Source organism: Micromys minutus (genome assembly GCF_963924665.1).
Source record: "Micromys minutus genome assembly, chromosome: X".
NCBI lineage: Eukaryota > Metazoa > Chordata > Mammalia > Rodentia > Muridae > Micromys > Micromys minutus.
Genome location: NC_137970.1, coordinates 24,632,573 through 24,704,661, shown reverse-complemented (window position 1 = coordinate 24,704,661; position 72,089 = coordinate 24,632,573). Strand labels below are relative to the sequence as shown.

Here is a 72,089-nt window from a genome sequence, read left to right as displayed (position 1 = left end):
AAAAATGGACAGATCATGGTAGCAGAAACTGAACAGAGACACAGCAAAACTAGCAGAGGTTATGATCCAATTGGAATTAATAGACATCTACAGAATATTTCATCTTAAAAAAAGGGATATAAATTCTTCTCAGCACCTCACAGCACCTTTTCCAAAATTGACCATATAGTTGGTTACAAAACTAGCCTCAACAGATACAAGTAGATTAAGCTACTCCCATGCATCCTATCTGATCACCATGGACTAAGGCTGGTCTTTACTAACAATGAACACAACAAGAGCTCACATACACATGGAAGCTGAACAATGTGCTACTCAATGACAACATAGTAAAGAAAGAAATAAAGAAAAAAATTAAGGACTTTTTAGAGTTTAATGAAAATGAATGCACAACATATCCAAACTATGGGATGCAATGAAAGCAGTACTAAGATTAAAACTCATAGCTCTGAGTGCCTCCAGAAAGAAACTGGAGAGAGAATACACTAGAGCTTGACAGCACAGCTGAAAGTTCTAGAATGAAAAGAAGCAGATTCACCCAAGAGGAGTAGACAGCAGGAAATAATCAAACTCAGAACAGAAATCAACCAAGGAGAAACAAAGAGAAATATTCAAATAATCAACAAAACCAGGAGCTGGTTATTTTAGAAAATCAACAAGATCGATAAACCCTTAGCCAGACTAACTAGAGGGCAAAGAGAGAGTATCCAAATTAACAAAATCAGAAATGAAAGGGGAGAAATAACAACAGAAACTGAAGAAATTCAAAAAAATCATCAGATCCTACTACAAAAGCCTATACTCAACAAAACTGGAAAATCTGGAGGAAATGGACAAATTTCTAGACAGTTATCAGATACCAAAGTTAAATCAGGATCAGATAAACCTTCTAAATGGTCCCATAACACCTGGAGAAACATAAGCAGTCATCAAAAACCTCCCAAGCAGAAAAAGGCCAGGACCAGATGGACCAATACTCTCCAAACTACTCCACAAAACAGAAACAGAAGGAACACTAACCAACTCATTCTTCAAATCTACAATTACTCTCATTCCTAAACCACACAATGACCCAACAAGGAAAGAGAACTTTAGACCAATCTCCCTTATGAACATTGATGCAAAAATATTCAATAAAATTCTTGTAAACCGAATCCAAAAACACATCAAAACAATCATTCACCATGATCAAGTAGGCTACATTTCTGGGATGCAGGGATGGCTCAATATACAGACATCCATCATATAAACAAACTTTTAAAAACACATGATCATCTCACTAGATGCTGAGAAAGTATTTGACAAAATTCAACACCCCTTTGTGTTAAAAGTCTTTGAAAGAGCAGGAATACAAGGCCCATACCTAAACATAATAAAAGCAATGTACAGCAAACCAGTAGACAACAGGAAACTAAACAGTGAAAAACTTGAGGCAATTCCACTAAAATCAGTGACTAGACAAGGCTGCAGAATCTCCCCCTACCTATTAAATACAGTACTGGAAGACCTGGCCAGAGCAATTAGAACAAAATGAAGTCAAAGGAATACAAATCAGAAAGGAAAAAGTCAAAATATCACTATTTGTTGATGACAAGATAGTATACTTAAGTGACCTCAAAAATTCCACCAGAGAACTTTTACAGCTGATAAACAACTTCAGCAAAGTGGCTGGATATAAAATTAACTCAAAGAAATCAGTAGTCATCCTATACTCAAAGGATATACATTCAGAGAAAGAAATTAGGGGAAAAGATACCCTTCACAATAGTCAAAAACAATATAAAATCCCTTGATGTTGCCCTAACTAAGCAAGTGAAAGATTTATATGACAAGAACTTCAGATCTCTAAAGAAGGAAATTGAAGGAGATCTCAGAAGATGGAATGATCTCCCATGCACAAGGATTGAAAGAATCAACATTGTAAAAATGGCCATCTTACCAAAAGTAATCTACAGATTCAATGCAATCCTCATCAAAATTCTAACTCAATTATTCATAGAGTTGAAAAGAGCAATTGCAAATTCATCTACAATAACAAATAACCTAGAATAGCAAAATCTATGTTCAACAACAAGAAAATGTCTGCAGGAATCACCATCCCTGTCCTCAAGCAATGTTACAAAGAAATTGTTTTAAAAACTGCATGGTATTGGTACAGATATTAGGCAGGTAGATCAATGAAACAGAATAGAAAATCCAGAAATGAACCCTCCCATATAGGGTCACTTGATCTTTGACAAAAGAGCTAAAAACATTCAATTAAAAAAGGGCAGCCTCTTCAACAAATGGTGTTGGCTCAACTGGCACTCAGCATGCAGAAGAATGAAAATAGATCCTTTTTTATATCCTTGTACAAAGCTCAAGTGCAAGTGGAACAAATATCTCCATATAAAACCAGATACACTAAAAGAATTTGAAAAGAAAGTAGGGAAAAGCTTAGAACACATAGGCACAGGAGAAATTTTCCTGAACAGAACACCAATGACTTATGCTCTAAGATCAAGAATGAATAAATAACACATCATGAGATTGCAAATCTGTGAGGCTAAAAACACTGTCTATAAGATAAAATGGCAGCCAACAGATTGGGAAAGGATCGTTACCAATCCAAAGTCTGATAGAGGCCTAATATCCAAAATATACAACGAACTCAAGAAGTTAGACCCCAGACAATCAAACTATTAAAAATGTGGTACAAAGCTAAGCAAAGAATTCTCAACTGAGGAAGATAGAAGCTGAGAAGCTTCTAATGAAATGCTCAACATCCCTAGTTATCAGGGAAATGCAAATCAAATCAACCCTGAGATTCTACCTCACACCAGTCAGAATGACTAAGATGAAAAACTCAGACCACAGTAGATGCTGGTGAGCATGCAGAGAAAGAGGAACTCTCCTCCACTGTTGGTGGGGTTGTAAGCTGATACAACCACTCTAGAAATTACTTTCGCGGTTCTTCAGAAAATTGAACATAGTAAGTACTACCTAAAGACCCAGCTATACCTCTCCTGGGCATATACCCCAAAGATGCTCCAACATATAACAAGGGCACATGTTTCACCATGTTTATAGCAACCTTATTTATAATAGCTGGAAAGAACCAAGATGTCATTCAACAGAGAAATGGATACAGAAATTGTGGTACAGTTAAACAATGGAGTACTACTCAACTATTAGAAACAATGACTTCATGAAATTCATAGGCAAATGGCTGGAACTAGAGACTACCATCCTGAGTGATGTAACCAAGTCACAAAAGAACACACACACGGTATGCACTTACCGATAAGAGAATACTAGACCCAGAAAGGTCTGAATACCCAAGAAATAATTCACAGACCTTATGAAGCTTAAAAAGAAAAAAGGCCCAAATGGGGATGCCTCAGTCCTTCCTAGAAGGGAGAACAAAACATTCACGGGAGGAAATACAAGGACAAATAGAGGAACAGGGATTGAATAAAAGAACTACAGAGACTGCCTCACCCCCGTATCTATCCCATATGCAGTCACCAAACCCAAACATCATTGCTGATACCAAGAGTATTTACTGGCAGAAACCTCAGGAGCTCTGCGAGAGTCATACAGATACAGCTGAGCATGTTTGCAGCTAACCATGAGACTGAACACAGGGACCACAATGAAGGTGCTAAACAAAAGACTGAAGGAGCTGGAAGGGGTTGCAACCTCATGGAAAGAACAACACTATCAACCAACCAAACCTCTCATGTACTAAAACAGCAACCACTGAGCAGACATTGAGAGACATATGGCTTTAGGTGCATATGTAGCTGAAGATAGCAGTGGCTTGTATCAATGTGAGAAGAAGCTTTTGGTCCCGGGAGGGCATGTTTTCCCAGTGTAAGGGAAGTCAAGACAATGGGGTGGAGAGGGTGATTAGGAGCAAGTGCACCTTTGTGAAGACAAATGGAGGGGGGATGGGAGCAGGGTAGGGGAAGGGGATAACATTTCAAATGTAAATACAGACAGTATCTAATAAAAAATGGGAAAAAAAAAAGAGGCAGGCTTCCTAGTTGTATATTTCATATGGTTCATCACAAAACTGAAATGCCTTATGGGCTCGTTGAGGGCCATCTATGTGCCTAGCAATTTCTTTCTTTCTTTCTTTCTTTCTTTCTTTCTTTCTTTCTTTCTTTCTTTCTTTCTTTTCACCCCAATGGAAAAGCAAGAGGTTTATTAGTCCAGTCTGGACTGGCTTACTTGCAGAGGAGAGGCAACCCTGAAAGTCTATTACAAACAGTTTTTATACTTTTTAGGGGTATAGGTTATTAAAGCAAGGTTATAATTTAAATTCACTGGCTAAGCATATTGGCCTTTGAATCTACTGACTAGCAAGCATGAGGCCTTGACTACCTCCATCAGGCCCAACTCTGTTATAATCCCAGACCATCTGGCCACTATGCCCAAGGTGGTGACTCTGGTTACTGTGGTAACCAGATAATAAATATTCGAGAATCTGTTCTCTAATCAGGATCCGCAAGGCGATGAGCACCTGCTTCTAAACCTTATAGAAAAGGTCTTTTCTTGTTCTAAACTCAACCAAGCCTTCCATTACCACCTCTTGTTAGCTCTGCTATGATAGATACAGTTCCCTCATATTATGGGAGAATAGTTGCTTCAGGCCCCATAAGACAGAACAACACAAATGAGGGTTGCTGGTGGAGGTCCCTATTATCTCTCCCCTTGCAGCAAGTGTTGGGGTAAGGACAATGCATAGGCACCATCCTCCCAGAAAGAAAGTTTCTTTGTAACCCTACTCATGACTATGGCAGACTGGATGGGCATCTGATCCTCCCTGAGGATATCTGGTGGGCTTGCTCTTCAGGATTGACCCCTTGTGACCCTTCAGATCCTGAATCAGACCAAGGGGTTTTGTGTCTTAGCTCAGTTGATGTCTCTGCTAGACCTATTGTTTTTACAGGAAGGGGGCTCACTTCATTTTCAACTCTGATAGGACCTTGGTTCATTCTTTGTTTGCTCCTAAAATTTGGTCCTTGCATTTTGAATCACTTAGTTGCATTCATCAAGGAGCCTTAACACTGCAAATAATGGTGCTCAAATGACAATATGAGGCTGTGGAACAAGATGACCTTTGATTTCAAGATTGAAATAGTAACCTAGAGAAAGGGAGGAAATGAAGGACCCTAGGGGCTTTCCCCAGCCTTATTTATACCTATCGCCTCAGGTCAAGGCTATGCCAAGTTCCATTCTCCACCCAAAGTTCTTGAAAGGAGCAGGAACATTCTTGTAAAACCACAGAATGCACTGACTGATAGTCACCTGACCCTCTGATCCCATGGCCTGCCTGACAATTTCTACTACATTTCTAGTGGTTGGAGTAAGAAATGTTCCCCCATGGGCTGATGTATATCGACCGTAGGTGATAATGCTGTTTGGGAAAGGTATGAAATCTTTGGGGGGGGGGCAGATTTGCTAGAGGAAGTTTGTGTCACTGTGTAGCCTCATTTCACTCTTTGCTACCTCTCACTGCTTCCAGTGTGTGGATGAAAATATGATCAGGCAGGCATTCTGCTCCATCCTCCATTTTTCCCGTTACCATGCCTTCAGTGGTATGATTCTAGACTCTTTCCCTCCAGAAGCATAAGCCAGCATAATTCCTGTATTTCTTATATTGGGTTGTATTAGGGTATGTTATCACAGCAACAAAAAAGTAACTAATACAATATTAATGTAAACAAAAAAGTCCTTCTTTCACCTTCGGTGGTGGACATTGTGTCCTGTTCCAGTAATGCTTTTGTGTCCATTCACTTGGACAGTGGAGTTTATGCATGCTGGAGTCTGGTTCAAGTTGACTGAAATTTTATGAAAGACTTCTACAGAATGTGTGTACATTGGCAGTTCTTGACCACTACTGGAGTGAATTTTTCAATTAAAACCAATCTGGAGATTGTCATTAAGCTCTAGTTGTTCAAGGTGAAAACAAATTAGAAACTAAAAATATGTCATCCAATAAAGAAAAACGGTGAAAAAAAGTTATACCACTGTTAATGGAAAGCTGATTAACATTGGGACTGTTACAATGTACCCTCCATTAAATCAGTTTTTAATCCAATAATATTTACTCTATGGTCAGTAAGTGCCGTGTAGAATAACATGCTAGATAATGAAAACATTCAAATGTTTATGAACTGGACACAGGGTACATACAACCTGGATAAATGTCCTCGTTCACTATCAAAAGAATTCCTAAATTCTCCAGCTCATTGTCCCTGAGCCATAAGTACCAATTGTCCGATATGAATGTCCCATCTGCCTCCCCTTCTTTGTCAATAAAAATTGAACGTCCCTTTTGGATGAGAAATCTTTAGTATTCCTATCAAAGACACAACTTAAAGGGGGGTCTGGGTGGTTGGGAATGTAGCTAATGCAGAAATAACTATCAGAGATTTAACAAAAAGAGGTCTGATTTGTATTAGAAGTATTCTGAGACCATTAATCCGAAAGTTTCTCTGATATGAAGATATTTAATATAAATTTATAAGGATACACTTATCCCATGTAATAATTTTTAACAGAAATTTGAATTCTACACTAAATGATTCTTGTTAAATAACTTACATTCTGCTGCGGAACTAAAAACAATAACTTCTAAATTATCTGATATCTATGAGTCAAATAAGTTATTAGAAAATACAATAGTTACTTCAGCCCAGCCATTAGAAGCAACATAATTAGACCCTGTTTCTTCAAGAAAAAAAAAAGAAAAGAAAAGAAATCCAAGGTAGATTCTTTCTACAAAGAGTTATAACATTGCATAATTTTTTTTTACCTTTTTAAGACTTTATATCTCTGTATTTGTTCTCTGCTGTGATCTAGTTACTAGAAAGTAATTTAAAGAACTAGACATAAATGGTTAAACAGGTCTGTAATAAGGGAGGGAAAACATATGGATGATTTCTAAGGATCACTTAAAAAAAAAAAAAGCACATGGCAGTGTCCCAAGAAATTAAGGCTTCTTCTTATCGGATCACCTAATGTCCAACCACATGCAGTAATTGTATTCTAATGTCATTGTTCCCTTAAGTCAATGGTTCTCAACCTTTCTAATAGTGCAACCCTTTAACCCTGCCCCAACCACCAGTGCTGGGATCTCAGATACAGACCATTATTGCTGGCTTTTATGTGGGTGATGGTAGTCCAAATTCAGGTCCATATGCTTGGGTGACATGCACTTTACCCACTGAGTCATATCCCCAGCCCAACACTGTTTCTATAGTATCATGTAAGGATTTTTGTTGTCATTTTTAATAATCACATCCATGAGTGAAATTGGAAATGCTTAAACAGACTTTAATGGTTACTCTTACCTGTTAACTATGCTTAATTTAAAACCATCATGGGAGCACACCTCATGATATGTCAATGGAATTTCTAGAAATGGTTAACAGAGCATGGATGTCCCGCCCTGGATATGAGCATCTCTATCCTATGGGATGAGATCTAGGACAAAATAAAAAGAATGTGATCTGAGCACCACCACCACCCATCTCTCTTCCTCCTCTTTCCCTCTTTTCATCCTTCCATCCTTCACTCTTGTCCCTCCTTTCTGACTGGAGACAATATGAATAGCTGCCTCATATTCCAGCCGCTATGCTTTTCCTGCCATGATGGACTATATACCCTAAAACAGTGACTGAAAATAAACTCCTCCATCCTTAAGTTGAATAGGACAGGTATCCTGTCAATGAAAAGGGTGACCAATACATACACAGAAACTAAAAATTTATGATATAAGTATTCTAGTGAATAAGTCAGTGGAGATTATATATTTCTCATTGAAGATAAGAGTTAACCAAAGCCAAGATTACTTTATAGTCATTGCCTATTGTCTTCCTAAAGTATAGTAAACAACTGCTCAGACTTGAAAATATGGCATAGCCCTCATTCTAAGCATGTGCCATTCATCAAATGATATGTATTTAAGTAAAATAACATTAATAGATGTTCTCTTATATTGATTTTGGGATAAAGAGGTCATATTTTATATCATCTGTAGAATTAAGTGGACTGGCCTTTTTTCAGCTGCCTAGGAAACTAATCAATCTCAGTATGCTATATGTAAAGTTAATGCAATACTATTTCTTGATAAAAATAAAGAAATAAAATTAACATTTCTGGATTTTATATCTGTTTGTTATTTACAGGTGTGTTCCGGTGCCTTTTATTTTATTCATCTCACTGTACAATCATATACTTAATGATTTACTTTAGACTCTGGGGACATGGGCAAGTGCTGGGTTTCTCTAGTCCAACATCTTCAGAACTCTCTGGGCACAGATTCTTGATCTCTTATAAGAGGGACATATATGACTTCCAACACAAGTTCTCTGACCATAACCAATCAGATAATCGAGCCTAATTTCAAGGGAGTATGGGAACGATAGAATTCTTCATGACCATTTAGAAAATATTAGTCTCTTTCATAATCACAAAATAAAGCCATGGGGACAAGGATAGGACTGGCATTCACTCAAGGAGATAAGTGCTACATTCTCAATATTCATTCCCACCCCTTGACCCAGATCCCTAAGCCTAAGGCTAAACTGAAATGGCTGCTGAAATTATAAGTATGTCAGAACACTGTTGTTTTTACAATACTCTATGGATAGAATCATGGATTTCTTAGCAAAACAGGATATCTCTTCAATAGTAGTGGCTTTGAGATGAAAGATATCACATGGCAGAAGTCATGGGAAGAGAAACAGGTCCAATTCCTGCAGAAACACTTGCATTCAAGCTTACATTTTCAATAAAGACTCAGGACTTTAGTTTTCGACAATAAAGTGCAATGATATTCTTTGAATACAGAAAATACCTGTAAAAACTATACTTAGACACAGAAAGGGAGACATTAAAGAAGACTCTAAAATATGGACAGACCTTTCCTGCTCATAGATCGACAGATTGACAGATTAATATTGTGGAAAATACTGAATTAAAGGAGACCTACATTTTAATGCAGTCTCCATCAAAGTCTGTGGCATTTTTTCACAAAATTCTAAAAATACAATGGTAAAAATTGCACAAAACACCCAAAACAGACAAAGTAATCCTCAGAGGAAATAGTGAAGCTGAAGAAATGACAAAAACCTGACTGTAAATTGTGTTACAGTGCCATAGTAATGGAATTGGTATAGTACCTGTGCAGACACCTAGACGGTAGAATAGAGAAACCAGAGACAAACTGACATAGTTACAACAGCCTACTTTTTGGCAAAGCTATAAAAATCATAAACTGGAAAAAGAGCAGCATCTTCAGCAAATGCAGAGATGGATACCCACATGTAGAAGAATGAAAATTAAAAAAAAAATGAAAATATCACCCTGCACAAAACAAAACAATTCAAAATAATTCAAAAACCTTAATGCATGACCCAAAACTTCAAAGATGCTAGAGTGAAAATATTTCAAAATGAAGGCATAGGCAATGGTTTTCTGAAAAGTACTCTACAGGAAATACTCCTGAGAATTGATAAATAGGATTACAGAAAAGTAAAAACCTTTACACGGCAAAGGAAGCAATCTCCAGAATAAAGAGAGCCTATAAAAAAATGAAGGAAATATTCAGCTACTACACATCAGACAGAGGATTCACTTTTAGAATATATAAAGACCTGTACAAATTAAACAGCAAGAATATATTATATAGTCAGTAAATGTACTAATGAATTGAATAGACACTCCTCAAAAGAAGAAATTTAAGCAACCAATAAGTACATCAAAAAGTGCTCAACATCCTTCATCATCAGGGAAATGGAAATTACAGCTACTGTAGATACCTCTTACCCCAACCACATTGTCTGTCAACTAGAAATCAAATGGCAATAGATGCTGTCAAGGATGTGAAGGGAGGAACCCTTATTCAATGCTAGTGTGAGGGTAATCTAGTGCAGTCAATCTGAAGTCACTGTGGGGATTCTTTCAAGAATTAAAACCAGAGCTAAAGTCTGACTCTTTGGCTTAGACCAAAGAGACACCAAGTCAACACACCACAGAGACATTTTCACAGCCCTGTTCATTTCTGAATCATTTACAATAACCAGGAAATGTAACTAGTCTAGATATCCATCAACAGATAACTAATAAATACAGTACATATTATTTTCCAACTGTTTCCTAAAAGTTGAAATACTCTCATAGAAAAAAAGAGAGAATCATGAAACTGAGGAGGTAAACACAACATAGGAGGTCCAGGAAGTAAATAAAACTTACAAGACTCAAGAAACTGCAGGAAAAATGAGTCTGATAAGCTGAGCTCCCTGTGAATTGTCCGGGTAACTCATGAATGCAGCTTTTGGGAGTTGTCACCTATGTCATGATGAACTGTTCAAGGACACATCTTTGAATTACCTAAGCTACTGGAAGTAACCTATCATCTATTCTCCTGTATGTCTCTTCAATGAGCTCACTGTCTCATTAAGCTGCACATGGGTGGAATTGTTTCTTTGGTGTTTCATCAATGCCTTATGCTTATACACTTATCAGACCTTTCCAGGAAAGGTCACACAACATCCACATACAATAGAATTTTGTGCACCTATATAGAAAAATAAAATCATGATGTTTGCAGAAAATCAAATAGAACTGGCAGTTATGGCTAAGCAAAGTAAGCCAGACTCAGACAGACAAATACTTTGTGTTTTCTCTCATATGTTGTGATAATTAAGCTTGATTGTCAACTTGATAGAATTTAGAATGAATACAGAAATACATTTTTGGGCATGTCTGAGAGGAGTTCTCTAGATTAAGTTAATAGTAATGGTTGCATGCCATATAATTTTGATTGTTGGCAATTAGGGAGCAGGAGATACTGTTGCCTACTCATTACAAAGAAGGCAAAAATATCACACAAAAACTACCCAAGACATGCAATGGTAGCTGTGTACAGTTTTCTGAGTTGCAAGCTTTATGTTCTGGTCCAGTTGCTAAACAAACTCCCAGAATATTTGCTTGCATTGCTAACCAAGACACACAAAGAAAAGTCATTCAGTGATTTCTGTGATCTCTGGCAGGTATCAGATGTGATTGTCCCTGAACTGTTTCAATATGCACTGGGATTTGCCAAGGGGGAGATGCAATCTGCAAAGCTAGAAACCATCCAAACCATCTCATTTTTCCAAGAGAAAGTGAACTAGAAGAATAATGCATTTACCTTTAGAGACAGAAAATAGTTTAATAGCATAACGCTCCCAAATAGTTGTAAATATCAAGTGGGAACTCTTCACTGACTTAGAGATAGAATGATCTGTTGCTTATAGCAATGTGTCTTTATCTGTTCCCATTCCAACCCATTCTTCCTAAAATAAAATAGTTCCCCTCTGCTTAAATAGCTCTGTAATCCACACACATACAGAATAACGATTTCAGCAGAAACCACATGAGTTTCTTTGTAATTCTAGTCCCAAGCTCCTTCATTTTACCTCTTTATGTTTCTATATACACAACAAACATTTTTTAAAATGATGTCTGCATTTTAATTAAATTATTTCATGACTAGTAAGAACCTTATAATAGTGAGCTTTTTATATCTTGAAATCCTAAAATGGATGGAGCTGGAATTAAAAAGAAAAACTCTAAACACAGCTTAGTCCAGGAGCTAAGGAGGGCAGGCAGTTAGCTTAAGGCAACTCAATACCCTCAATTTATCTCTTCTTTGTTGTATAATGGAATAAGTGATAAATGATATGGTCATCTAAAGGTCTTAGGAAGAGTCAGCTTCTTAAAGATGATAAATCATGAGATGAGGATGGCTCTGTTTGAACCCTTGCTTTGGGGTCAATGAGAAAATCTTAGCCTCTGTGAAGACTCCATTGATAGACTTTTATAAAAATAAATAGCTGAAATCAGGATATTGCTTACATTCCCAATTCCTTCTGCCTTATTGGAAAATAGAGTCTAGCACTTCTCTCAAATGGTATGGGAAATACATGGAACAAGTGTTGACTTTTGTGAAACAAGAACTTTCTGGGCAATGGGGTAGAGAGGGTGATTAGGAAGGAGTGCACCTTTGTGAAGGCAAATGAAGGGGGAGGGGGTAAGGGAGTGGGGCAGGGTAAAGGGATAACATCTTAAATATAAATTCAGAGTACCTAATTTTTTTTTTAAAAAAGAACTTTCTGAATAGCTTGTTCTTTTTTTCTTTTTTATTTTATTTATTTATTTCAGATACATTTTTAAGGATGTAATTAAGTATTTGTGGGTACATATACATACATACATACATATATATATATATATATATATATATATATATATATATATGTATGTATGTATGTAACAATAATATAGGAAAAGAGGCTATTAATTTGAGGGGATAGGAGAGAGACTAGGAAGGGCTGTAGGGAGGAAAGGGGGATGTGATACAATTCTATTTTAATTGAAATATATTCTTTTTTGTTGTTGTTGAGCTTCACACAGTCTGTGAGTTGTTTCTGGGGTGTTGAGAGCTTTCTGGGGTTAGTATCCCAGCTTGTTCTATGTCACTGCGACCACACCCAATTTCAAGACCGCAATACTTTTTTAGACTTTGTCTCCATTCCAAGTAAGAATGTTTGGGTTGAAAACATGACTTCGCAAAATGTAACTGAAGCTACCTTCTAGTTTTCAAAGAGGCAGATGGGTGTCTTTACCCATGTGTCTAAACCCCCTTTGCAACCCCACAGTCTTATTAGCTTTGGGCTAATTCTAAGGTCTTTTGAAGGGTCCCAATTTTCTCCAAGTGACGTGCTGATGTTGGATTACACCATGTCACACTTGAATGTTGTTAAACAGCGTAATCTGCATTGTAATTAACTTCAGCCATTCTCATGACTTTTTATGTCATACTGAGTGTAATTAAATATACTATTAATTCATAATCCATAAAAGCAGAGAGTTGCAATTGTAAACTTATTAATTAGGCTGAAAGGATAGCTATATAGTTAAGAACACTTACTGCTCTCATAAAGGATATGGGTTCAGTTCCTAAAATACACATGATGGAACCCAATTATCTAAAACTCCAGTTCTAGGGTATCTACAACACTTTTCTGGCCTCCTTGGGCAAGGGCATACATGTGGCACACACATATAAGTCTGGCAAGCACTCAAACACATAAAATAAAATAAAATAAAATAAAATAAAATAAAATAAAATAAATATTTTAACTACACTGAGAGTTAGTAAGAGAGCTCAGCCAGTAAAGGTGTTTGCCACATAAACCTGAGACCTGAGTTTGAACCTCAAAACTCACATAAATGGTAAAGAGAATACCAACTTCTTAAAATAATCCACTAAACCCCCAAATAAGCACCATGACTCAACACAGCACTGCTTACAGAAAGACATTATGGGGGAAAACACACTAATATTTTTAATACTAATATTAGCTACTTGAGAATGGGAGATATGTTTTGTTATCTTGAGAAAGAATACTACTACTTAGTCCTAGATGGACTAGACCCACCTGACTCTGCCTCCAAAGTAAGTACGGGAATTAAAGGCTTGTACCAACACATCACATCCAAGAGAGGGTGGAATACATCAGGACCATTTGAAGGAGTAAAATCTCCTTGTTAATGTGCATCCAGGAACTGGAGTTGGGAACTGCCATGTAGGCACTGAGAATCAAACCCAGGTCTTCTGCAAAATCAAGAAGTTCTCTTAACCTCTGCACCATCACTCCAGCCCCAGCAAATCCTTCTGAATCAAAGCTTTTAATCCTTTACCACTAATGTCTAAGAGGTGTATAACTTAAGATGTTTTGATAGGTGTTCCTTTTTTTTTTAATAGCATCTCAATGGGGAAATGTAGAAACTGAAAAGATAAAATGATGCAAATGATATATAGAACTCCAGAAAATCCTGCATACTGAGTTTATTAAGTCATTACATTTGTACCTAAGATAACCAGCTCATAAAAATTGATTTTTATGAGAGTCATGGGCTGCCTAACTACTGCAGTTACATTTGATTTCATGACCGGATTAATAATGAATGATGTTTATGGCTTGAGAAAAATTATAAATACTGAATGTGATTTTTTTCAAGAAGTTGCTACATTTTAATTGCTATGTGTAATTATTCTCATTTTCACAGATGAATCATAGGGCCCACAAAATGGTAGGGACGAATTGAGAGTAATGTGCATAGAAAAAAATTTCGTTGAAAATGTGACCACCAGTGTAATATATTCACAAGATGACATTAAATGGACCATAACCTCCACTCAAAGGCATTTCTTTCCTCATTGACATTAAAACATGATTTTGTAAAAAAAAAAAAAAAAAATGTTTCAGAGTTGGGCCCACATCTTAGTAGTAAAGCACATGCTAAGTGAGGAGTCATGACCCAAAGTTTGGGAGCTGCTAAGCTAAAGGAACCTCTTATGTGTCAGGCCTTATCTGTTACTGTGTCATAAACCTTTGCCTTGCAAACTATCTTCATCTTCTGCCCATTCGCTATATTTATATGATAATTAAATCTCTTTGCCTTTAACTATCATTCCCCAATTTTGTTGATTTATACACATATACCTTCTCCCCCAGTCTCCTTCATAAAGTTACCTCTAAGACTCGAACATAAAGTTCAGAAATTAGCTTCCAAAAAGCTTTATGCCCTAACCCCACTTAGTGAAATCACCCTCCTACTTTAAGAACTCTTAAGTACTCACCACCTCCTTCCTTTGGTTTGCAAAGTTGGGTTTGCAGTGGGTAAAATTATCTCCTTTTTGTGCCCAGCTGAGGTGAGCTATCCAGACATGGTAGGCTGTAACCTTAATAGCAGTATCTTCCAACAGTTTTCTTATCAGTAGGCTAGGGGTGACAATATCTGACTGGTCTAGATGACATACTATGCAACAGCATACAATCTTTCTCAAACATAAGTGATTGCTTAAAGACTAAAAGCAATTTTATTTTGGTATATATATATATATATATGTTTGTGTGTGTGTGTGTGTGTGTGTGTGTGTGTGTATACATGTGTGTGTATACATATGTGTGTGATGTGTGTGTGTACATATGTATGTGTGGTTTGGGTGTGTGTGTGATATCACAGTTAAAAATATAAAAGAAAATATGATGAAAATAATGATTCCTATCCATTCTAATTCTTATTCACTATAAGTTCTCTGTCCTAGATTCAATCATCCCACTGTTTTTTGAGATATATGTGAAACTATTTTACCTACTGAAAATATGTACTTTACCTACAAATAACTTTTTTAAGTACACTGTATCTGTAGCAAGAAATGATAAGACAATACTGAGAAATAAATGCATTGTTACACTCAGTGATTGAAAACCTTAACACTACGCTATCAGTGCTCCCAGAACATATCTAAAAATTCAAGGAGATCACTATTCAAATCTAAGCAGTCTTATTTTAGAAACTGAAAGCTAAGTCTACAATTTATTTTACAATGTGAGGAGTCAAACTTCTGGAAAAAAAAGAAAAACAAAGCTTGAAAATTTACATCCCATCTGTAAGATATACTATAAAATTATGGCAATAAACACAGTGGAAAATTGACAAATAATTTATAAATATGTATCAATGAATTAGCATAGAGCAAAAAAAGTTTCAAGAGACAACAGTAAATTGATTGAGAAGGGTAACAATTTGAGACAGAGCCCTACAATTTAACTTTTGCTGTCCTGAAATTCTCTATGCAAACAAGACCGGCCTTAAATTTATAATCTTCTTGTCTCGACCCCCTGAGTACTGAGAATATAGGCATAAAATCACTCAGGCCTAGCTCTTGTTAGATGATTTTTGATAAACTTTCATTTGTTGGATGGAAAAAGAAATGTGTTTTCATCAAATGATACTTGAACAAATGGATCTCTGGACATGGTCTCAATGTTTGTCTTCCCTCTATCTGAAATCCCAGCCCTCAACATAAAGTGTAGGCAGAAGACTGTGGTATTGGATTCAGTAATAAGGGTACCACAATGTCTCATAAATTAATTCCCTTATAAAAAAGATCTTATAAAGATCCTTTGCTGCCTTATGATGGTATAGTGAGATGCACTAATTTTCAGCAATAGATTCTTGACAGACACAGAATCTACTGGCATTTTAACTTTAGACCACTGAACTTCCTTGGCTGAGATGCCTATTTGTCGGTTACAAATGACTCAGGTTATGCATTAAGAAAATTTTTATGCCAGGCAGTGGTGGTACACATCTTTAATCCCAGCACTCAGAAAACAAAAGCAGGCAGATCTCTTGTGATTTCAAAGCCAGCCTAGCTTAAAGAAAGAGTTCCAGGACACCCAGGGCCACACAGAGAAACCTGTCTCAAAAAGATTTAAATGAACAAAAGAAAAGGAAAAGAAGGAAAGAGAAAGATAGAGACAGACAGACAGAGCAAAAGAGACAGAGACAGACAGACAAACATAGAGAGAGATTTTATAACAGGGAAAAGGAGTAGGGAGTTTCAAGATGGCTCAACTGATAAAGGCACTTGTTAACTAGCCTATGACTTGAGTTCAAACTCCAAATGAAGTATGAAGAGGCAAAATTCTTAAAAAAAAAAAATGAAAACCGAGATTGGACACTGACAACCTGTCTATAAAGATTACTATAAAGTTATAGCAATCAGCATGATATAATGAACAAAGAAACTTCCATAACTTACCTTCTGAACTCTACATGAATATTTTGGTGTGTGTGTGTGTGTGTGTGTGTGTGTGTGTGTGTGTACACGCACATACTTGGTCATTCTAAGACTCCAGTATCTCAGAGGCAGCTTGACTCTCAGGATCTCTGACACACTCAGGATCCCAGCATCACAGGATCCCAGAATCACAGAATCACAGAGGCACCTGTACTCTGAGGAGTTTTGATACAATCAGGATTTCAATAAGGACACAATCCAGCCAGAGACATCTAGGGCAGGAATCACTAGAGACAACCAGATGGCAAGAGGCAATCACAAGAACACAAGCAACAGAAACCAAGTTCACTTGACATCATCAGAACCCAGTTTTCCCACTACAGGGAGTCATGGATATCCCATCACACTTGAAAAGCAAGATTCATATTTGAAAACATATCTCATGATAAGAGTACTTGAGTAAGAACATGTATAACTTCTTTAAAGAAGTACAAGAGAACACTACCAAGCAGGAGAAAGAATTGATCTAAACCATCCAGGATCTAAAAATGAAAATAGAAACAATTTTTTAAAAAATCACAAAGTGAGAGAAGCCTAGAGATAGAAAACCTAGAAAAGAGATCAGGAATCATAGATGCAAGCTTCACCAACAAATACAAGAGATAGGATAGAGAATCTTGGGGAAAGAAGATACCATAGAAAACATTGACACAACAGTCAAAGAAAATTCAAAAATAAAAAGTGTCTAACACAAAACATCTAGGAAATTCAGGACACAATGAGAAGACTAAACCTAAAAATAATAGGCATAGAAGAGAGCGAAGATGCCCAACTTACAGGCCCACTAAATATCTTCAATAAAAGTATAGAGGGAAAACTTCCCTAACCTAAAGAAAAAGATTACCATGAAAGTACAAGAAGCCTACAGAACTCCAAATAGGTTGAACCAGGAAAGAAACTCTTGTCACATAATAGTCAAAACACCAAATGCACAAAACAAAGAAAGAATATTAAAAGCAGTAAAAGAAAAAGGTCAAGTAACATATAAAGGTATACCTATTAGAATTACACCAAACTTTTCAACAAAGACCATAAAAACTATAAGGTCCTAGAAAAATGTCATTAAGACCCTAAGAGAAAACAAATGCCAGCCCACGCTACTATACCCAGCAAAACTCTCAATTACTATAAATGGATAAACCAAGATATTGCATGACAAAAATAAATTCACACAGTATAATTCCACAAATGTATCCCTGCGAAGGATAACAGATGAAAATCTCCAACACAAGGAGAGAAACTACACCCTAGGAAAAGCAAAAAAGTAATCTTCATGCAACAAACCCAAAAGAACATATCCACACAAACATAATTGCACATCTAACAACAACAAAAAAACAGGGAACAAAAATCCCTATTTGTTAATATATTTTAACATGAATGGACTCAATTCCCCCCAATAAACAGACATAGACTATCATATCAGACTGAATACATAAACAGGAACCAGCTTTTTGCTGCATACAGGAAATGTACCTCAGTGAAAAAGACAGACACTATCTCAGAGTAAGAGGCTAGAAAACAATTTTTAAGCAATTGGCTCAAGAGACAAGCTGGAGTAGCCATTCTAATATCAAATAAAATTGACTTTCAACCAAAAGTTATCAAAAAAGACAAGGAAGGAGATTTCATATTCATCAAAAGAAAAATTTACCAAGATGACCTCTCAATCTTGAACATAGATGTTCCAAATGCAAGGGCACCTACTTTCTTTTTTTTAAGTCAAGAACTTATTTTATTTATTTTAAAATAAACATGGAAGCTTCCCCATTATCCACCACCCTACAAAACTTTTGAATGTGGAATGTTCAACATCCTAAGAAGTTTTAGTAGGCAAAACTCCAGTTGTCTAATGACGAATATCTGAAAATAATTGTTTTTAGTAGCTGATTACCGGCTTGGAAAAAAAAGTTTGCAAAAGGCTAAAAGTAAAATTTAATTTCTGTGTATCTGGTTTAATGTGGAGATCTTTGATCCACTTACACTTGAGCTTTGTACAAGGAGATAAGAAAGGGTCTATTTTCATTCTTTTGCATGTTGAGTGCCAGTTGGACCAGCACCATTTGTTGAATAGGCTGTCCTTTTTCCATTGAATGTTTACTGCTCCTTTGTCAAAAAACAGGTGACCATATACATGAGGGCTCATTTCTGGATCTTCTATTCCATTGATCCACATGCCTATTTCTGTACCAGTACCATGCAGTTTTCAGCACAATTGCCTTGTAATGTAGCTTGAGGTCAGGGATAGTGATTCCCGCAGATGTTGTTTTGTTGTTGAAGATGGATTTCGCTATTCTAGGTCTTTTGTCATTCCATATGAAATTGCACATTGATCTTTCCAATTCCATGAAGAACTGGGTTGGAATTTTGATGGGCATTGCATTGAATCTGTAGATTGCTTTTGGTAGGATGGCCATTTTTTAAGATGTTGATTTTTCCAATCCATGAGCATGGGAGATCTTTCCATTTTCTGAGATCCTCCTCAATTTCTTTCTTTAGAGGTTTGAAGTTCTTGTCATACAGGTCCTTCACTTGCTTAGTTAGAGTCACACCAAGATATTTCATAGTTTTTGTGACGATTGTGAAGGGTACCTTTTCCCTAATTTCTTTCTCCACATGTTTGTCCTTTGAGTATAGGAAGGCTACTGATTTGTTTGAGTTAATTTTGTATCCAGCCACTTTGCTGAACTTGTTTATCAGCTGTAGGAGTTTTCTGGTGGAATTTTTGGGGTCACTCAAGTATACTATCATGTCATCGGCAAAGAGTGATGTTTTTATCTCTTCCTTTCCGATTTGTATCCCCTTGATCTCCTTTTGCTGTCTAATTGCTCCAGCCAGGACTTCCAGTACTATGTTGAATAGGTAGGGGAAGAGTGGGCAGCCTTGTCGAGTCCCTGATTTTAGTGGGATTGCTTCAAGTTTCTCGCCATTAAGTTTGATGTTGGCTGTTGGTTTGCTGTATATTGCTTTTATTATGTTTAAGTATGGACCTTGGATTCCTGTTCTTTCCAGGACTTTCTTAACATGAAGGGCTGTTGGATTTTCTCAAATGCTTTCTCAGCATCTAGTGAGATGACCATGTGATTTTGATCTTTGAGTTTGTTTATATGGTGGATTACGTTGATGGATTTCCTTATGTTAAACCATCCCTGCATCCCAGGGATGAAGCCTACTTGGTCATGATGAATGATCGTTTTGATGTGTTCTTGGATTCAGTTTGCAAGGATTTTGTTGAGTATTTTTGAGTTAAATTAGACAAAAGATAAATGAAAATACTTCAGAAATAGCTACTAGACATAACCGCAAAAGTCTGTAACACCTCACTTTAGCTGCTAGCTGTTGAACACCAGTGTTTCAAGATACAGCGTTTAGAAACATGTTTTGTTTTGCTTATACCATCAGAACTGAAACTTCTGTCTGTCAATGACTCTAAAACACATACTGGTCCTTTTCAAAAGATAGCAATTTAAAAGGGTTGTAGCAGCAGGCATTTGATATCTTTTTTCTCTGAAAACGTTCAGGCTGCAGGAGAAAAACATGTGACAAATGTGTTATGATTATCCATCAACTAGAGATTTTCATCAGCACCTATTACCAATTTGAATAACAATACAGCAAGACTCAAGGGTTAGTGATGACAGTGAACGTTATGAGGAGGAATGACAGGCAGGACCAGTCCTAGCGTAAGTCATTGTTTCAAAGACTGTTAAGTGTTCAAAAGGTATCTAAATAATTCACATTGAGCACAGAAGCAGCCCTTCCAGATTATACCCCATTTTGATGCATATTTTCCAGAAGAACCAATTAAAGCCTGATTTGCATTTTGGCTTTGTCTAACACACTACCCACTACTAAAGAGCAATTTACATGTGTTTTTAATCACAGTCGTTTGACCAGAAGACTAGTGAATTCTATGTCAAGGCTGGTAAACCAGCCTCACTTGTGTGATTAAGGACCCATGCATGATTTGGTATGCTTCTAATCTGTCGGTGCTCCAATTTAATGGGAAAAGCTATGAAATGCAGTTGTTTTGCTAAACCACACCCCACTGCTTCCAGTTTCCTTTCGAGAAAAATGCTTTACCTTTGTCAATTACCATAGAATAATTCTAGGGATGATTGTAAACTTTATTCAATATCAAAAAGTCAATCTTGCATTTTTTTCCAAGCCACTTCAACTAACTATGAAGATATTATCACCCCATGAGTATATAATGTTTTACTCCTAAGCAAGGGTGAGGAATCTGAGCATCGTGTACAAGGCTCAAGATGATGCTTAGGACACACAGAATAAGAACAGTTTCCTTCCATATCCAGGTAATATAAAGCTGACAATTGTAGTCCTGTCTTTATGGGATGAAAACAGTCCCTTTACAGTAAGTTTCCTGAAAGGAAGAACAAATAAATAATACCTCTTTTGGTAACATATTATGGTACACTGGCCAGTGTGTTTTTGGCGATTAAACATAATCCTGTGTATCACATTAATTCACTTGTTGAGTGTTCATTTGCGGCATCCCTCTGTTGGTTCTTGGGGGCCCACCACGACCTTTTGGGGCTCACCGTGGTCCACTCTGCCCAGAGCCTTGCTTGAAATTCTGCTGATATCCATCCCGCTAGTAGCCAGAATAGTCCCGGGGAGCACTGAACTGAGACTGTGTATAACCACTGTTTGGAGTGTTCGAGAATGAAGAGCGGTAACCATCATATCCTCCTCTAAACCCATTGTCAAGGCCCTTGTATCCATTCATCAAGCCTCTGGCACCAGGAGACCCTAGTTGTAGTAGGGCTGACTGCTACGTGGAAAGCCAGTGCTCTGCTGGGGTGGCTGCTGATGGTTACCAGGCACTTGGTGTTAAGTGCCAACCACCGTTTGCAGCTGGTCTTGTTGAAGCTCTGTTTGCTCCACTTGGTGAGGCTGACTGGAAAAACTGGTTATAAGTGGCCTGGTACTGACTCTGTTGTTTTAGTTTCTGATTCATTAACAGAAGGAACTGGGGAATTCATATTGAATACCGTTTGCATGGATCAGAATGGAGCTGCATTTACATTGATTCCATTGCTATGCAAAGGTTTACTTGTCCCAGCCTGGAACACTTGGAGCCAAGAAGCAGCAGGAAGGGATGATGATGCTGTAGTCTGTTCTGTATTTAAAGATATTGTTGCCTGAATTTGATCAATTGGCTCCTTTTGTGGCCGCTGCGCTGTAGCGTAAATCGGCTGGTACAAGGGTTGAGATGCTGTATACCCCTCACTTGTGGAGGAAACCAAAGGAACCTGTGTGGTTTCTGGTTGTACAGGAACTTGATTAGATTGGGCAAGTCTAGATTCAGAATGAACTTGAGGGAAAGCCAGCTGAGGCACATCCATGTTTTGGGTAGGGTTCATAGGTTGTGCTGATACAATGGCAGGATCAAGGGTCTGATTTTCAAAATCCAACATTGAATCCTGTATGAAATTATAGGACCCTTGCACTTGCGCCATCAGATCCTGTACACGCTGTTTTCTCACAAGTGGATCTGACTGAGCCACTGGAGTCAATGAGTGGGGCTCTGGTACTGAAGGAGTTGCAGTCTGAGGTTGCTGCTGGAGTGAGTTTACCACCTCAACTGTTTCAACTGCCCACTCATCCACTTGCCCCTTCTCACCGCTGCTGAACTGTGTTTCTGCCATGAACTGCCTATCGACATACTCTGTTGATTCAACCTCACTTTGCTCTGTGTATTCTTCCATTGGTTCAGGTTCGGCTTCAGCTACCTGGTCTTCCACTGTAGGTGCTGAAGCTGCCTCTTCCTCCTCACACAACCCATTTTGATGATTGTGAATGCTGTCAAAGTAGTCCGACTGAAAAACACGCTCAACAATTTCCTTTAGAGCTTTATAGGTTGTTCCATATACAGGCTTTTCTTTCCCTTCCAGCAAATCCCACAAGTGAATGGAGGCGTGTTCATACTGCTCATTTAACCTTAAACTCATGTCACGCTCAGGGTCTACTAGCTTGTAGAATTCATCCAACAATGACAGCTCCTCTTCAGACAATATTGGCACTGCACTCGGACCTTGTTTCAGGTCAGTTCTCACATCATCATCCCCCAGCTTATCCAATACGTACTGAAGCTCAAGGACAGTTTTTAAGCGCTTCTGTTCTGCTTCTCTCGTAAGCTGCTTCTGACGTGCTGTCTTCTTTATTTTTTTCTGAATATCTTGACTTAATGCCATGAAACTCCTCTGTAATTCCTTTGCAAACTCCAAATTATTTGTGACTTCCTGGTACTTAGATATGGCATCCAGCTGGTCTTGATTGAGCCTTTCCCCTTTATTCATTCATTCCTGGTAATCATCAAGTTTACCCTTTTTCTTCTCAAGGTTCTGAAGTTTCTTGTCAATTGTGCTGAGAAATCTGCTTCATGGCCTTGGTCTGGACCACACCGGTGCCAGAAGCCGCCGCCTCACTCCCGGAGGAACCGGATGGCGGCGGTGGTCGGGACCACTTGCTGCCGCTTCCGCTGTGGCTGCTAGCTGAGGGCATTTTTAAACCGAGAAAAGAGGAGAAAAAAAGCGGAAGGGAAGGACAAGAGCAGCAAGTCAGGAGACAGACAGGGAGAGACCCACCCACTTTCATAATAGAAACTTTACTAAAGTTCAAAGTATGCATTGCACCACATACATAAATATTGGAAGACTTAAACATAACACTCTCATCAATGGAAACATCATAGAAACCGAACCTGAACAGAGACAGAGTGAAACTAACAGAATTTATGAACCAAATGTCTTTGACATATATCTATAGGACATTATATTCTAAAACAAAAGAATATACCTTCTTCTGAGCACCTCACAGTTCCTACTCCAAAATTGACCATTTAATCAGTCACAAAACAAATCTCTACAAATACAAGAAAAATGAAATATTCCCATGCATCCTATCAGATCACAGCAAACTGGTAGCCAAAATCAAACTAAATAGAGAGAAAATTGAAGCAAACCCACTAAAATCCGGAACTATACAAGGCTAGGCACGCTCTTCCTACCTATTCAATATAGTAGTCAAAGTCCTAGCCACAGCAATTAGACAATAAAAAGAGGCCAAAGGAATAGAAGTTAGAAAGAAATAAATAAAAATATCACTATTTGGGAATGATATGATAATATATTGATGTGACCCCAAAAAATCCATCAGGGAACTCCTAAACTTGATAAATAAATTCAGCAAAGTGGCTGGATATAAAATTAACTCAAACCAATTAATAGCCTTTCTCTACTCAAAGAATAAAGAGGCTGAGAAAGAAATTAGGGAAATGACACCCTTCACAGTAGTCACAAATAATATAAAATCCCTTGGTGTGACTTTAACCAAGGAAGTGAAAGATCTGTATGACAAGAACTTCAAGTCTCTAAAGAAGGAAATTGAAGAAGCTCTCAGAAGATGGAAAGATCTCCCATGGTCATGGATTGGGGGAATCAACATTGTAAAAACGGCAATCTTGCCAAAAGCAATATACAGTATCAATGCAGTCCTCATTAAAATTACAACTGAATTCTTCATAGAGTTGGGAAGAGCAATTTGAAAATTCACTTGGAATTACAAAAAAAAAAAAAAAAAAAAAAAAAAAAAAAAAAAAAAAAAAATTCCAGGAGAATCACCATCCCAGATCAAGCTGTACAACGGATCAATTGTAATGAAAAACAGCATGGTATTGGTACAGAGACAGGCAGGTAGGTCAATAGAATAGAAGTAAAGAGCCAGAAATGAACCCAGACATTTATGGTCACTTGATCTTTGACAAAGAAGCAAAAACCAGCCAGTGGAAAAAAGATAGCATTTTCATCAAATGGTGCTGGTCTATCTGGCAGTCAGCATGTAAAAGAATGAAAATCAATTCATTCTTAGCACCTTGTACAAAGCTCAAGTCCAAGTAGATCAAGGACCGCCACATAGAACCTGATACACTAAAACTAATAGAAGAAAAAGTGGGGAAGAGCCTAGAACACATCAGCACAGTGGGAAATTTCCTGAACAAAACACTAATGGCTTATGCTGTAAGATCAAGGATTGACAAATGATACCTCATAAAATGGCAACGCTTCTGTAAGGCAAAGGACATTGTCAATAAGACAAAATGGCAACCAACAGATTGAAAAAAGACTTTTAACAATCCTACAACCGACAGAGGACTAATATCGAATATATACAAAGAACTCAAGAAGTTAGACTCCAGAGAATCAAATGACCCTATTAAAAATGGGGGACAGAGCTAAACAAAAAATTCTCAGCTGAGGAATAATGACTGGCTGAGAAGCACCTAAAGAAATGCTCAACATGTTTAGTCATCAGGGAAATTAAAATCAAAACAACCCTGAGATTCCACCTCACACCAGTCAAAATGGCTAATATGCTGGCAATTATGTGGATAAAGAGGAACATTCCTTCATTTTTGGTGGGACTGAAGGCTGGTACAATCACTCTGGAATTCAGTCTGGATGTTCCTCAGAAGATTGGACATAGTACTACCTGAGGATCCAGCTATACCACTTCTGGGCATATACCCAAAAAAAATGGTCCAACATATAACAAGGACACATGCTCCACCATGTTCTTAGCAGCCTTATTTATAATAGCCAGGAGCTGGAAAGGACTCAGATGCTCTTCAACAGAGAGGAATGAATGCAGAAAAATGTGATACATTTACTCAATGGAGTACTATTCAGCTATTAAAACAATGACTTTATGAAATTTTTAGGCAAATAGATGATACTAGAAAATATCATCCTGAGTGAAGTAACCCAATCACAAAAAAACACACATGATATGTACTCACTGATAAGTGGATATTACTCCAAAATCCAAGAGTACCCAAGATACAAGTCACAGACCACATAAAGCTCAAGAAGGAAGACCAAAGCATGGATGCTTCAGTTCTTCTTAAAAGTGAGAACAAAATACTTAAGGAAGAATACATAGAAACAAAGTATGAAACATAGACTGGAGGAAAGGCGATCCAGAGACTGCCCTACCTGGGGATCCATCCCATATACAGACACTAAACCCAGACACTATTGTAGATGCCAAGAAGTACTTGCTGACAGGAGTTTTACATAGCTGTCTCCTGAGAGACTCTGCCAGAATCTGACACATACTGAGGCAGATGCTCACATTCAACCATTGGACTGAGCATGGTGTTCCCCAGTGGAGGACTTAAAGGAAGGTCTGAAGAGGCTGAAGGGGTTTGTAATCCTATAGGAAGAACAAAAATATCAATCAAACAAACCCCCCCAGAGCTCCCAGGAATGGAACCAAACTACCAACCAAAGAGTACACATGGAGGAACCCATGGCTCTACTGCATATGTGGCAGAGTATGGCCTTGTCAGACATTAATGGGAGGAAAGGCTCTTGGTCCTGAGAAGGCTCAATATCCCAGTGTATTGAAATGCCTGAATTCTAAGTGTGTAGGTAGGTGAGGGGGCACCTTTATAGAAGCTGTGAAAAGGAGGATGAGATAGGTAATTTCCTGAGGGGAAACTGGGAAAGCGGAAAATACTTGAAGTGTAAATAAATAAAATATCCAATAAAAAGGGATAAAAAGAAAACCAAATATTCACACTCAGACTTGGAAGGAAAAAGGAAATAGATAAATAAGTTATATCCACAGTGTGTAAATAGCTCCTACAAGTAAAATATTTAAAGACAACCCCCAAAATAAGTAGAACCTTTAAACAAAACTAACAAATAAAATGTTATTAAAGAATCAATAAATGTGTTAAAGATATTCACACAGTACATAAACACAATCACTAAAATTGTTGTTTTTTAACTTAAATGAAAATTCTAAATTTGAATATAAATTTACATTTTAAATGTAACTAACTATACCTTAATGCTAAGTACTCAGAACAATTTTGATGAGAATCTAACATTGATAGTCCATATGGACATTTTCTAATGAAGTTGAACATAAACTATATCATGACCCATTTATTTCCTCACTTGGAACTAAAAAGTTAAAACATGTTCTCAAAATGTTTCAAGTAGAGAATGTTGGTTGCAGTGTTATTCAAAGTAGATAAAAAGGACAAATATACTGGGAGTCTATCAATAAAAGAATGGAAAATAAATTGTGGTATGTTTACATAGTGATTTCCTACCCAGCAATTAACAGGAATGAATTAGGAATGCGTAAGCTAACATAGGAAGGTCATCATTTACACTTAGGGAAAACTCACAAGGTTCTGTGTATAGAAAGTGTTAGAACAGACATGACTCATCTATGGTAGTGAAAATTAGGACTGTGAGGGAGTGGTGAAGAGAACTGACTTTATAAATGTAAACAAAAAAAAATTCTTAAGTAGCAGAAAATCTTATACATTGGAGTACCAGCTACAAGGATATAAATATTGTGAAAACTCATTGAATTGTACACATAAGGTTGGAGAATTTCAAAGTATATAATTATATTTCACCAAAAAGTTTAAAAGAAAAACAGAAAGTGGAACAGGAGGGCGAACTGGTACAACATGTTTATGACATTGTTCCATGTGCTGTTATTTTCTTTCAACTGAGGTTAGCACTGTGGAGTGCTATTTTTATAATGTAAGTCATAGAGGTAGAAGATACATCTGCTGAACTTGCTTCCTACAATCCCAATCCCAGTACCAATTATTAGAGAGGTTCGAAGAGGAAGATGATTGCTGATGGTTAAAGAACAAAAACTTACATTTTCAATAAATTTTCTATACATTTCTAGTGTAGTGAAAAATAACAGTAGCTAGGATAGTATTGTATATCTTAGAGCATTTCAATTTCATGTGTATCATTTGTAAAGCAATTTGTACCACTGGAGTATGCAGAACATCAGAGAAGCAATCAGTAACCCTTTGAGTAAGTTTGGGTTCCAGTTTTTCTCTGCTGTGGAGTTCAAATTGTGCCATCTGTTGTATGCCTTTAAAACAGATGCTTCCCCACTTCTGGTGTTTTATGTTGTCTGTCAAAGCAATGGCGGGTAGGGCAATAGGTGATATATAGATGATATTTCAGTGTTGTCAGAGAAGTAATACAACATGAAGACCTATGACCCTTCTCATCTTTAAAAAAAAACTGGAGTAATTAAATGAAAGCAATCATCTAGAACTCCCATTTCATGACCAACAAACCCTAAAAATAGAAAAGAGCTCAACTGGGTCAGTCAAGATTGATTAGAAAAAGAGGGAAACAGTTCTGCAGTGATGTCATATGACATCCATGAGAGGAATTGTATCTTAAGAGAACAGAGTCAAAACTTATTCAGTAAGCTCAGAAAGGTGACAAAAAAGAACAAACCAATGCAGATCTGGAACGCATAGATCTAGTCAAGTGTTTATAACAGATAAAGATGTCTTTGAGTCAACAAGATGACTCAGCAAGTAAAGGTGCTTGCCTGTAAATCTAATGACCTTAATCCCCCAGTTCCACATGGTGGAATGAGAGCACAGAGTACAACACATGTGCACACACACACACACGTGCACACATATACACATAAATAAATGCAACTGATAAAAAAGATTACATTAAAAAGTCTACATTCCAAAGAAATCAGTAGAGAAAAATTAAAAATCTTGCTTGTGTACAGAAATTTTACCTCTATATATCAATGGAAATCTTCCTTGGAGAGATATATTAGAAACACGAAATAGATGGTTTATAAGAACATCAATGGCCAGGGTCTCAGATGATTTGTTTTTTCTCAGAATTTCATTATCTGGACATGTATGAAGAAGTCCTGAAGTGATCTTCTCAGAGATGCTAGAGAAATACAGTAATATATTACCCATTAGTCCATTAGACCAAAAAAGACTGTGGAGTTATTCTGCAGAGTACCAGATGAACAGAAATTACTGTTATTATTTTCAGTAATGCTGTCAAACTCATCTTAAAAGATCTTTTCAGCTATTACAGGCATTCTGGTACATTTACATTTTCAAGTTGTGATAAATAAATGATAAGATGTGTCTTATGTGATACCCTATCATAAGGTATGTCAGTAAAATGTGGGGGGGAAAAACAGCACTTTGCAAATTGTGTTAGACCTCCTTTTGCAAGGTTTTCCCACAGATAGAATTACAGTATATCTGAATTCAGTTATCTCCTGTAAAATTTTATATCTAAAGCTGTGTGCATCAAGATAAACAGATAATCCTGTATGTTTTACTAATAATCATATGTTAAAGAGTATATTTTAAATTAATCAGCATAATCATAATGGTAACCACAAGAGTGTCTATACAACAATAAAAGATAGAAAGTAAAAGTAATATATGTATGCCTAATATTTGATTATCAAATAGAGTCATTATACTTCAATTTGAGTACTAGTCAGCCTGATAAAAAACATTTTTCACCTACATTTGTATTTGGCCAATAACGTTCATTTAGTAGTGCCTTCCCAAACTATGAAAGATATAGTTATATATTTATACAAGTATAGCTTCATACCTTTCAATAAAATGTTGTCTCTCACCCTTGCATCTAAATGTAGCCCTAGCTATTTTATACCATTAAATACTGTAAACTTACAAGTTACAAATTGGGCTTTATACTTACCTTGTACCCTGCTTCCATTTTCTCTTCCTCCATGTATAGACATGATAATTTTAGCAGAAGGGACAATGTAGACATGTGCCAGGAAGTGCCTCATCTCTGGAGGATTCTCTCATCTATCTTGGAGTCCTATCATTTCCAGTTTCTTTACCAGGCCAAAAAAAAAAAAAAAAGTACAGAACTTTTAGCCATGAACGTAAATCCCATTCCTCATGGCCAAGGTTCTCATACTGACAGATCAACCTGCTTTAAGTATTGACCTGCACAGAGTTGTGTACAACTGTGGTATGTAACTTTTCCCAGAGTTCCGGGATGGCTTACTAACAACTCTTAAATTAGTTGTGCCACTTTTTCAAACTGCCATTTATTGAAGTGTTTTCTGTTAGTCTGAGAGGGGTGATATTACTTCTAGTTTCAAGCCACTTTGTGGAATTTAATATAAGAAGAACAAATCAGGATCCTGATTGAAACTTGATTATTGAGGCAGGGCGGGAGAGAGGAGAGCTCAGTGATTAAGAGCATGCACTGCTCTTCCAGAGGACTGACATTTAATTCAAAGCATGCACATGGTGACTTATATCTAGCTGTAGCTACAGGTCCAGGGGATCTGATGCCCACTTCTGGCCCCTTCGAGCCCTGCACACATGTGTTGCACAGACATACATACATTCAGCAAAGCACACAGACATATATTAAGATTAATAAAATTAAATTTAAAACAATAATAAAGACTTTTCAAAGGAAAGACTAAATCTATTGAACTTAAATGTCTAACATCATGGAAGTAGTCAAATTATGAAATATCTACCCAAACAGATTGACAACATTAAATACAAATGACAAATTCAGTATATATAAAAGATGTGTCAAAGAATATTTCAGTATATTAAAAATACCTGTTAGCATTCTGTCTAAGCTCTACCCTAGTTACCTGGAAACAGCCAGGTATGGTTGACACTTAAAGGGGCTGCTTGCCCCCTCCTCACTCTCTTGTTCTCTCTTTCTTTTTTGCTCTCTTGCTCTTGTTCTTGACTTTCCCCCCCCCCATTCCCTTCCACCCTCTCTCCATGTGCTCATGGCCACCCTCTACTTCTCATCTCGTCTCATCACGTCTCTTCTCTTTCTTCTCTTCTCTCCTCCTCTCCTCTTCTTCGTCCTTCTTTTTCTTCTCTCCCTTCCTCCCTTCTCCCTCCCTGCCTCTGTCGCTTTCTCTGTCTCTGTCTCTACTAACTACCCTCTTGACTCCCCTCCCATGCCATGAATAAACTCTCTTCTATACTATACCATCCTGCAGCTGGTCCCTCGGGGAAAAGAGATGCCTCAACATGAGCTCACAGAGGCATCCCTTTCCCCCCACACTTCACCACACCTCCACAGAACATATCCCTACTCTCTTTATCTTTTTATAAACACATCAATTCCCTTGGCAGGGATAGTCCTGGTCTGGGCAGCTGCCAAGAACTATATGGATACCCAGGGCTGTTCAAAACTGGCCGTGGCCCTCACTGGAAGTGGTACTCTGGAGAGCTGGCCCCACCTCTCACTAGCAAGTGATGAGGAGAGTAGGCCCTAAGCCTTGCACAGGCAACACAGAGGAGCCAGCCCTCCCTGGTGGCAGAATCAAGGATGGACTGGCCCCAAGGGCCTGAATTGGAGAGGGCTGATCCTGCCTCATCTGGTGTGGGGTAGCATGGCTGCAGATATGACACACTTCTTCTCCCTGGCCCCTTATCACCTCCAGCAACCAAGAAAATTAGCCTTTGACTCATGAGATGGAGAGTTGGCCCTGTCTCTTGCCAGCTACATTCTAAAACTCACGTGGGCGTCAGAATAGAACTCACCCTACTGGGCACGGGAGAGCTGGCCTTGCCACTTGTCTTCTGTGAGGTGGAGAGGTTATGTAGGAGTGATGTCCTCTTTCACCCCTTGGAACCTGCAGTAATCCAGAAAGCTGGCCCCCAAGTCATGAGAGTGGGAAAGCTGTCCCCAGCCTCTTGCAAGTTCGAGCACTTAGGAGAGTGGGCCTGGGCCTTGACTGGGCAGGACAGTGGAGATGTCTGGAGGCATGGGGGAGAAGAACTGACCTTGAACCCAGCTGCCACTGAGGCCCAGATTCAAGGATTTCAGTTGTCCTATCTCAAAATCTGCATCATCTGTGTATTGTTGGGGAGATGAAAGGGCCCATACTACTGTTCCAAAACTGCTGTATCTATATAACACGGGGCAACAACTGGGTAACCAGGAAGAGTTTCGGCAAGGATACAATACTGATGTCACAAAAGCTAAGGATCTCAAACCAATGATGCATTGCAATGAACATTTGCAAATGAAGATATGTGGAGAGACAGGTATTCTCTAGGACACACCTTGACACACTACAGGTTTGTTTTCTATGCTTTTTGTTTTGGTTTTGTATGTTTTTACTTATTTATTTATTTGTTTGTTTATTTATTTTGGTGGGGAAAAGTTGCAAGGGTGGAGGGTGGTTAGGAGGGGACAGGGGAATGATATGAAACTTAAAAAAAGATTATCAAAAAGTTTTTAATGCCAGTGACAGCATTATAAATTTAACAGAATTATTTCAAAGCTGCATATATAATTTTGTATTCTTTCTTGAAGACAGTATGATAAAGATGATAGGTTGTAAATACATACACATGCACACTCCTATATATGCATATATAATAATACACTGAGTATAGATGGATCAAAGTACTTTTATATATGTTTAAGTGAATCATACATTTTTTACATTTTAATTATTTTATTTACTTAGTGTAAGTGAACACATGCCACAGTGCCTGGATGGAGGTCAAAGGACAACTTATAGGACTTAGCTCTTTCATTCCACTATGTAGATCCTAGATACTGAATGTGAATAATCAGGCCTTGTGGTGTCAGGTACCTTCACCTACTGGCCATCTACATTTATATTCATTATTATCATGTATACTTGTATGTATATCTGTGGGAGTGAGTGTGTGTGCACATGTGTGTGTGCACATGTGTGTATGATGTGCATAGGTATACATGCCATGCCATGTATGTGGAGATCAGAGAACAACTTTGAAGAAATGGTTACCTCTTTCTAACTTTAAGTGTATTATAAGAATTGAAATAAGATCATCATTCATATACAGCAAGTGCCTTTACCAACTGAATCATCTCAACAGCCTAGATTATTCTTATTTATTTTTATTCTACAATAAATATACTCTCATCACTAAAGATAAAACAAGCCTAATTCAGAAGATACTCCATGTTTTCCAGTGATGAATATTTTGTCTCTCATTTATCTTTGTATTCTACAACCTATAGACACCCCCCCACACACACACAGTATAAAGTTTGCTTTGGCTGTTGTAACATAACATCACAAACATCAAACCTTAGGTCTGAAATCAAGGTGTTACAAAACAGAGCTCAGTTCCCTTAAAAGTCTTTAGGAGAGTATTTGTCATCACTTCTAGCATTGGATGGTTGCCAGCAACCCTTGACATTCTTTGACTTGTTTGTGCATCACTCCAGTCTCTCTCTGCATCATTATATCACTTTCCCCTATGTCCTTGTCTAAATTTCCTTCATCCCATAAGTATATTGGCCTTTGGAGTAGGGCCCATGTTAATCAAATGTGTCTTCATCTCAACTTGACAGTGTCTGTAAAGACTCTATTTCCAAATAATGCTGCAGTCACAGGCTTGTTGGTTAGGACTTCAACATATTAGTAAAAGAGATTCAGTTCATTTTTTGAACTCCCAAAACCCATGTCCTTCCCACATTGAAAACATATTAATTCCACCCCAACATCCATAAAAGATTTCTCCTTTCCTCACTGTCATACCCTCTCCTGTCTCCTTCATGTCCCACTCCATTCTGAATTCTAGTCACTGAGTCTGTGAACTAATTTCAAGTGTCACTTTGCCCAACACTATTGGACATACTACCAGACCTTTATTAATTATATACATATATGTATATGTTATATTTGATCTTTATAGATTAAGTGTTATTAAAGATATTAAAGCAGAAGAGCTGAGTCTAGATCTTTGCTTTCAGATAAAACCACAATTTCTGTTGGTGAAATGAATCCAAAGGAGAAATCTATGCTTGACTGAACCCTTTTATATATCTATCTATCTATCTGTCTATCTATCTATCTATCTCTCTATATATCTCTCTCACAAACCAATTTTATCAAATGCTTTCTGCACCAACAGAAATAGTGTGTCTCTGCCACCATCCACACTGTGAGCACTACTATGGTTATTTGGCCAAGCAGTGCTCCCTGGCTTTAAAATCATACTGTTAAGCCAAATGTTGCCATGTCGGCAGAAAAATTAATATCATCCCATCAAGAAGGAAGTTATAATTCACAGTTCAGCCCTGATCACAGCATGAGCCAATTATCCAACCTTGGGAGCAAAACAGAGCGGTTTTCCTTCTACTTTGAACTTGTTTAATAAATAGGATATGCAAAGCTGCTCAGGCAACAGCCACCACTAGAAAATTATTCTGACACAAATTAGCAGAGCAGTTTGTCTAACCAACAGGTTAGCAAGTTTTCCGATTGATTTGTTTTTAAAACAAATCAAAATCGCCTAAGCAAAAAAAAAAAAAATCTATACAGAAATGCTAAGACGTTGATAGAGAGCCAGAAAAGACATGGTTTTGCAAAGGAAGGGCACAGGCTAAAAGGCTAGAGACAAGTCACAGTTGTCATATAATGGAAGGGACAGTAAATTTCAACTCAAGAAGCACAGGAACCCAGTTGAGTGCACAAATTCTCTATGTCCTGTGTTGGGCAGTAGAGCCTTGTGTTCATAAGCAATGAAGGATTTCAAAGACTACAAGAGACCTGGGGATCTTGTAGTTAGTAAAGGGCTTGCCTAGCATCTATGAAGCCTTGGGTTTGATCCCCAAAACTGGATAAACCAGGCACAGTGGTACTCACATGCATTCCTAGTACTTAGGAGGTAGAGGCAAAAAGAATAGGCAAAGTCATCCTCTGCTACACAGCATATTTGAGGCCAGCCTGGACTACATGATACCATGTCTCAATAAAAATAAATATAGATAGATAGATAGATAGATAGATAGATAGATAGATAGATAGATAGATAGATAGATAAGGAAATCTGTCCTTTGCAATAAGTGCCTTTAAATTGCATGTATCTAATTATATGGATGTGTATATATAAATATATAGAAAAACAAATTGAATGGTAGAAGACAGATTAGATAAATAGCTTAACACTTTGCTACGTATCTGTTTCTACATATTTTCAATGTACTCAAGTGTTATAGTATAATTCCACAAGTATCTTCTTTTAAAAAATCACTATGTATTCATTCCTAATGAACATTATTTAAGAATTAAAGTATTCATAGCAGTTCTATAAAATACTGAAACATACAACGCCAAAATGTTATTATTTATTGGTTGCTAAGAAGTCAGTTCATGTTGACTCATTTCCTATCACATTCTTTGGTGTGTGCATGTACATAAGTTATATTTAAAATAACATATAGTTCTCTATCAGTATATGCTTCCAAATTAATGCTTCATGGACAACTGGATTCCATGGACAATAAAAATGTGAGAATACAGAGTGCCACATTCTTCACCTTAGAGATCCATTCACACTACAAAATAGCACAGTAAAATCCCTAAGAAGTCTTGCATTGTGTGTGTGTGTGTGTGTGTGTGTGTGTTTATAAATGAATGTTGAGTCTGTATCTGTATCTCTCTCTCTCCTCTTCTCTCTCTCTCTCTCTCTCTCTCTCTCTCTCTCTCTCTCTCTCTCTCTCTCTCTCTCTCTCTCTGTGTGTGTGTGTGTGTGTGTTTATAAATGAATGTTGAGTCTGTATCTGTATCTCTCTCTCTCTCTCTCTGTGTGTGTGTGTGTGTGTGTGTGTGTGTGTGTGTAATTGTGTGCATGCATCCATGATTGTACATATACAGGCCTGAAGTGAATAGAATAGAATTCAAACTCAAGCATCTTTCTTGATCACTCTTTACCTTATTTTTATTATTTTTCACATTGATTTATTCTTCTCTCATATAGTCCATCCTGACTGCAGTTTCTATTCCTTCTCATTTCCCCCAGACACACCTCCCTTCTCCCGAAGATCCACTCCTCCATTTCCCTTCAGAAAAGAGCAGGCCTCCCAGGGATATCAACCAAACATAACATATCAAGTTGCAATAAGATTAGGCACCTCCCCTCATAGGCTAAAGGAGACAATTCAAGAGGAGGAAGGGGGTCTCAAAGGCTTGTAAAAGAGTCAGAGATGGCCCTGATGCCCACTGTTAGGAGTCCCACCAAAAAAAAAACCTAAAATATAACCACTGAATGTATGCAAAGGACCTAGCTCATGTGCCTGCAGTCTCCTTGATTGCCTTTCAATCTCTGCAAGCTTCTATGACCAGAGGCTAAATAACCCAGAGACCTAAGAAGGAACCAAACACAGGTGGAGAAAGAAGAGGAGGAAGAGGAAGGGGAGGAGGAGAAGGGAAGGAGATGAATAACATGATCCCTAATGATACTCTGCTACATGTGCTATATGCAGATTGGAGCCTAACCCAATTGACATAAGAGAGGTTTCATCCAGAAACTGAAGGCAGCAGACGCAGAGAACCACACCAAAACATTAGGTAGAGCTCGGGGAAGAATTATAGGAGCCTGGGGCGGGGGGCAAGGATATAACAAGAAAAACCCACAGAATCTGCCTTATTTTTAAGACAAAGTCTCTCACTGAATTTAGAAATTACCATATTAGCTACCTGGCCAGTAAGCTCCAGAAATCCTATCTATGTCTGTCCAGTACTAGAATTACAGTTGTGTACTGCCACACCCAAATTTTGTGTGGATCCTGGTGATCCAAACTCAGTTATGCACTTGCAGAACTGAGCCTATTGAGCATTGCCTACTGAGTCATCTCCCCAGGCCCTGCTACTGAGCCTTCTTCCCAGTCCCCTGCATAACTTTTTGAACTCAAATTTTTGTCAATGTGTGAATTCTAGTGTGACAGAACAGAATAGTTCTTGGGAAATTCAGTAATAAATGATTGAGTTCCAGATTTCCTTTTCATTTAACATGCTGTATTTTCCAACATTATTATACGTTACTTGAAATGTCACTTTAGCAGAATACAAATATTGTATCATAATATTGTTTATATTATATAATACTATTAATTAGACCAGCTGTAAGGTGAAAATTTGTATAAAAACAAAAGAACAAAATAGTAAATATTTAAGGCTTTGTGGGCCCTGTTATCTCTTTCACGGGACTCAAATCTACTTCAAAAAGTGTGACAGAAGCTATAGGTAACATGCAAACATTTCATTTTCACATGCCCTGAAATAGACTTTGTTTTTCAAAATCTTAGAAACAAATGGTGGGTTGTGTTTGTCTGATTAGCTTTACTATTAGTTCCTTTGTACAAGTTAATCATGAACTTCCAGAATTGAGCAACTAGACTTACCAATAATTTGACAGATGAAACTAAAAGTCATATTTTATCATGCATTTTATTATGCATAATAAATAAAATATTATGCATATCTTATCATTCAACTATAAATTATTTTGTCTTCTTTCTGAATTTTCTGTGAATTTCTCTCGAGTATCCATTCTTATTTATTGCTAAATTTATGGCTGTTTCTTTGTTAAAGTTCATGTGAGTTCTTTAGAAAAAGGTGCATTAACCCTTCCTTGACAAATTACTTTCCTATATTGCTAGCATTTAAATTTTGCTTTAGTGTTTTCAGTTACAGAAATTATTTTTAAACTCTTTTAAAATGTTTCATACAATATATTTAGATTGTTTATTCCTCGCTCACTCACTCGCTCTCGCTCTCTCTTGCTCTCTTTCTCTGTCTCTCTTTGTCTCTGTCTTTCTCTCTCAAAAAAGAATCAAACAAATCAAAATGAGACAAAAAGTCTACCAAGAATACCATGGCATTTGTGTGTGTGTGTGTGTGTGTGTGTGTGTGTGTGTGTGTGTGTGTGTGTGTTGTGTGTGTGTGTTTTGTATGTGTGTGTTGTATGTGTGTGTGTTGTGTTTTTGTGTGTGTGTTGTGTGAATGTTGTGTGTGTTGTGTGTGTTATGTTTGTATGTGTATGTTGTGCGTGTGTTGTGTGTGTGTGTTTTGTGTGTGTGTGTGTGTGTGTGTGTGGTGTGTGTGTATGTGCTTGCATGTTGACCTACAGTCCTGGTCATGGGGCTTGCCCTGGAGTGTGGTTAATATATCCAGTGAGACTGCACTGGAGAAAACTAAATGTTTCTTTTCAAGCAAGTATCAATTGGAGATAGCTGATCTTGGTTAGGGATGGTAGCTAGTGTCAACTTCCTCTACTCCGTGTTGTGACTCTGTCTAGTTTTAAATTTGTGCAGGCCCAGTGTAGGCTGCCAGTATCTCTGTGAGTTCATATGTGTCAGTCCCATTATGTATGGAAAACATTGTTTCCTTACAATCTTTTCTCCTCCTCCTTTGCCTAAGATTCCCAAGTCTGGGGGGGGGGAGCTTTGATGAATACATCCCATCTTACTTTGCACTCACTCTGACTGAGTGTTCCAAAGTCTTTCACTCTCACAGAAACAGTTTAAATGTTATAAGGTCAATTACAGAAACATTTATGAACATAAGCTCTATGTAGAGGTAGACTTATGAATCTATAAATTGCTTCCATTGGAGGTTTTCTTTTGTTTTGATATGCTGAAAATAGTTTCCTATTCAGATTTTTTAAAGAATCAGTAAAATTTTCTTCTATATGTTTTTTTCTATTACAATGTCTCATTTTAACCCCATCTTCTGCCAAAATGTGGATGCCCCAGTCCTTAGAAGAGAGAACAAAACACTCACGGGAAAAAATAAACAGTCAAATAGAGGAACAGGGATTAAAGAAAAGATCATTCAGAAGCCGCCTTATACTCCATATGCAGCCACCAAACCCAAGAACTATTGCTGATGCCAAGAAGTACTTACTGGCAGGAACCATATAGAAATGTCTCCTCAGAGGCTCTCCCAGAGTCATACAGATACAGCTTAACATGTTTGCAGCTACCCATTGGACGGAACATGGGGACCCCAAAGAAGATGCTAGAGAAATGTCTGAAGGAGCTGAAAGGTGTTGCAACCTCATGGGAAGAACAACATTATCAACCAACCAAACCATCCACAACTCCCATGGGCTAAAACACAAACCTTTGTGCACACATTAAGAGACCTATTAATCCAGTTGCATATGTAGCTGAAGATAGTAGTGTCTGTCATCAATGTGCGAGGTGACTTTTGGTCTGGGGAGGACATGTTTTTTTCAGTGTAGGAGAATGCCAAGGCACTGGGGTGGAGAGGGTGATTATGAGCGAATGTACCTTCATGAAGCCAAGTGGAGGGTGAGGGGTAGTGGAATCGGGGTGGGGGAAGGGGATAACTTTTCAAATGTAAATACAGAGAGTATCTAATTTAAAAACTAAAAAAAAAAAAAAAACCTTCATTTAATTAGTCTGACTTCCTCTCAAAAAATTAAATGTAATCATGAGTATATTTCCATTAGAAAGAACATTCCCAGCACATTAATATACAATTCATGACAGAAAACAAGCATAAATGATTGATATCAAGTTTACTTAGAGAAAAGGATCTCGTGTGAACCAAAATTCTTTGCTAAGAATAAGAATAGGGGACAAATACTATCTTGAGAAAAACTGTGGACTCATTTACTTTAAGCCTATAGATAATAGTCAATTTTTATTTCTTTTCCTGTTAGTTCCTGCAAAAATAGTATGCATCTACATCCATGAATCATCAGTCCCATAGGAGCTATAACTTTAACTTTGTCCCAAACCAAAGGCCTTTGCAGAGTCTTAACAGAAAAGCTTCTTTTGCTTTTCTGTATACCTTTGTCAGATGGGTCATAGTCACAGAAATCTACATAAGAACATCAACATGAGGAAAAGACAGTAGCAAGTACACCCTAGCCAAAACTCAGACTGAACTGAGAAGACCTGGTACCGTGGTTTTGTTGAGTGTGTCCCAAAGTTCCATAAGGATTTTGGTCCCCAAAATGATAATATTGGGAAGTACTGGAACTGTTGAAAAGGTGCGGCCCAATGGAAAGTCCTCATGTCATTGGGTACTTCCCCTGAAGCTGATATCCTTAAGTATACCTGCCGTCTCTTCCTCTCTGTCTCAATTGTGATTAGAGCAATGCAGCACACATACTTGCTATAATATCTTAACATTACTAGAGATACGAAGCTGTGGGGGGGTCACTCAGTCTTGGCCTTGAAACTCCAGAACTGTGAACCAAAATAAACTTTTCTTTATATCATAAGTCACAAGTAACAGGTATTCATCATATTAATGTGAAGCAAAGTCACACATCCATTTGGCGGAAAAAGGCTGTAGCTTATTTTTGCCAAGAAGGTTCACTGGAGCACAGCCATGTCGTCTCATTTCCTATTGCCTATACCTTCTCACAAAGTGCAATGGCAGAGGTGAATAATTGCAACAGAAGTGCAGTCTTCACAGCTAAGAAAGTGTCCCATTTGGATCCTTTATAGACAACAGCCAATATTTTCTTGGCACATCTGCTTCCTCACTCTCTACAAAGCACAGACCCTCACAAATATGCTCCACTAGTGATAAAGATGGATTCTTATTTCTCTTTTGCTTTCACCTCAGCAATTCCTGTCTGCCTTTAATTAGAATCCAATCCAGATCTCAGCCATTCACACGGAAGACCAAAGGGTAATGTAGTCACTACTTTTAATTTTCCTCCACTTCGCTGCAATCAGCTCACAAATTAAATCTGATTGTCAGAGCCTGAGAAATGCTCAAGCTGGGGCCAAAAATAATAAAGGTAATTCTGTTAAGGAAAGGGCAAGGCGACCCTTTCCTTGTGCCATTCTGATGTGTAAGTAAAGCCTAGACCAAGGAGTGAATAGCAATGTCTCCACGTTTCTGGATCTCTAAAATAGATGCATTATTTTTAAGCACATTTCTTCTGTCAGGCTGAACCCTTTCTGGGGTAAAAGCTGCAACATGTACAGTCCTTTGCTATCAGCAAGGTAATTGCTGGTTCTAGCCGACAAGGTTCGGTCCCTGAACCATAAACCCAGTGACACTGTGTCCCGGTCATGTTGTGTTTCTACAGCAGCAAATGATAATAGCAACAGACTGAAAGGACAACCATGTTCTCCATCTTACTCTGTACTTCATACTGGATTTCAAACATAGAAACTGTTCTCCATCACCTTCCCTAAATGCTTGTCTACAACACTTAATGAATATGATTACAGGAGTGCTTCTTGCATTCCACTTAACCATAAAATGAATCATCTCATATAGATAAAGTTTCCAAAACTGTTAACTTCAAAAAAAACCTCTAATAATAATCACCTTACACGGAATTTTTCCTAAATATATATTTTATACTATATAAACAACACTATAGGGTTTTGGGGAGGGGGGTTATTAGAAGATATCACTATAAGCATTTAAAAACTATCCCCGTCCTCCAGGATTACAGTTCAGCCAATGCTTTCTGTAGAGCCAGATGGTATACAGCTTTGATTTTGTGAGCCACATATAATCTTTGTAGTATGTTTTTTGATTTGGGAATAAATAAAATTCTAGCACAGAATGTTAAGTTTCTGGAATATCCAATTTGAGTATTCGCAGAAAAGTAAGAGATTGTTTTGAAAAACAAATATACATCTAATGTGTGTGTGTGTGTGTGTGTGTGTGTGTGTGTGTGTGTGTGTGTAAAATGAACAGAGGAAGCTCATTAATTCAATCCTCACTCATGTAACAAATTTGAGTTTAACCTGGGATATATAAGACTCTGTCTCAGAAACAAAATAGGAGTAAGAATCTCTTTCAACTCAACAATAAAAGTCAACCGAACTGAAATGAGCAAATGTATAAATAGATATTTCTCTAAATAAAATATTCAAGTAGCCAAAAATCACATCATATGTCCAACAACATTAGCCATTGGATAAATGAGAATCAAAGTGTAACATACAGACTGGAGTTATGGCTTAGTGATTAAAAGCACTAACTGTCCTTCCAGAAGTCCCAGGTTCTATTCCCAGTCTCCATCTGCTTCACAACCCTCCATAGCTCTAGTCATCAGGAATACAATGCTGCTTTCTGGCATCTGTCTGTGGTATACAGACATACATTCGGGCAAACACTCATGCACATCAAATTTTTCAAAAATAAAAGAAAATACCAGCCAGAACTGGCCTACCACCATCAGGACTCACAGCCTACCCACAGACTGCTGAGCTCCCAGAGAATCCTCAGGATCACTCTTCCTCCTGAGTCCATTGGTGAGCACTTATGTACTGGCTGGTTTTGTGTCAACTTGACACAGCTGAAGTTATCACAGAGAAAGGAGCCTCAGTTGGGGAAATGCTTTCATGAGATCCAGCTGTAAGGCATTTTATCAACTAGTGATCAAGGAGGGAGGGCCCAGCCCATTGTGGGTGCTGCCATCCCTGGGCTGGTAGACCTGGGTTTTATAAGAAAGCACGCTTAGCAAGCCAGGGGAAGCAAGCCAGTAAGTAACATTCCACCATGGCCTCTGCATCAGCTCCTGCTTCCTGACCTGCTTGAATTCCTGTCCTGACTTCCTCTGGTGATGAACACCAATGTGGAAGTGTAAGATGAATAAACCCTTTCCTCCCCAATTTATTTCTTGGTCATGATATTTTGTGCAGGGATAAAAACCCTGACTAAGACAACCTACTTTCTCTCCACCGACTATTTGGGGAGAGACCACCTAGAACTCTGAGGGCACAGGTTGACTGTAGCTGAAACAGAAGGTTCCAGCCTTCATCTGTGCCTAGAGCCAGAGCTGGCTCACCACCATTGGAGCTCACAGCCTACCCACAAAAAGCCAAATGCTCAGGAGCAATCTCCCTCCTGAGCTGACAGGTCCACAGACCCATAGGAGAGACAAGCTCCAGACAGAGACAACTAGATCATTTAGCATCACAGATAACAAGATGGCAAGAAGCAAGCACAAGAACCTAAGCAAGAAGATGCAAGGCAACCTGGCAACATCAGAACCCAGTTCTCCCACCACAGTAAAGAGTCCATATCCCAACAAACCAGAAAAACAAGATATGGACTTAAAACCATACTTCATGAAAATGATGGAGGTCCTTAAGAAGAACATAAATAACTTCCTTAAAGAAATGCAGGAGGGCTCTCTTGCTCTTTCTCTCTTGCTCTCTCTTACTCTTTTGTCTCCCGCCCCATCCTTCCTCTTCCCCTTCCCTTTCTTCCTCTCTCTCCACGGGCTCATGACTGGCCTCTACTCCTCTATTCCTCTCCTCTCTCTCTCTCTCTCTCTCTCTCTCTCTCTCTCTCTCTCTCCCTCCCTCCCTCCCTCCCTCCCCCTCCCCTCTCTCTCTCACTCCCTCCCTCTCTCTCTCTCTCTTTCACTCCCTCCCCCCCTCTCTCCCTCTCTCTCTCCCCCCCCCCCACCTCTCTGCCTCTACTACCCTCTTAACTCCCCCACGACTTGAATAAACTCTATTCTTTACCAAAAGAAGAAAAAGAAATGCAGGATAACTCAATGGCTCAATTGTTAAAGGCTAGGCTCACAACCAAAAATATAAGAAATGCAGGAGAACCAGGAGAATTCACATAAACAAGTAGAAGCTGTTAAAAAGGAAACACAAAGATCACTTAAAGAGCTACAGGAAAACACAACCAAAAGGTGAAGAACTTGAAAATGTAAATAGAAACAATAAAGAAATCACAAAAGGAGACAACCTTAGAGATGGAAAACCTAAGAAAGAGATCAGGAGTCCTAGATGCAAGCATCACCAACAGAATACAAGAAATAGAAGAGAGACAGACCCTCAGGGGCAGAAGATACCATAGAAAATATTGACTAAACAGTCCAAGAAAATACAAAAAACAAAAAGCTCTTAACCCAAAACGTCCAGGAATCCAAAACACAATGAGAAGACCAAACCTAAGGATAATAGGTATAGAAGAGAGCAAAGATGCACAACTTAAAGGCCCAGTAAATATCTTCAACAAAAGTATAGAAGAAAACTTCCCTAACCTAAAGAAAGAGATGACCATGAACATACAAGAAGCCTACATAACTCCAAATAGATTGTACCAGAAAAGACACATAATAGTCAAAACACCAAATGCACAAAACAAAGAAAAAAATACTAAAAGAAATAAAGGAAAATTAACAAGTAACATATAAAGGCAGACCTATCAGAATTACACCAGACTTCTCAACAGAAACTGTGAAAGCTAGAAGATCCTGGACAGACATCATACAGACCCCAAGAGAACACAAATGATATCCCAGGTTATTACATCCATCAAAACCCTCAACTACCATAGATGGGAAAACCAAGAGATCCCAGGACAAAACCAAATTTACACAATTTCAGTCCACAAATTCAGGCCTACAAAGGATAATAGATGGAAAATTCCAACACAAGGAAGGAAACTACGCCCTAGGAAAATCAAGAAAATCATCTTCTTGCAACAAACCCAAAAGAAGAGAACCCAAAAGATGCTCCAACATATAACAAGGACGCATGCTCTACCATGTTCACAGCACCCTTATTTATAACAGACCGAAGCTGGAAAGAACCCAGATGTCCTCCAACAGAGGAATGGATACAGAAATTGTGGTACATTTACACAATAGATTACTACTCAGCTATTAGAAACAATGACTTCATGAAATTCATAGGCAAATGGATGGAACTGGAAGCTATCATCCTGAGTGAGGTAATCCAGTCACAAAAAAAACACATGGTATGCACTCACTGGTAAGTGGATACAAGCCCAAAAACTCGGAATACTCAAGAAACAATTAACAGACCTTGTGAAGCCCAAAAAAAGGAAGGCCAGAATGCTTCAGTCCTTCTTTGAAGGGAGAACAAAACACCCATGGGAGAAAATACAGGGACAAATAGAGGGACAGGGATTGGAGAAAAGATCACTCAGAGACTGCCTCACATGTGGATCCACCCTATATACAGCCACCAAACTCAAGCACTATTGATGATGTCAAAAAGTGCTTACTGGCAGGAGCCATATTTGGATACCCCTGCAGAGGCTCTCCCAGAGTCATACAGATACAGCTGAGCATGCTTGCAGCTAACCATTGGACTGAAAACAAGAACCCCAATGAAGGAGCTAGAGAACGGTCTGAAGAAGCTGAAAGGGTTTGCAATCCCCTGGGAAGAACAACATTATCAACCAACCAAACCCTCCAGAGGTACCAAGGACAAAAACACCAACCAAAGAGTTTTCATGGAAAGACCCATGGCCCCAAGTGCATATGCAGCAGAGGATAGCATTTCTGACATCAATGGGAGAAGAGGCCTTTGGTCCAGTGAAGGGTCATTTTCCCAGTGTAGGGTAATGCCAAGGCGCTGAGTTGGAGGGGGTGATTGGGAGAGGGAGCACCTTCATAAAACCAAGGGGAGGAGGGATGGGAGGGGAGGAAATAACATTTGAAATATAAATACAAAGACTATCCAATAAAAGTTAACTAATGGGAAAAACAAAAAAGTTTTTCAAAGTAGTTAAAAGATAATAAACAAACACAAAGTATCTTTCATGTATCCCTAGCACAATAATAACAAGAAAAATATGGAAATGGACAAGTATAGGAGAGGTGTGGGGGAAAGTGGAATACTTCACTGTTGGGAGTGGGAGCATAAAATGGCCTATATGCTGTGAAAAAAAAATAGTCTGTCAAGTCCTCAAAAAGTTACTCATAGAGTGGTTATATGACCCAGCAGTTCCAAATCTACATAAATACCCAAAAGCACATACATGCTTATGAAAGAACTAGATGCTGTCACCAAAAGTTGGAACCTTCCCTGAAGTCAATGACATGTGTTAGTAAGCAAGTTGGTGGTGTATAGTACAGTGGGATTGTATCCAACCATAAAAAGGATGAAGTGCTAATGTATACTACAAGGATGAACCTTGGAATTTCACTGCATAAAAGAAGTGGGACATAAAAGGACATAGTATTCATTTAACTGAAATAACATGACAAAATAAATCTACTGAGGCTCAAGGTTGGAGGCCATCAAAGGTAGTGGGAAGATGAAAGGGGTGAACAGCTACTTACTGGGTACAGACCCTTTTTCTTGGGTGATGAGACATTTTGAAATGAGGTACAGGTAGTAGTTATACAACATTGTGAATGTGTCGAGAACCACTGAATAATTCATTTTACAGTTAAATTCATGTTACATGAAGCAGAACCTACATTTTAAAAAATAGGAAAAAGGGAAATAGGCGGGATATTCATAAACTCAGGAACCTTAACTTCTATTGTGTCATGTCAATGAGCCATTTTATATGTCTTATTTCCCTGTGTTTCCAGACTTACAGGAAGTAAGAGAGAAAGCACCTCACAGTAGCAGCCTGCACTCTATAGACACCATCTGTACCTAATTTGAGAAGTGAGAACACAGAATCTATGATTACAAAAAAAAAAAAAAAAAAAAAAAAAAAAAAAAAAAAACAAGTTTAAAGGTAGAAGCCAGTACACAGCAGAGCCAGAATTTAAAACTCCACACTTACCTACCCGGAAGTGTGGCTCTTAAACAATACCTGTTACTTCCTTGGGGAAAATAGTATTTTTAAAACCTTAATTCTACTCCTCAGTGAAATTCACTGTTAAAACATTTTCAGATCCTTTTTTAACAAAATGAGGATCACACTATATACTTAATATATGATAAACATATTTTCATATATATATATATATATATATATATATATATATATATATATATATATATATATATACACATTCACTTTATTATGACAGACCATTGAACAAACCATCATCAATCCTGGCCACTAAAGAGTGTTTGTTACCAATTTATAAATTACATTTTATATTTTACTATATAACCATGAATTTATTATTAACAAGGGTTAATCATATGTGTATATGTGTCAGTCACTGTCTTACCTTTAAAAATTGACTGTGTCCACCCTTTGTCTATTATTTTTTTAACTGTATATAGGTATGTTACATGTTTGTGTTCATACCTGTGTGCATGTATGCATGCATGTTAACGTCAGAATGGTTGTGTATTTTCCTCCAATGTTATCTATTTATTATTGGATAGACAGTGTCTCACTGAATATGGAGCTTACTGGTTCATCTAGACTGTGTAGCCAGCAAGCTCCAGGGACCTGCCCATTTCTACCCCCTATGCTAGGCTTATGTGCACATGCTACCACACTTTGTATGTGGAAACTCCAGGGATCCGAACTCAGTCCTCATGCTCTCATGGCAAGGACTTTACCAACTATGCCAACCCTAGTCCTTGTCCGTTTTTCTGTTTAAGAATATATTTTCTTTAATTTATAAGACTTTGTTACCTATTATAGCATGTAGTTGACCCATGCTTTTTTTTCCCCACCATTGTATGCTGCAGTTTTTCAATGAGTACAATTTCTTTTCATTAATTGTATTTTGGGTCCACATTATAACAGAGTATTTTTTGTAATTAAGTAAAATGTCTCAATATTTTAGTTTGACATTTCTCACTTAGATAACATGATTTAAAGAGAAGTAGAATTCATGATAAGATTATGAAAATTATTTTCTGATTTCCTGGGAAAGATTTTGTTTCCTAGTTAAATATGACTACACCTAGATTGGATGCTGTATGTAGTAAACACTGATCTCTAGCTTTAAAGATGCCTGTTCTGACTAGTCTTATGTAAATTTGACACAAGTTATCTGAAAGGAGGGAACCTCAATTGAGACAATATTCCCAGAAGATCCAGCTGTAGGCAAGCCTGTAGGGCATTATTAGCGATTCATGGGGAATGGTCCAGCCCATTGTGGTTGGTGCTATCCCTGGGCTGGTGATCCTGGGTTCTATAGGTAGGTGGGCTGAGCAAATGTGAAGTAAGTCAGTAAGCAGCACCCCCTCCATGACCTCTGATGCATTAGCTCCTGCCTCCAGATTCCTACCCTGTTTAAGTTTCTGTCCTGACACCCTCCAATGATGAACCGTGATAATAGTTTCCTCCTCAACTTGCTTGTTGGTCATAGTGCTTTGTAGTAGCAATTAAAACCCTAAGACAATGAATGCCCTTCAGGGAGACAACGGAGCAGAAGAATCCTGAATCTTGCTTTGGTCTGGCTGGTTGGTTTGGGTTTTGAAAGTCAGTTTGGTTTTTGAAGAAATAGGAAGTGTTTTTTGTTTGGGTTTGATTTTTGCTCTTCTAATATTTTCACTTTGTGTGTGTTTCTTTCTGTTTAAGAGTCACAACAGACTGACCGTTCACAGCCAGATCTGATACACTTCTTCCTGTGGATGTCTTTTATTGCTTCAGGTTTGATCTAATGAGATTTGAGCCACGGTAAATGTGTAGTTAGAGATGTGAATAAAATCAAGTCAATGAGAAAACAGGACTGCCTTCAGGGTGTGACTCCATGATGTCCTAATCTAGCTCAGTGACCAAGTCTCACAGAACTTGGTTTGTAGCCAAATTGTCTTGCCCTCCCTTAGAGTTGTTCATAGGTTACAGTTTAATGGCTGACAAGATCATCCCTGTTTGTAGTGACTCTTAGTTTGCATGTTTCATTAAGAAACTGTAGCATGGGAAATGGAGTGGTGGTGGCTGATTGAGGACCACTTGGGAGCATTTAACTGCTCAGAGCTATGAACTGCTCTAGCTAGGATCTCTGTGTTGAGAGTGGGGAGACCTGTGGAGAAAAAGTGAACCTGGGCAACTGGGAACTCTGATCCAAATGGCAGACAAAGTTTGTGTGCCTCTCGCTCCTACTCCTTCAGCTTCTCAATCCTTTGGGGAGATTTAGTACTAGCCAACGTTGTGCCCATCACTGGTAATCCCATTGCCTTGTGTTACTCTGATCAAAACAATCTAAAATTGAGCCAGTGAAATGGTTCAGCAGGCAAAAAGCACTTGCCTCTCAATTCTGAGTTCAATCCCTCAAACTCACTTTAAGAAAAAGGAAAGAAAGGTAGATAGGGATGAAGGAAGGAAGGAAGGAAGGAAGGAAGGAAGGGAGGGAGGGAGGGAGGAAGAAAGGAAGGAAGGAAGGGAGGGAGGGAGGGAGGGAGGAAGAAAGGAAGGAAGGAAGGAAGGAAGGAAGGAAGGAAGGAAGGAAGGAAGGCAGATGTACTGGAGCACAATTGCAACCCCAGCATCCCTGTGGGCATGGGAGGCTGCTTAGAGCTATGCCATCCAATTTGGTGCTGTGTGGCCACATGTAGTTATGACACACCTACACCATTCTTCTTTATCTCATTTGAATTAATTTGAATTTAAAGATAAAAGCAAGTGTGTGGTTCAGCTAAGTATTTGTCAAATGTCTTGAGTATGTGAATGTATTTTGTTAACTGTCACTCTTATGAAATCTAATATGAACTTAGTGTTTTGAATTTTAAAAAAAATCATAGAAATTGGGTTCTAGTTCTAAAACATACACTAGGTTTGAGAAACATAGTATGGAAAGAAGAATGCAAGAGATCTCCTCGATATTTATTTAGACAGCATCTCACTTGGCTAGTCTGGAACTTGCTTGGACTAGCCTTGTCTGGAACTCACAGAGATCTGCCTGCCTCTGCCTCCCAAGTGCTGAGATTAAAGACATGCCCTACCATACCTGACCATCTCTCCTTGATCATTTTATACCAACTGTTTTTACAATGTTCTGGAAGTTGGCTTCCTGACCACAAGGCCTGGCTCTCTGTCCCTTAAGGTCTCTGGGTGCCGATATGTCCTTCATCCTCCAGAAGTTCCCTAGGAATCAAACTGAGGCTGATAGAAGTCCCCATATATTCTTTCCTCCCCTTATCTCCTGCCAGCTTTCCCCTAGGAAACGATTTGCTCTCCAATTCATTCACCTATCAGGACTGTTTCCAGGGAACCTAGATCCAGACAGACTTCCTTACCCATAATTTCAGCTCACCATTTCATTTACTAAGCACTGGCAAGTCCCATATACAATGCTGGGCATTTTGTGCCATGTAGCAATTTTCTATCACCTCTTGGGTGTGCAGCCAAACAGCCAATTGTTGGCTAGGAATGAAAAGCACAATGTAAAAGAGTGATCATACTTTGCAAAGTCAGTTACTTGCATTCGGGAATGGTGTGACACATCTTTGATGAGCAAGGCTCTTGAGCTACAGAATTGCCCAGCCGTCAACACGCCGCTTTCACCATCATTGCAGCTGTCAAAGGTGCTCTGAGGACTTCAAGGAGCTGAAGACTTCATCTGCTGCATTTAAGCTAACAATCAGCGTGAAGTCATCCCTCAAACATGACCCTGGATGTTTGAGCACTACCAAGGAGTACAGTCATGCATTCGACCCTAAAGGAAGAAGCTAAAACAAACAAACAACAAAAACAAACATCTCTGGTGGGGAGGGGAGAAGATGGGGGGTTGTGAAGGAGAAACTGGGAAGGAGGCTAACATTTAAAATGTAAATAAATAAAATAACCAATAAAAATAGGGGGGAAACGCCTATGAAAGGCACATGCAAAAGGTAAGCACAGCTTTTCGTTCTCTTTAGAAGGCACATTATATTCACATGAATAATGCCAGCTCCCTAGAGAGAACAAGAAGACAGATTCTCTGTCTTTTAGGTAGGCAATTGAATCATCAAAGCATCTCTTTGATTCCCACAAGTCAGCTTTAATTATTGAATTAGGTCTTAACATTCTTCCTGCCTGTCACCATGCAGAATGTCATTTTTCTCAATTAAAGTGAGAGCCCAACTTTTCCCTTTTCCACCCCAAAAGTTAGCAGCTATGCCGGGTTGAAGGTAAAAACGCTGAACAAAATGCTTTTTTGACAAATGGTTTCAGGCACATTTTATCTAAATGATGACTCTTTGTAAAAGCTTTAGTGTTTATCTCATCAGCTGTATTTCAGGAAACTTGGAATGGGCCCCTCCATAGAAACAACAGGCTCTGAGGACAGCATGACCAAGAGGCCTAGTTAATTCATCAAGTACAGACATACAACAGCTTCAACGAATTTACATGGATTTCTAATCACATGATCTGCCTCAAATCTGCCTGCTGAGCAGCTCAAAACTAAAGGGCTCTAGGGTGCCATGGGCAGGAAAGTTTTGTTAGTCGCTTTGTACGTATTATGAAAATATGTTTGAATTTTCATTTTTATATACAAATTAAATCCTCGGTGTTCCTAATCCATAGATACAGAACAGCGGCAGCAGCGGTGGACATTTGTGAGTTTAGCTGTGTACCAGCCACGGCATAGGCACAGAGATCAAAGAACGGAACTCAGGTCATCTGTCCATGTACTTCTAGCACCTTTACCCATTGAGCCATCTTGCCAGCCCAAGCAAAACCTTTTAAAAGCTCTCCTCTGTGTCCTGGAGAGATGGTTCAGTGAGAAAGAATAGTTGCTCAAATTACTAGCACTCACATTTTTAAAAAAAGAACAAAAACTGGCATAGATATATGTATCTAGAATCTCAGTGCCAGGGATGGGAGTCAGAAATGGGAGTATCCCACCAGTCTATATGTCCAGCTAGTCTACCCATAACTGTGAACTCAGGCTTCAGGGAGCGACCGTGTCTCAAAATATTAGATGAAAAACAACTGAGGAAGATGCTTGACATCAGCCTCTGGCTTCCACATGCCTACACACAGTTGTACACATCCAGCTTCTGCACATAAATGCACACACATACATGCACCGTATACACGTGTGCCATATGTACAAGAAATATGTTTCTTTTTTTCATTCAAATTCTCCTTTCACTTTGTTTCCATCTCTACTTCTCCCTTTCTGTGTTCCTGGGTTTTGTATGGTCTGTCCCAATATTTCCTCACCACAAGCAAACAAGCAATAATTCTTTTTGTGTTTTCTTTTTATATGTGTATTATATACATTGTGATGTCTCTTACATTTTTTGCACTTACATTTTTCATAAATGGTTCATTTGAATAAGAGGCCATTAGGAATATCTTTACTCTTCGAGTTTGATGCATAACATTCACCAGATGAGAACAAGCAAAAGCAGATGCCTTGACCTAGGTTAGATCTATGGAGCCAAAAAAGTATCCACGTGGAAACTGAGAACTGAGGATTCAAGGAGGCTTTGGCATCAGATATATCTGGATGGGATTCAATCCTATATCTAGGTGGAGAGCTCCTGACACACTCAGACGGGGAGTGGAGATAATGGCATCTCCTTTCCTACATCCCTGTGATGGGTCAAGAAAATTTACTTCTCAGCAACTGCAAGTGTGGCCTTTCTATTCCTGTCTCACTTAGCCACCCTTTGACAGCTCTTTTCACCTCCCAATAAATGACTTGCATCAAACTCTTGTCTGGAACACTATATTCTATGAATGTAGCTGTAATTCAGTTGATAGAGTTCTTGCTTATAAACATGCAGGGGAAGCCCTGTGTTCAGTCTCCAGGGCCCTATGGAACTGGGCACGCTAACACACTCTTGCAATCTCAACTCTAGGGAGATGAATGAAGGCAGGAACATTGGAAGTTCAAGGTCATCCTCAACTATATAGTGACTGTGTAGCCAGCGTAGGCTACATAAGGCCCTGTCTCAAAAGCAAAATAAAATGAAGTCTTGCTCTGAAGTAATCAAAGGTAATAATGCACATTTCTTTCAACATAAAGGATGAAGGACACTGACAAGTTCAAGAGCTTAGTGTCTTTCGACAATTGCCAGGCCGACTGTAAGTACTGTGTATGTTTGCTATCACTAATGATGGTGTCATTACTACTGTTGCTATTGCTACATGTACGTTTCAGGAGTGGCAACCTCACTATCAATCACTGTCTCAAAATGAATCCTACTTTGCATCACTGAGAAATAGCCTTTTCACAAAGCAGTTGGACATGTACCATTATTTCCATCCCCTGTAGGCTACATCAGGAGCTAACCCTTGGCAGTGGTTCTTAGGATTTCCCTCACATGTATCTGAATTACAATATTTTGTTGGAATCGGTCTCCAAAGCATTCGCACTCTTCTTTCTCCCTCAGACATGGGGCATGCATTATTAATTAAACGGCATGAGGTTGTAGCCAGTAGCTGAATTACGCCGTAGCTCCTGCCTGTAGGAATTAGCAGCGATCAAAATAAAAGAGGAAGAGCTGTGATGTCCATATTGCAAACAGTTTGGATTCCTGGGATTTTGATCCAGTGAAATACAAACTAACAAGTGGTTGATTGTGCTGCATTATATTACCATATCTACCCTGTCTTCATTTGTTCCCAGGGAGGACAGAACACTAAGAGTCCAGTTGAAAGTGTACATATTTATCCTTAAAGCACTTTTCCCTTGCACTGCAGGTTTGGGAATGTTGCTGTGTTTTTAAACTGATAAATAGCGTTCTCGCCAGACTACATTCAGTACCTGTTTTGTACACAAGAAATCATTTAAAAGGAAATCAGGAACAACCAATTAAATCTAAAAATGACTCTGCAGCCACTGTCCCAATTATAGGCGCAACCAAGAAGCAGTTTGTGTGCAAAACTATTCATATAATCAGAATCGTGTTGGAGTCAGTCATAGTTATCAATTGTTATTAGGGTAAAGCAAAACGGGAGTGTAAGGGAATGCTAAGAGGGGTCAAGAAAATGAATAGGAAGGTAAGTTTCCTCATGAATAGGCAAACAGATTGCCTCGCGTAAAGAGACACACAAGCATAGTCAGTAAAATCAGTACAGAGAAGTGAGAGCAAACTCAAAATAAAAGAGCTATCCACTAAAGCAATATCCCCACCGACATGCAGGCATCATGAACCGTAGAAACAAAATTAAATGTGGATTTACTGCAATATTCATGACAGCTGTGGACCTCAGCTGAAAATATAGACTCAATTTCCTCTTTACCTAAACCCCCACACAGGCAAAGCAGGCCTTAGGAATCTCCCTAGATACTTTATCTTGCCCTGTTCCTTTCCACACAGCCGTCCTGCCCCACCTGGATGAACGAATACACGTGCATCTGAAGACATCAGTCACTGTCCAGCTAAACGCTCTTCAGAAGACCTTGATCTGCTTCAGGTCACTCAGGACAGTGTTTCCTGGGTTCCTGTGTTGGTAATCTTAGTAATCAAATCCATTTCTTTATCAAAGCTGTCCTTGTTTCGGGGATTAGTAGAGTCAGAGGAATGTTAGTCAAACAGTACAAAGTACATGTCTGATATTAGGGATGAGATATGACAATCTACTGGACAGACGGCAATTATAATTAGTAAAGCATTGTGAAGATATTTTAAATATTCTCACCACAGTGAAGGATACAAGGGGTTATATACATTAGCTCGATTTGATAATTGCACCAGACACTCATTTATCAAACCATTTATGTTGTACTCCTATATATCAGTATATACTCCTATATATCCGTATATACAGTTTTCAACAATCCAAACTTGGCAAATCTTTTTATTGGGACATGAAATTTTTGTGAGTTTTTGTTTGTTTCTTGTTTGTTTACTTACTCTTTGTGATTAGTGCTGGAAAGTAAGCATAGGATGATTTGCTATATAAGTATTCTTCCACCCCTACACATGCCATATGCCACCCCTACAATCTTTATAGTCCTGAACTATAAGAATGATTTGTTGGTTGTATGCACTCACTGATAAGTAGATATTAACCCAAAAGCTCAGAATACCCATGATACAATTTACAGAGCACATGAAGCTCAAGAAGAAGGATGACCAAAGTGTGGATGCTTCAGTCCTTCTTAGAAGGGGAAACAGAATATTCCTGGGAGGAAACATGGAGACAAAGTGCAGAGCAGAGACTGAAGGAAGGGCCATCCAGAGACTGTTCCACCGGGGGATCCAGCCTATATACAGACACCAAATCCAGACACTATTGTGGATGCCAAGAGGTCCATGCTGACAGGAGCCTGATATATCTGTCTCCTGAGAGACTCTGCCAGAGCCTGACAAACACAGAGGTGGATGCTCGCAGCCAACCATTGTACTGCGCACAGGGACCCCAATGGAGGAGTTGGAGAGAGAATTGAAGGAGCTGAAGGGGTTTGCAACCCCGTAAAAACAACAATATCAACCAACCTGAGCTCCCAGGGACTAAACCACCATCCAAAGAGTACACATAGATGGACTCATGGCTCCATCTGCATGTGGAGCAGAGGATGGCCTTGTTGGGCACCAATAGAAGGAGAGGCCCTTGGTCCTGCCAAGGCCCGATGCCCCAGTGTAGGGAAATTTTCAGAGCAAGAAGGCAGGAGGGAGTGGGAGGGTTGGTAGGGGAGCACCCTCATAGAAACATGGAGAGAGGGGATGGCATATGGGGGGTTTTAGAGGGAAAACCAGGAAAGGAGATAACATTTAAAATGTAAATAAAAAATGTCCAACAAAAGAAAAAGAAGAGGGAATGGGGGATTAGAAAATGAAAGTAAAGGAAGGAAAGAAGAAGGGGAGAGAAAGAAACCTACTCACTGAGTCATACATGATATAAAGCTTTTGCCCCTCTATTTGCAAACACCTAGTCTTAGTAAGAATTTTATGTGGTTTACACAAATTTCTTGACAAGACATTTTTCTCTGCACTTAATACCACAGATTTTGACAAAACATTATGGTGAAGCTGTGATGCTTTGTAGTTAGACCTCCTCAATACTGGGAGTCACTTCTTCTGACCACATTTTACACATAGAAATAGAACATCATTTTATCATATATAAGCCATTTCAGATATAAAAACACTGGTGACATAACAACAGGAATAAGTGATTAGAAGATTCTAGAAGTCAATAAACCTCAGTTTGCCTTGAATGTGTTGTGTAATAATGTGGTCAGAAACAAATTGGAAGGGAAAAAGTAAATGATTTTTAATTGCAGATGATATGATAGTATATACACAAGTGACCTGAAATGTTCACAGGGAGCTTCTACAACTAATCAACACTTTCAGCAAAGTTGAGGATACAAAATTAATTCACAAAAATCATACCCCCCTATACACAAACAACAAATAGTATGAGAAAGAAATCAAGAAAACAACACCTTTCACAAGAGCCACAAACAATATAAAATATCCTCCTGTAACTCTAAGACATGAGTGAAGGACTTGTATAATAACAACTTCAGGTTATTGAAGAAAGAAATTGAAGAAGATATCAGAAAATGGAAAGATCCCTCATGCTCATGAATTGATAGGATTAACAGTAAAAATGTCCATCCTACCAAAAGCAATCTACAAATTCAATGCAGTCTTCATTAAAATCCCAACACAAATCTTCACAGATCTTGACAAAACAATATCGCACACACACACACACACACACACACACACACACACAAACACACACACACACACAATAGGATAGCTCAAAACAAGTTTGAATTTTAAAAGGAAGGAAGGAAGGAAGGAAGGAAGGAAGGAAGGAAAAGGAAGGAACTGCTGGAGATATCACCAGTCTCAGCTTTAAGTTTTGCTACAAAGCATAATAATAAAACAGCACTGCATTGGCATATACACAGATATTTTGATCAATGGAATTAAATTGAAGATCTAAACACCTATGAACACCTGAGTTTTGATTTTTAAAACAGCCAGAAATACATACTGGAACAAAAAGGCAACATCTTCAACACATGGTGCTAGTAATACTGGATGACTGCATGCAAAAGAACATAAATAGCAGAGCGGAAGTGGGTCTTCGTGAGGCGGTGGAGTCTTGCTTGAGTCGGTCTCCTCAGCGGCTGATGGAGTAGGTTAGTCTTTGCTCGAGCACACTGGCCCAGGCGTCTGGCTGACATCACCAGCTCCAAAATTTGGAAATACTGGACATCTAGTTGGCTCCAAATTGTAAAACACAGGATGAGTATTCAGTGGGTATGAGAGATTGAGAACATTCTACCACATCATAAACCTTGGTGTAGATCACTTCCTTTTCTCTGGATTGAAGCCAGAGTACAATGAGTACGAGATCCTCAAAGAGAGCAGCGTGGTAGAACTGTAAATACTAGACAAACCCAGAAGCGAACTCAGGAAACAACTTCAACTCCTGAGATTTCCTTGGAAGCAGAACCCATAGAACTTGTGGAAACTGTTGGAGATGAAATCGTGGACCTCACCTGTGAATCTTTAGAGCCTGTGGTTGTGGATCTGACTCACAATGACTCTGTTGTGATTGTTGAAGAAAGGAGAAGGCCAAGAAGAAATGGGAGAAGGTTGCGCCAGAACCGTGCTGACAGCTGTGTGGTTAGCAGTGATGATGAGGAGCTGTCTAGAGACAAAGATGTGTATGTGACTACGCATACTCCTTGAAGCACCAAGGATGAAGGAGCTACTGGACCTATGCCCTCGGGTACCGTCATTGTCCAATCTGCATGGATGGATACTCTGAGATTGTGCAGAATGGGCGTCTCATTGTTTCTACAGAATGTGGCCACGTCTTCTGTAGCCAGTGCCTCCGTGATTCCCTTAAGAATGCTAGCACTTTTCCAACTTGTAGGAAAAAGATCAACCATAAACGGTACCACCCCATTTATATATGAAATGTTCACAACTGCTCAGGATAGACCAATGGACAGACAACCAGGCTGGCTTTTCTGCATGGTATCTGCCTTCAGTTTCCTGAGCTCAATAAGACTTTGAAAACTCAATGTCTGATGTAAACTGGTCTTTTGTTTTCCAACCCCTTACATCCTTTGGTTATCTCCAGGTTGATGCTATTGAGCACGATCCAGGGATGTTCCCAGATCAGATCAGCATCTCCACCCCTCTGGGTGGTCTGAGCCGAGAGTAGGAAAAACGGAGTCAGGCATATTGAAGTTGAGCATCATGGCTCTAGCCTCTTTATGGAGCTTACGTGTTGTCCAAGATGTTTCCCTGTTGGGAAAGTTTGCCCCAGCTCTTGTGGGTGAAGAACATTCCCAAGGCACCTGCCAGTTAGCTATTCTGCCTGCCAAACAATGACCTTGCCAGACAGTCCATCTAGCCCAAGGACACCAGTACATAAACTCCCCATGAAAAAGACTAGCTAGTGTACCTAGTTTTTTTTTTCCCCCATGAGAGCAGAGGTGACCTGTGATTATGCCTGAAACTTATTGATGTGCAGTGTTTTCTGCAAATCAAGAGACTCTTCAGGGCAACCCTGTTTCCTAAGAATAAGAAAGTGCAATAAAGACCGTTCTTCACCCATTCAACAATCTGGAAGATGTAGCACTGCTAGTGTCCTCAGCCCAGTGTTGCCTATGGGAGCAGTGCCCATCCCACCCCATCTCTATTCACCAACTGTTCTCAGGAACCTACCCATGCTCCAAAGTTCTTTGCCTGGCACAGAACATCCAAGGCTAGTAGGACAAGCTAGTATTTTGGTGTCCTCTCCTTTCTGCTAAGATGTGTCCTGTGTTGTCTACAGTGCTCTCCAACCCTCAGTTTTTCAGTTCCCACTGCCTAATGTCTGCCCAAGCATAGCTGTTCACTTACCTGCTTTTGCCCAAGTCACTGTTGCCCTTATGTCAGAGGTGTTGCCCTACTCAACCTACGACTGCCCTGGCTTTTCCACACCCCTTTTTAATAGATACGTATTTCCAAAGCTGCTCTTCTGGCCAGTTGAGCTTTGACACTCTGGACTTGGACTGCTCAGTAGGTTTTGGTCGGCAAAGTGTGGTGCCTCTTCCTCCCAGTGGGACCACATAACAATCTCTGCTCCACTCTATATGTGTGGGAGCCTCTGGTGCTCTCGGAGACAGCAAAGATGGTGAATTGCCCCTGGGGACACCAGGCACAGGATGGCTCGTAGAGGGTGGACCTTGAATGCCAGCCCGCATTCACCTTCACACTACTTCCTCAGAGGGCTTCAAGCCAAACCAATAGCCTTTTTGTATAACACATCTTTGAGGTGGGAAAGGGACCACTGGAGTTTTGCTAGCAATAACTGACTTTCAGTTTACTGTTCTGAAGGAGCAGGGACTCAGCACAGAACTCACTTTAAATGGAGCTGAAGGAGTGTCCCTCCTCTATGTGAAAAGAAAATAGTTTTATTCTTCATTCTGACTTTTTAACTGTTTGACTTCAGTTAGTTTGAATGAGAGTAATAAGTTTTTTTTACATGGACTCAGAGGGTAAGAGCATTAACTCATCATTGTGATGTGTGGTATGTGCCCTCCCCTTGGAAGTTACAGCCATTGAGTTCTCTGCGGGCCTCATGGACGTGGTCTTGTTAGTTCTAATGATAGCCAGACTTCAAGGAGACAAGGCAACCATGCAGCCAGTTCACTGGTTAATATGGTGACACCCACTTAACAATCCGTTTTCTCCTTAAAGACAGTTTATGAAATTGATCATAAAAGTTCTATTACTTCATCCTAAATTAAATTGAGAAAAAAATGTGTTTAGTTCTTCTAATCAGAAACCTCATTAATAGGAAAAGGTTGGTATAGAAATTTTTTTTCTTTCCTTTTTCCTTAATGTATATAGTTTAACTCTTTTCTTTGTTACATTTAAACTATGCTCATGGGTATCAGTCTTCTTGAACTAGTATTAAAGATGGAAATAAAACAATTTGAACCACATTAAAAAAAAAGAACATAAATAGGTCAACACTCATTACCATACACAAAACTCAACTGGAAATGGGTCAAAGACCTCAACATAAAACCAGATATACTGAACCAGATTGACAAGAAAGTGGAGAAAAAGCACTGAACACATTATTATTGTAGATGACTTTCTGTACAGAACACCATAAGCACAGATTTTAAGCTCAACAACCATAAATGGGACCTAATGAAGCTGAGATGCTTCTGCACAGCAAAGGACACGGTCATTTGGGCAAAATGGCAGCATACAGAATAAAAACCAATTTTCAGCTCCTACATGTGTCTAACTACACATATGATAAAGGGCAAATATCCAGAGGGACGGGGAGATAATTTTAAAAATTTAATTATCAAGAAAACAAGTAACCCCATTAAAATGGAGTAGAGATAAACAGAATTTTCAATGGAGGAAACTCAAGTGGCTGAGAAGCATTTAAAGAAATGTTCAACATTCTTTACCTTCGGGGACATGAAAATCAAAACTACTTTGAGATTCTATCTTACACTTGTCAGAATGGCTAAGATCAATAGCGTAAGTGACAGTTCATGTAGATGAAGATGTGGATGGAGCAAGGGGAGCACTCCTCCCATTGCTGATGGGTATGAAAACTCATGCCATTACTGTGGAAATCAGTGAGGCAGTTCCTCGGGAAGATGGGAATCCATCTACCGTAAGATCCACTATACCACTCTTGGTTATACACCCAAAGGACACTTTATCCTCTCACAAAGACATTTACTCAGCCATGTTCATTGCTGCTCAATTCACAGTAGGCAGAAACTGGAAACAACTTAACAGAAGGTTTATCCTCAACAGAAAAATAGATAAAGAAAATGTAGTACATTCACTCAGATGTTTTAAAAATGGCCTTGTGAAATTTGTAGGCAAATGGATGGAACTCGAAAAATAATACTGAGTTAGGCATCCCAGACCCAGAAATACAAATATGATATGTATTCACTTATATGTGTGTGGATATTAGTTGTTAAATCAATCATAACCAAGCTATAATCCATAGAACTACAATCTATAGAATCACAGAGAGTAAGTAGAGAGTAAGGAACTAGATAGATCTCATTAGGAAAGGGAAATTTAATACAGATATGAATTAATGGGGGATGGAATGGGATGGAAGAGGGGAATTGTGGGAGGAAATATGGGGAGCGACAGCTAAAATTAAGGGGCATCTGAGTGATAGTATGGAAACTTCCTAAAATGTATGCATGCATAAAGGCAATCTAAACTAAATCAACAAATAATGGTGAAGACAATCTCTTATCACTACACAAAACTTCCAGCACCAAGACTGGGTTATATCTAACAGAGTTGTTGGCCAAAGGAGCCCCACAGGAGTGCCCAAACAACTTACAATGTTGCCAAGTCTATAGGCTGCTCCCACAAACTGACAGCAAGGGCCCCTTACTGAAGACAATACCTATACAACAAATTGAAATTTCAGAGATCAATCTGGTGCCTACATAGAACCTTCACCCTTATGTTCCAGTGTCCTTGGTAGGGAACAGTACTCTATACACTGTCAAAAGAAATACATAAACATCAATCCAACCACAAGTGTTTTTCTTCAGTGGCATACTACTTGCAAGATATGCTAGGGCACTTGGTACACAAAGCTTGTTAGAGTAACCAACTAATAATTGATTTGACCTAAGGACAACTTCACAGGATGTAACCCATACCTAAAGCTTCTTGGGTGACTACAAACCTTAGACTATATAGCCCAGTGACCTAGGGTAAAACCAAAATAATACTGGTCTAAGAAAATAAATAAAAATGTGTAGTTATATAAAATGACTCTTAATTATACTCTGATAGACTCAGATCAAGATAAGCAAAGCTCATTTGAACTCACAGGGCATGAAGCTTGCACCAGACCTGCATGAGTTTGAACCAGGTCCTCTGTGCTTATATCATGGATGCCAGTGATTCCCAAACATATGAAAGAGTGAGTCTCTGATTCTTGTGCATTCTCTTCTGCTCTTTTTCTTCTTTTGGTTTGTCTTGTCCAATATGACATGGTAGCTTTTGTTTTATCTTATTATATTTTATTTTGTTATTTTTTTAAAATAAATGAATGAATGCCTAATGACTAGGGTAAAGATTAACTACTAAACTGTTCTTTATGCCTGCTGGGGGAGGGAAAATCGGGGCTCTTTTCCAATAGAGTGACACTGGCTATGCCAACCACTCTGGGACAGTCCTTATGTTCAGGAATAGTTGGTCAATATATAATAGAGTCCACAGATTTTTGGGGGTGTGCTATTGTTTAGTTATAGTTTAATTTGGTTGGTAGATTTTGGAGGGGTTGTTTTATTTTGTTTTCTTGGTTTGGGGCGTTTGGATGTTTTGTTGTTTTTTTTTGTTTTGTTTTTGGTTGTTGTTGTTGTTGTTGTTGTTGTTGTTCTTTTTTTCCCAAGAAGTTGGCTGAGTAAGGAAAAGGAGAGGATCAGGGAAAATCTTGGGGGAAAGAAATATGTTCAAAATGTGTTTAAATTTTAAAATTATTTTGAATAATAAAAATATTTTTAAAGTATTGAGATCAGCTAAAGGAATTGGTGAGGTTTTGTCCTTAGATATATATCATAAGAAAATAAATAACTACTGCTCCTGATCACTACAATGTGAATCTTCTAGGTGAGTTTATTTTTCTAAGTTACTTTCCAGCCTCATAAATGCAATAATTTCTTTGAACATTGAGCAGCATGCTAATGCATGTTAGAGCACTATGTACATCCAAGGGGAATGTGACCTTGCTAGACATAGATTTGTAAATGAACAAATTATTTAAAAAGTACCTCACTAGTTCAAACAACAAAACAATTTATTACTTAAAATTAATTTCACTTGTTCAAGAAATACATATGTTCATTTTTGGTACCATGGAAAACACAAGCATTTCCAAGCAGAAGCATTCAATTTCAATGTGGCTCTCACTTTAGCTTATGGTTTCCTGTATAACTGAATGAACCATGGTATGCATATATAACATGGATACATTAACTCTACCTGAATCCATGATTTCCTTCACCCCAACAAAGATCCTTTATGTCTCCTTTAATTCCATTCCTGCCCATAGTATGTAACTCCTGTCCTAATTTCTATTGTAGGTCTTGCTTATTGTTGAACTTTCTAAAAGTGGAATCATGCAGTAATGTTCTTGAAATTCACCTATGTTGTGCATGTCATTGTAATTTATTCATTTTTATTGCAAAGCCATTTTCCATAAGATGAATACCATGATATTCAATTTATGATTAGCTCCCATTTGGTTTTCCCAAACTCCTGTGTCAATGTTGAGTAGAATCTGGGATAAATAGTAGAAAGCTAAGAAGCATCCTTTGGGAATACAGAATAACTGAAAAGGGAAAGTTTGTTGCACTTACTAGCCTTCCTTCATTATAATTTTTGCAAGGAAAGATACCAACCTGGTTTTTAGAAGAAATGTTTCCATAACCTTTTTATAATACATAAGCGCATCTGAATGGCAGAAAGAGTGGGTGGTAGTGACTGTTCCAGGGTATCAGTAAAGCCCCTTTAAAGACTGAAGCATCTTTTCTCCAATTTCCAGAAAGCATTGGTAGCTGGTGCCTAGGAGTGGAAGGATATTATTGATCCACAACCACTACAGCCTCTCCCTGGTCAAATTGTGGATATAAACGTCAGCACCATCAACTTCTCCCCAAAGGAAGACAAATCTGAAGAGCTGTATCAAATGAAGATTTGCCTGAATAAGCTGGGATCCCTTTGCATTCAGCATCTCCATCTGCATTATCATATATTTCATCCTCAGAAAGTTGTTCCTGACAACATTCTTGGTACATATTCTGCATGCTAGTGTCACAATTGCTGGAACTTCTCCTGACAGAATCTAACCCATAGCAAGCAAGTCAGTTATAGTTCTCCCACTGTATTCCTCTGTCTCACTAGATTTTTGACAACTGATATTTATGTTGACTTACAAATTTTAGATTAATGTGTGCATTTCTATCAAACTAAATTATTGGATTTTAGTATGGACTTGTGTAAGACTGGTAGATCAACTTGAGGTTAAGGCTAACCTATTTCTATATGGATATCCACTTGTTCAAGAACCAAGTGTTGAAAGGATTCTCATTTACCCTATTTGGTTGCCTTATCATGATCAGGTTATCTACAAATGAAAGAAACATCACATTCCTTTTACATGTCTGTTCTTTTTACTCTCTAATATAGCCATTGTGACAGTGTAATAACATTGTAAAAAGCATATATCTTTGCTATCTTTTGAGGAAATGTTTGGTTGTCCATTTTTGATATGTTGGCTCATGGTCCCTTATTAGCAACACCAGTTGAAAATGCCAAATTCTACTATATTAATTACCACTTCTGTATTCATTTGTCTCTTATGAATTAGTTTCATAAGGTCTTAGCCACTGTAGTTTTTTGAGCATTCTATAATGTTAAAATAAGTTTTGCTTAGACAAACATGATGGTACAGACCTGTAATCTTCCCTTTTTGGGAGGCTGAAGTAGAAGGATCAGAAATGTGAGACCAGACTCAGAGCTATAGGAAGTCCCTGCCTCAAACAAATGAACAAGAGGAAATGAGTTATTTTCTTGGTTTTTCTCCATTTGATTTTTTTCTTCTAGATAAGCTTGTTGTTGTTGTTGTTGTTGTTGTTTAAAACAGTATATTTTAGTCTGGCCTTTAATTCTCTATGCTTCAAAAAAGGACCATTCTGATTCTCTATCCCCTATATTCCAAGTGCTGACATTACAGGTGTGCGTCACCACAATGGAGTTACATACCTAGTACTGGGGAAATTTCCTAAACAGAAATACAAAGGCTCAGGATTTACAATCAAGAATTGATAAATGAAACTTCATGAAACTAAAAAGCTTCTGTAAGGCAAAAGACACTGTCAATAGGACAAATCAGCAACCTACAGACTGGAAAAAGGGTCTTCACCAACCCCACATCCAATAGAGACCTAATATCCAAAATATATAAAGAACTCAAGAAGCTAACCTCCCCAAAAAAACCATTAAAATGGGGTACAAAGATAAACAGAACTATCAACTGAGGAATCTTGAATGGCCCAGAAGCACCTAAAGAAATGTTCAGCATCCTTAGTCATCAGGGAAATGAAAATCAAAACAACCCTGAGATTCCACCTCATACCAGTCAGAATGGCTAAGATAAAAAAAAAAAACTCAGATGACAGTAGATACTGGTGAGGGTGTAGAGAAAAAGGAACACTCCTCCACTGTTGGTGGGGTTGCAACCTGGTTCAACCACTCTGGAAACCAGTCCGGCGGATCCACAGAAAATTGGACGTATTACAACCTGAGGACCCAGCTATACCACTCATGGGCATATACCCAAAAGTAATTCCAACATATAACAAGGATACAAGCTCCATTATGTTCATAGCAGCCTTATTTATAATAATCAGAAGCTGGAAAGAACCCACATGTCCTTCAACAGAGAAATGGATACAGAAATTGTGGTACATTTACACAATGGAGTAATACTCAACTATTAAAAACAATGACTTCATGAAATTCATTAGCTTCATGTAGTAGAGACAGAAGGAAACACCATCCAAAGACTACTCCACCCTGGAATTCATCCCATTCTCAGACACCAAACTCGTACACTATTGCTGATGCCAAGAAGTGCTTATAGAGAAGAGCACAGTTAGGGCTGTCCTCTGCTTGGCCCTGTGGAGGTTTGTTGCCCCAGTGAAGGTAGATGCTAGAGGAGTGAGGCAGGAGTGGTAACCTCTTAGAGGTAAAGGGAAGGGGGTTGAGATGGGATGGGGGGGGTGTTGCAAAGTAGATACCAGGAAGAAGAGAAACATTTGAAATGTAAATAAATAAAATAATCAATAAATATAAAAAATTAATTTAAAGACACTAAAATTAAGAACAAAAAGAAAGTCAGATTTATCCAAAGAGTTATCATTACCTTCTCTTGTATTTGAGATATCATCAGATGCCTTTTCATATCTTTTAAAGTGCTTCTGAAATAAATCCCCTAAATTACTTTGTTCATCTTAAAATGGTTTTACGTTTTTTTTTAATTTAAAGAAACATATTCTCTTGATGTAGATGTTAATGTGCATTTAAAATTATTCAGTTTGTTGAATTTTACTATGAATAAGAACTTTTATTTTTATTGGATATTCTCTGCATTTACATTTCAGGTCTTATCCCTTTCCCACAATCCCATCCCCCTCTCCTTCCACTTTCTTCCATGAAGGTGCTCCCTCTCCCAACCTCCCTCTCCCACCTCAGCACCTTGGCATTCCCCCTACACTGGGAAAATGAACCTTCACTGAAGGCCTCTCCGCCCACTAATGTCAGAAAATGCTGTCCTCTGCTGCATATGCACCTCGGGCTATGGGTCTCTCCACGTGAACTCATTGGTTGGTGTTTTAGTCACTGGGAGCTGTGGTGGGTTTTGTTGGTTGATAATGTTGTTCTTCCCATGGAGTTGCAAACCCTTGCAGCTCCTTCAGTCCTTTCTCTAGCTCCTTCATTAGGGTCCTCATGTTTAATCTGATGGTTAACTGTGTCAGCAATAGTGCTTGGGTTTATTGGATGCATATGGGGCGTATCCCCAGGTGAGGCACTTTCCTAGATTTTCCAACTTTAGGGTTGTCTTCTTTTGTGATTTCTTCATTGTTTCTATTTCTGTTTTCAGTTCCTTCACCTGTTTGTTTTTGCTTTCCTTTGTCTCTTTAAGTGATTTTTGTGTTTCTTGTGTTTCCTCTCTAAGGGCTTCAACTTGTTTGTGTGTGTTCTCCTGGCTTTCCTGTACTTCTCTAAGTGTATTATTTATGTGCTACTCGATGATCTCCATCATCATCGTGAAGTATGATTTTAAGTCTAAGTCTTGTTTTTCTGGTGAGTTGGGATATCCACTATTTTCCGTGTTGGGAGAACTGGGTTCTGATGTTGCCAGGTTGTCTTGCCATCTTGTTATCAGTGATGCTAGGTGTTCTTGTTGTCTCTGACTGGAGCTTTTCTCTCCTGTGGGTCTGTGGGCCCTTGGTCTTTGGAGGGAGATTGTTCCTGAATGATTGTCTCTCTTGTTGGCTATGAGTTCCAATGGCAGTGCCCAGTCCTGATGCAACTGGGCCTGCTCTGATATTGGGCCGGACGTGCACTCTGAGAGTTCTGGGCAGCCTCTCCCATGACAAACAGTGGGAACATGGACTCACCCTTGCACTCAGGAGTGAGAGCCGTCCAGTAGCTCTTCCTCTTCTGAGTGCCCAGCAATCTGAGGGCAGGCCACCAGTCCTGATGAAACAGGGCACAGTCTGGCCTTGGGTAGGAAGTGTGAGCTCCCAGACAGCACTGCCACCTACGCCTTGAGAGTTTCTGGCGGCATTTCCCCTATGTGTAGGTTTTTTTTTTTTTTTTTTTTTTTTTTCCAGCACTTTAAATTGTCATTCTGAGCTAATCATGGTGGCACACATCTCTGATCCTCGCAGTTAGGAGACTGAGTTATCATAATTTTTTAATTTGAAGACAGCTTAAATTACAGAGGAATATCCTGTCCCTTACCCCCCCACACACACACACCCTGGAAAATGGCACTATACGGCTGGGGAGATGGTTTAGTGGTTAAGGACTTGCTATGAAAGTAGACTGTAGTTTCAATTTCCAGAACCCAGATGAATACCGAATGGACATGGTAGCTAGCCTATAATTCCAACCCCCAAAGTTAGAGACTGGGAATCCCCTGAGCAAACTGGTCAAGGAAATGAACTCTGAATTTACTTGAGAGACCTTCCTCACTGAATAAAATAGAATAGTAATTGAGTATGATTCTTAATATCAACCTCAGGACTTCACGTACATGCAAACAAGCATCTACAAACCCACATATGCCCACATATATGCAAACAAGAATACACACACACACATAAACACAGGAAAACAAGAACAATGGCATTCCATTGCCTCTAGGTCTTTATTTCTGTTAAGAAGTCATCTTTCATGATGTGTTCTCGTGTGTCCCTCTCCTCACCAGTCGCTTTGAAGATTTCCTCCACCTTTCACCGCGATGTGGCTACTTGTAGTCTTCACTGCATTTTTCGTGTTAGCTGTTCACTTCATTTTCTACATCCACAAATTTATGATCATCACCGCTGGGGAACTTGAAGCAATTAGCTCTTCAAAATTTTGGTTTTCCCTTTCTCTCTAATCCTCCTTAGACACCAATTACACATATGCGAAGTAACTTGGTATTGTCCTACCCATCCCTGAGAGCTATTCATTATTATTTTAACTTTTTTTCCTTCCTAGTCTTTATGTTTAAATAACTTCTATTAAAGTGTCTTTAAAATTCCTGGATTCCTTTGTCTCCGAGTTCCAAGCTGCTGTTAAAGCTATTCAGTAAATGTTTACTTCTTTCCTTATATTTTACAGTTTTGGATTCTCAGGTGGTCCTTTTTGTAGTTTGTCTTTCTATACTTTTGTTCCTCATCTTTTTATTTGTTATGATTCTTTTCATTTAGGTTCTTGGGCATGACTAATAATAGTTCTACAGAGTTCCTGTTTGTGAACTCCTCTGTTTCTATTCACTACTTCCTTTCCTGCCGCATGTTATATGTTTCTGCTTTTAAAAAAAAATCTATTAAGTATGTGTGTGTGCAGACATATATACATACGTGTGTGTATATATCACAGCACATGTGTGGAAGTCAGGAAACCACTTGTTGAGAGTTGGTTCTTTCCTTCCATCTTGTTTTGAGACAGGTCTGTCACAGTTTCAGCCCCTAGGGATATGAACTCCAAGCTAGCTGGCTTGTAAGAACCTGTAAATTCTCTCATATCTACCTCTCATCTTGTCATATTGTATCTGAGTTTTATATACGGGTTCCAGGAATCAAATTCGAGTCATTAGGATCATGAAGCAAGCACTTTTTACCACTTCCTGGCCATTTCATCAACATAGGTAAATGAAATGTTCTCTTATATATTAGACACTATAGATGGTATGCTTTAAAGATTTTGCATTCTTTTATCCTCCATGAAATATTGTTGGTTTTTGTTTTAGCAGATACGTAAATGACTAGCTTATAACCTTGAACTTGTGAAGGCTTGATTTTATATTTTGTCAGTGTGGATATGTTTCATCCTTAGTCTCAAGGCTAACTCCAGTCTAACAACAATGTTTAATGGCTCAGGGATAGTAGCTTTTCTGGTGTTTCAAAAGAAATCCCGGAGTGCTTACTAATGTCACGAAATTATTCTCTCTTTCTCTCCCTCTCCCTCCCCCCTCCTAGTATCCTTTTTTTTTTTTTTTTTTTTGGTATTCTTCGATTTTCTTTGGTGCAGGCTCAATGAGGGGATCTACATAAAAGTAAAATGGATATTGCATGCAGATGTGTGTGCATCCATATGTTGAAAGTATTGGATTTAATGGGAGATTACATGCAGTTTCTCTGGTGAATCCTTTTACAATTGTACCAAATTCCAGCAACTCTTGACTCTCCTAACTTGATCCTCTGACACTCCTAGCCAATATGACATCAGCCTTCAGATTGAGTTTTAGCCTTGACTGAAGAATGCCTTCAGGAGAAAGCCGTGTGTATTTGGCTCTTCCCCCAGTGCGGCCACTGTCTCTCAAGAGTCAAATCCAATTTCTGCCTTCTTTTGTCACTCCTTTGCCTTATCAAGGTTTGAATGTGCACTGTTCCCCGCAATTCAACCGTCAACTCTTGTGTTTGAATACTTGGTCCCTGACTGTGTGTACTCGTTGGGGGGAGAGTCTGAAAACTTGAGGAGATGGAATCTCTCTGAAGACACTGATTCTGGAGGAAGAGGGCTGGCTGATTGAGGTTTTTATAGCCCAGGCCCACTTCCTGTCTTTTCTCTCCTTCCTGACTGCAGACATAATATGACCAGCCATTCTCTGCTCGTGTTGCAATGCCTCCCCTGCCCTGATGGACTCCATCCTCAAGCAAGAAGATAAAAGATGCGCCTAAGATGCTTCTGCCAATACAATTTGATAGCATAGCTTCCAAAGTCTCGTGATTGAATGCACAGCCCATAGGGAGTGGCATTATTAGAAGGTGTGGCCTTGTTAGAGGAAGTTTGTCACTGTGGAGGTGGGATTTGAGGTTCTTGAATGCTCAAGCTTTGCCCCCCACCCTGTGACACACAGTTTCTCCCTGCTGCCTATGAATCAAGACACAGAACTCTCAGCTCCTTTTCCAGTACCATGTCTGCCTGCACACTGCTGTGTTTCCTGTCATGATGATAATGGTCTAAACCTCTGAAGTTGAAAGCCAGCTCCAATAAAATGTTCTCCTTTATAAACGTTGCTGTGCAACATGTCTCTTCACAGCAATAAAACCTGAACTAAGACAGGCATGTATTTTGTCACTGCAGAGGGAAAGGTTATTAATATTTATCTCTTCACTGTCAATATTCTGTCGTGCATATATAATGTATAAGAAGTAAGACTGTTCTAAATAAACTATTTCATAGTAACTAAAACTGGATTTCATCTATGCAAGTGGCTTGGTAACATGCTCTATTCACGTAGCAATTTAGCTTCTACATGTCCCTGTGTAATTAGGATTTTCTTCTTCTACAATGTAAGTGTTCAGGTCAAGCGTAACTTCTCAAATAAACTTCTCATTATGTTTGCGGCTGAAGCATGGAAATCGCTAACATCCTTACCTTTTTGATTTCTTACACAATTATGATGACAGTCTGCTGGAGAGCACCATAGTAAGGCTGAGTGGCTTTTGTGGAAATGTGGTATTTCACGAGCTATTCCACTGAGAGACAGTGTGTGTGATTTCTGTCTTCTGGCTGTACATTAAGCAATCTCCCAAGCTTCACCTAAAGAGCCCCTCCTCAGATAACAAAAAGCTGTTTTCATGCATGCCCCCATTCCTCAGAAGACATCCCTTTACCCACTAGTATTTTCTTTACAGGAGCTCCAGGGAAAGACAAAAATTGACACTAATGGTAAGTCTTTACCACATATCACAACTCCTCATTACTCGAAATTTCCAGCACACTCTGTGATTTACAAACACAGTAAAAGAGGAGAGCTTGACAGGATGTAGTAAGTCTGTGGAGGAGTTCTTCATATATATCACTGACTGATAAACACCCTCTCTATTCAGAGTCTAGCCAGAATGTTTCTCCTAATATACTTTTTGGCAACCCTAACCACTTAGAGTAGATAAAGATTTGAAGCATTTGTTATCAGATCTGACAAGAATTTATATTCAGGGTTTTGTGAGGTATTTTTAGTTCTGGGATTTTTCTAGGCAGTTCCATCTCCTAGAAGAGGAAATATCTCCTCACGCTTTATGGCTTTGTTTATTATTCACCATGGAGAGTCAACAGCTGAAATTATATGACTACAAAATGAGAGTCTCGTTTAGTCATCATATGGGAGACACAGATTTGCCTGGCTTCTCATTCCACTATTGAGTTCCAGAAGAGGAGCTGCAACTGTCTTTCCTCAGGACACCTGAGCCCCCACATTAAAAAGCTAAGCATAATGCAAAACACAAAATTCTCTGAGCCTCAAATCACTAACTACTCAGTGTCAGAATCTGCAAAGCTTTCCACCGATGTTCTCCATAAATTGAAGTGCTAGCTGAAAACCCGAGTAATAAAGTTGGTCAATTATGCCATGTCACACTAACCTCTTTTAATCAAAAGCATATATTGTGACAGATCCAAGGCATGTTTATCTCAATCAACATGCCTTTAGGTAATTACCTACCTATTGCTGGACCAAAGCACACAACCACCGCCACCTAGAGGTAAAGTAGCTGGATAACAGATGAGGTTGTAACTTGTAGTTTGTTTTAAGACTGAATGGAAATCTTTTCAATCAAACCCTAAAATTTTAAGTTATCACATAATACAGAATGAAAATCAGACATCCAGCAGGTGGCCACAAGATAGGCTGTTTGTTTGAGTTTTTCAGAAGCTGTAGTTGAAACCCAAAAATTCCGCCTTGTTTTCAAAAATGATTGAGTCTTATGCACAAGCACGATCCACACGAAACAAGGCTAGGCTAAATAAGAAAGAAATCTTTTAAAAGGCCTTGAAATTGACACATTTCAGCCAAATGAGAAAGGAACAGCCCTGTGGGGAAAGCCAGGGGCAAGTGATTTGGTAAATATGACCTCAACCTTGGTGAAAAGAGATAAAAGTTGGGCTCAGCTATGTGAGGCAATGTATCCGTGTAGATTGAAGGAGAGGAAAAAACTTGAGAGATGGGCTGTGGGTTAGGATGAAAGACAACCCTGGACATTAGATAATAGCCTAAAATAAGTGCCAGACTCTCACAATACCGTTTTTGAAAAGTAACATGTATGCAATCAAGAGACAGGACAGAAGGAAAGACTCATGTTTTCCCAATAAATCTCCGGGGCCTGCCTGGGTCTTTCTGCAATATAAAATAATGTCACTAGCAAAGGTGATGATGAAAAGCCCTCTTCCCTCAGAAGGAACAAGCATGGCATTTGAGCACGTCACTTGCTGTGACCCAGGAGCTCTGTATACTGATTCCCTTAGTCTTGCCAAGAAGAATATTGAGTTCACTTTAAACATGGGGACGCGGTGCTTAGCTGTCGTATAGCGCTCGGCACAAGCGCTTTGTGAGCATCAGCATGGTTTTTTCTCATGGCCCTTTCAGGTAGGCACTCAATCTCGTTTCCAGAAAATGCAAGTATCAGTAGTGATAACCCCTCCTTTTAGATCTAGAGGAGCTGGGCGTGAAATCCTATTTTATGAAAAATCCTCTAGGAGCTTACTTTCTCCTGGTTGTCTCTGGCTGTGAATGGCTTTTAACAGAATCAGTGTCGAAAACTGTCTCATTAGTCCATGTTTCTTTCTTCTCCATACAATCACCCTCTGCACATTTTTAGTAAACATACACACACTTTTTTTTCCCATTTCTTCAGTCTCAGGCACCACATTTCGGGGGCTTGAGAGACAACATGGCTGCGGGCACTGTGCTGGACATAACAGATGGAGGACCCTTCTGGCAGGCCCGAGAGTTTTCGTTAGGCAGTGGTGCTTTCTCTTGGCTCAGGAGATCCCCACATGCTGCTTGTTCGGGTGTCACCATTAGAAGTGGTGGCGTGTCCCTCTCGTCCTTTTTTTTTTTTATGTTGGACTGCCATCTGCTGTGCCATTTGTAAAAG

The 72,089-nt window shown here is 38.8% G+C and overlaps 2 pseudogenes across 2 annotated transcripts; one reads left to right on the top strand and one right to left on the bottom strand.

Annotated features, from left to right (window-relative positions):
- Positions 1–21,311: 21,311 nt before the first annotated feature.
- Positions 21,312–23,224, bottom strand: LOC308414789 (caprin-1-like; annotated as a pseudogene). The gene has a single exon. The product of its transcript is annotated as a caprin-1-like (transcript).
- A 6,262-nt stretch (positions 23,225–29,486) lies between these two features.
- Positions 29,487–56,840, top strand: LOC308414832 (E3 ubiquitin-protein ligase RNF4-like; annotated as a pseudogene). Its single transcript has 3 exons — positions 29,487–29,559; positions 30,705–30,836; positions 56,270–56,840. The product of its transcript is annotated as an E3 ubiquitin-protein ligase RNF4-like (transcript).
- The last annotated feature ends 15,249 nt before the right edge of the window (positions 56,841–72,089 follow it).